Source organism: Panthera uncia, assembly GCF_023721935.1.
Source record: "Panthera uncia isolate 11264 chromosome B3 unlocalized genomic scaffold, Puncia_PCG_1.0 HiC_scaffold_1, whole genome shotgun sequence".
Lineage (NCBI taxonomy): Eukaryota > Metazoa > Chordata > Mammalia > Carnivora > Felidae > Panthera > Panthera uncia.
The window spans coordinates 11,016,642-11,088,562 of record NW_026057582.1 but is presented as its reverse complement, the minus strand read 5'-3'; the positions used below and the strand labels follow the sequence as shown (position 1 = coordinate 11,088,562).

Here is a 71,921-nt window from a genome sequence, read left to right as displayed (position 1 = left end):
GCCCGTTTGCAGTCACTCCCCATTCCCACCCCCCACCCCAGGGCTGGGCAACTGCCATTCTACGTTCTCCCTTTGTAGATTTGCCTTTCCTGGACATTTAATATGATGGAATCATATACGGCCTCCTCTGTCTGGCTTCTTTCACTTAGCATAATATTATCAAGGTCTATCCATGTTGTAACATGTATGAGTACTTGATTTGTTTTCCTGGCTCAATGATACTTTATTGTACGGATATACCACATTTTGTTTAATGTCATTTCCATTTGTTGGCTATTATAAATAATGCTGCTAGGAACATATCTGTCAACAAGTTTTTGTATGGAATGTTCATATACAAGTTTTTTTTTTCTTATTGTTTTTAATTCTCTTGCGAATATACCTACAAGCAGCATTGCTGGATGTAGCAGGCATAATAATGGCCCCCTAACCATGTCTTGGTCCTAAGCCCCAGAACCTGTGCATACATGTCCTTATGTGGCAAGAAACTTTGTGGGTAGGATTAAGGATCTTGAGATGAGGGGCACCTGGCTGGCCTTGTCAGTTGAGCGTCCGACGTTGGCTCAGATCATGATCTCACGGTTCATGAGTTTGAGCCTCACATGGGGCTCTGTGCTGACAGTGCAGAGCCTGCTTAGGATATTCTCTCTCTCTCTCTCTCTCTCTCTCTCTCTCTCAACTTCTCTCTCTGCCCCTTCCCCGCCCTCACTCTCTTTCTCTCAAAATAAATAAACTTTTTAAAAGATTTTGAGATGAGGAAATTATTTTGGATTATCAAAGTGGGACTAGTGTAATCATTATAAAGGAAGGGGAGACAAAAGCCAGAAAATGTCAGGTGGTGCAGCATGAGATAGACTCTGGCTGTTGCTGAGTGTGGAGACAGAGAGAGGCTATGAGTCAAGGAATGCAGGCAGCCTCTGGAAAAGGCAAGGAATTCCTTCCCAGGGCCTCCAGAAGGAACACAGCTCTGCCAACACCTTGATTTTAAGCCAGTGAGACCCATTTTGGACTTCTGACCTCCAGAACTATCAGAGAATACATTTTTGTTATTTTAAACTGTCAGGACAGTGGTAATTTGTTACAGCAGCTGCAGGAAACAAATACACTGGGCTATAAGGTAATCCCAGCTTTACTTTCACGTTACTAACAGACCCATTGAGGGAGTCATCAGTGGATGGGATTAAGAGCACGATTTGCCAGGTGTATGGGTTCAAATCCAGCTCTGCCATTTATTGTATGTCATCCCGAGTAGGTTTTTTAGAAGTTGTGCATTTCTGGAGCGCCTGGGTGGCTTGGTCGGTTGAGCATCCAACTCTTGATTTCAGGTCAGGTCACAATCTCACAGTTTGTGGGATCGAGCCCCGCGTCGGGCTCTGCGCTGGCAGTGTGGACCCTGCTTGTCATTCTCTCTCTCCCTTTCTCTCTCTGCCCCTCCCTTGCTCTCTATCTCTTTAAAAATAAATCAACATTTAAAAATAAATAAAAGTTGTGCATTCCTCAGCTTCCCCATCTATAAAATTGGGTAAATAAAAATATGTTTCTTGCATTCTGTTATGAGGATTAAATGAATACGTTGAATCGGACTTCATATAACCCCTACTAGATGAGAAGCACTACACAGAATCATTTACCCTTATCATTATTCACATGATCTTCCCCGAACAAATAGTAATAGCCTGTCCCAGAAATGAAACCAAAAGTCTGGTCAAACCTTTCAAAAAGGTGTTTTCTTCCTCCCAACAATCTTATTAAAATTTCCAAGTTCTTAAAACCAAGTTTACCCTAGAACTCAAGCTAAAGGTTTCAAGAAAGTCTCCTCCTTAGAGAATTATCTTTGAGAAGAATGCTTTTCCCTAAGTTCCTAGCTGTGGAAGACATCAGAGGCCCAAAATGCTCTTGGCAGTTCTGGTCCCGTCCAAGACATCTTGCTCAGAAATCACCGCTTAGTCCATGGACAACAATCTGGTGTATGTTTTTATCCAGTCCCTCAAAACATTGTAAGCACCTCACAAGTGTTGGCTGAATACCAAATAAATAAATGAAAGGGAGTTGAGCAGAAGAGCCCTCTAGTTCAAACTTCTAGTGATCTTCTTTCCAGAACAGATGAAGACTCTTTTATGACTTATGAATATAAAAAATGGGGAACTTGAATAACTTTGGGGGTGATATGGCACAGGACCCTAGTTTTGCAAATAAAAAAACTGAGAAACTGAAGGAAACATGCCACCTAAGAGTATCCAGCAAGTTGGCCACAAAGTAGGACTTGAACACAGCTCTTCTGTTCTCTGGCCCAGATGCCTCTCAAGATGTTGCTACCAATGAAAGGGGCTAAGACTTTGGACTAAATGGGGTGATCTCAGGTCATGCCCTCAGAATCACTTGTTGAATCAAGTTCCTGGTATCACCTTGTTTCATTTTCTTATACTTCTTCTCCCAAATAAATCTTATTATTTTTAATTTTTTCATTTTTTGATGTTTATTCATTTTCTGAGAGAAAGAGACACAGAGCGTGAGCAGGGAAGGGGCAGAGAGAGGGAGACACAGAATCCGAAGCAGGCTCCAGGCTCCGAGCTGTCAACACAGAGCCCGATGCAGGACCTAAACTCACAAACCGCGAGATCATGACCTGAGACGAAGTCGGATGCTCAACCAACTGAGCCACCCAGGCGCCCCTATAAAGCTTTTTTTTTTTAATTTTAGGGTTCAGTAAATCAAGGAAATGCTTTCAGTACTCTCTCTTTTCATATCACCTGTCTTCAGCTCCCAATGAGCGTGAAAAGACATTGGCAAAAGCCACTATTATCTTTGGCTGGTATCCTGGGACCCATGACTTCCCCAAACCCGGCCTGAACTGCACAAATAGTAAGACTGGCTTGTGATGTTCAGCAAAACACAGAGACAATAATTAACGTGAACTCAAAAATTAAAAGAGTTAGCAGGAGGCCAGAGTTCCTCTTTTTCTTTCTTCCTGTACAACAAAGCACTTGATTAAATGTGAGACTGCTGACTGAAGAAATAAAAAATCAAAACAGGAAGTGATAAATGGCTAACAAAGCACTATATTCGAAAAAGAAGACTCTTAGATAACCTTCATGCTTTCAGAAATGAGTAGACAGAACTTGACTCAATGAAAAGTTATGCAGAGTATATGAACACATTCAACATCCATTCTCTTAGAAATACTTAATGTGAATAAACTCCCAGGGCCTCTTACTTTCCTCTTTTCAGGAAAGGGGTAACCTTATCACATGCATAGATTCATATATAAAAAATGTCAAGATACAGACCTATTTCACCAACATAAAATAAACATAATCTTAACACTATTACCACCCTAAGTAAATAATTCCTCAATATCACCAAAATCCAGTCATTATTCAAATTTCCCCACTTGCCTGCTTGCTTGTTTTCTCTCCTTTACTTTCTTGGTTTTGTTTGTTTCAATCAATATCCAAGTAACAGCCCTACATAGATACATAGGAATCTATAGGTCTCTCTCTGTGTCTCTCATTTCTGTTATAGTTTTGTTTTTTATTTTGAAATGTGTTTGTTGAGGGGGATGCCTGGGTGGCTCAGTTGCTTCAGCATCTGACTTCGGCTCAGGTCATTATCTCGCTGTTCGTGTGTTTGAGCCCCCTCCGCCACTCGCACTTTCTCTATCAAAAATAAACATTAAAAAATTTTTTAAATGTGTTTGTTTTGAGGAAATCAATTTGTCTTATAGAGTGTCTCTCATTTTGGATTTTGCTGATTATATCTCCATGGTGTTAACATGTTCCACCCCGGAGGCTTAATAAGATTCAGATTCTCATTTTTGATGATAATGTTTCTTCAGGAAGCCCTCCATGCCTGGTTACCTCTCTCTCTTTTTTAAGTAACAGCGTTATTGATGTACAATTCACATCCCATAAAATTTACTCTTTTAAAGTATATAATTCTATGGTTTTCACCATATTCACAAAGTTGTACAACCAACACCACTATTTAATTCCAAAATTAGATAGAATTCCATCATCCAGGAAAGAAACCCTATACCCATTGGCAGTCACTCCCCATTCTCCACCTCAACGCCCTGCAAACACTAATCTGCTTCCTGTTACTATGTTTTCCTATTCTGTACATTTCATTTACACTTGACCCTTGAAGAAACAAGGCAAGGGTTAGGAGCACTGACCCCCCATGTGGTTGAAACTCCATGTATAAGCTTTGACTCCCCCAAAACGCAACAACTAATAGTCTACTGTTGACTGGCATCCTTACTGATAACGTAAAGAGTTGCTTAACATGTATTTTATTGTTATATGTATTGTATACTGTATTCTTATAATAAAGTAAGCTAGAGAAAAAAATGTTATTAAGAAAATCATAAGAGGGGCGCCTGGGTGGCTCAGTCGGTTAAGCGTCTGACTTCAGCTCAGGTCGCGATCTCGCGGTCCGTGAGTTCGAGCCCCGCGTCAGGCCTGGGCTGATGGCTCAGAGCCTGGAGCCTGCTTCCAATTCTGTGTCTTCCTCTCTCTCTGCCCCTCCCCCGTTCATGCTCTGTCTCTCTCTGTCCCAAAAATAAATAAACGTTAAAAAAAATTAAAAAAAAAAGAAAATCATAAGAGAAAATAAGTTTATGGTATTGTACTGTTCATAAAAAAAAATATATATCTGTGTAGAAGTGGCCCTGCACAGTTCAAACCTGTGTTGATCGAGGGTCAGCTGTAATGGAATCAGAAAGTATGTGTGTGTGTGTTCTTTTTAATGTTTGTTTATTTTTGATAGAGAAAGACAGAGTGCCAGTGAGGAAGTGGCAGAGAGAGAGGGAGACACAGAATCTGAAGCAGGCTCCAGGCTCTGAGCTGCCAGCACAGAGCCCGACACAGGGCTCGAACCCACGAACCACGGGATCATGACCTGAGCTGAAGTCGGATGCTCAACCGACTGAGCCGCCCGGGTGCTCCAGGCAGTATGTGTTCTTTTGTATCTAGATTTTGTTAAGCACTTAGCAGAATGTTTTCAAGTTCATCTGCCTTGTAGCATGTATCAATACTCGTTATGGCTGAATAATATTGCATTGTATGGATATGCCACATTTTTAATCCATTCAACAGTTGGTGAATATTTGTGTTGTTTCCATTCGTCTATGAGGAATAGTGCTGCTATAAACAGTCGTGCACAGGTTTTGTGTGGACATGTTTTCGTGACTCCTGGAACACTAAGGAGTAGACTTTCTGGATCATTACTAAAACCTGTTTAAGTTTTCTTGCAGTTCTTTTTTGTTCTTAGGGTGTGTATCTATGAGAATGTTCAGTCAAATTAGTTTTTTTAATGTTTTATTTATTTTTGAGACAGAGAGAGACAGAGCATGAGCAGGGGAGGGGCAGAGAGAGAGCGAGACACAGCATCCGAAGCAGGCTCCAGGCTCCAAGCTGTCAGCACAGATCCCGACGTGGGGCTAGAACTCACAAACCACGAGATCATAACCTGAGCCAAAGTCGGACGCTTAACCGACTGAGCCACCCAGGTGCCCCCAAATTATTTTGTTTTAAAGTCACTTGAAATAGCTTCTGTCTTGGGGCGCCTGGGTGGCGCAGTCGGTTGAGCGTCCGACTTCAGCCAGGTCACGATCTCGCGGTCCGTTGAGTTCGAGCCCCGCGTCAGGCTCTGGGCTGATGGCTCGGAGCCTGGAGCCTGTTTCCGATTCTGTGTCTCCCTCTCTCTCTGCCCCTCCCCGGTTCATGCTCTGTCTCTCTCTGTCCCAAAAATAAAAAAAAAAAAAAAAAAAAAAAAAAAAAAAAAAAAGAAATAGCTTCTGTCTGTGTGGTAACGCCACAACTCAATACACACATTTTATTTCATTTTCGCTTCTGATTTGAGAGATTTCTATTTTTAATTTAATTTTGTTTTATATTTATGTGAAATATTCATATGGGCTCCCCATGTTCCTTCTTTGCTCCATTCCCTAAGAATCCCACTGAAAAGTGATCGGGCAGTCTCAGGTGAGGAAGACAGCCAGGTCTGGAGGTGCCCCAGCAATAGTCAGGGCTCAAAGAAGGCAAGAGGCCCAGCGGGTCAGTGGCCTGGCAGTTGGGGCCTCAGAAGGGAAGCTGGCTAAGTTGGCCAGTGGCAAAGCAGAACTGGGAGATCAGGTACGTGAAGTGGGATTGAGCAAATACATAAATACGTTGAGAGTAATGGGTAATGGGAAGCAGGCTTCTCATTATCAGGAAAGAGAGTTAACCAGTCTTAAAAGGGATCAATCTAGAATGGACCTTGTGGTGTTGGATTGGAATTGGGGGCATTGCTAAACTCATGGTTTGCAAAACAAAAGATGGATATAGAAATGGACAGCAAGTAACAATGAACAAACTCAGCACTCAGATCTTGGTTTCTAAATGCCTTCTTTTCCCCCTGGCAACATGAACAAGGGACCCTTGGAGAAGTTACTGACTCTAGGAGTGAGGTACAGGAGGTATATACTGAGCCTGAAACATGCTGTGGTGTCAGAAAGCAAGGCCGTGCTCTACTGAGGGTGACATCTCAAAGGGACAAAGAAGCCAGATTCTAGGGCAATTTGGAAAGCAATTAGTTAGTGAGAGTAACAGATTGCATTCCATCACCTGAAACAGGAATCCAGCAAGTGAGAAGAGAGAAAAGCACTTCCTGTGGTGGAATGGTACCTGGTAAATGTGGGAGGAGTGATAGAATCATCAAATCATCACCTGGCAGTAATTAATTCAGTCAAGAAACATGGACGGATGCTAAATCCAGCAGGTAAATGGACGAGAAACAGGATAGGGTCTTCTCACTGTGTTCTTACTTAGCGGGGAGGGGAAAGCCTTCTGGTATCTCCTCAAAGCCCACGAATCCTACTTAACAGGCCCCACTCATGGCTTCATTTGACCTCCACTACCTTCTCCTAGGCTCTGTCTCCAAGTACAGTCACAATGGGGTCAGGCTTCAACATGTGAATTCAGGGAGATGCACAATTCAGTTCTGTCGGGAAGGCACGCAATTCCTGTCCCTTACAAGGTCCTTTTGGCTGGGCTAAGATTCAACTTGACATGAGAAATTAACAGGAGAAAATTAAGTTTCATTGCATATGTATGGGGAATCCATGCAGACAAGGGAATTCCAAAGACAGTCAGGCAAAATGAGGTGTGTATTTCCATCCTAAGTAAGGAGAGGAGGGCAGGGTTCCCGGGACTTCAAGGGAAGGAATGTGCTTCATGAGGCAATAAAAAACACAGATGTTAGGTAACTAGATGTTTGCCCTGCCATATACATAGGACACTCAGATAAAATTTATCTCTGGTAATAATCTTTATTCTTGGAAAGGCCTTCAACTGAAATTCTTGTATTTAGCTAAGGGAGGGGGAAGTTTCTCCTGAGTCCGCAGAATCCCAGCATCTCAGAGCTGGAAGGCACTTGGAGATTACTTGGTGCTGAGTGCAAACACATTTAACTCCCTCAGGGCTCCTCTGGGTTATCTCAGCAGATTCTTGATGGAGTGCAGGGAATGACTGGGTGGGGATCTGGGTACCCTCTTTTCCATGCCTACGCTCTTCATCCACACTCCTTAATCAGGACTACTCCACTTTGATGTATCTTGTATATGGGTTGTAGACATAGGATTCCTTTAAAGAACGAATTCTATGTATAATGATCACTCCCATATACTTTAAAAACCACTAATGACCCATTTTACATCTAAGGAACCTGAGGCCCTGAGTGATAGAGTTGTCCATGATGCCAAAGTAAAGCACAAAATGCTGTTTGTTGATGCCCAAGCATGTGCTGTTTCCAGGGCAACTTAGAGCCTTTTCTCCACCTGGCCCAGCTGCCGACATAGAGTCATATGGGGTTTGGGGGCCTCTTAGCAGGGACAGAGACAGGTTAAGGAGGGGCACAGATGGGGGCCTAGGAAGTTTCATCAGGGGCTCAGAGCAGCTTAGCATTCCAGATGGCATGGAAAATAGAATTGGCCTGTCACATCTGAAGGAACTTCCAAAAAAGTATGGGAACATGAAGTTCCTGTGCATCATTCAGGGTCAGTTCATAGAAAGATTACATTCTGTGCTCCATAAACAAAAGAACACAGCAATCCTCCTTTTACTTGTCAATCCAGACAGAATATACATACGTACAAATAGACATATGTATATTTTAAGTACTCAGTGCCTCCTGCTGCTGGAAGATGAAAATGCACAGATTTTATCCTTCAGATCTTTTCGACAAGGACGTAGAACCACAGAACCTGGGAGCTGAAGAACACAGGACCTTTCAAGTGAGGGTCACAAAATTCCTAGGTGCTGGGCAGGTGATGGAAATGAAGAATATCATGTGATGCCAAGAGGCAGGACCACAAAGACGTGGGGAGTGCATGTAGCCTCCTACAGTACTCAAAGTTTAAAAAAATTAATGTTATTTATTTTCTTTTTTCTAATGTTATTTATTTTCACAAAATAATGGTTTCTCACGGCACAGAGGACAAAGGGTACATACAAAAAAGGATTCATCGAGGGGCCCCTGGGTGGCTCAGTCAGTTAAGCATCTGACTTTGGCTCAGGTCATGATCTCATGGTCCGTGAGTTCGAGCCCCACGTCTGGCTCTGTGCTGACAGCTCAGAGCCTGCTTTGAATTCTGTGTCTCCCTCTCTCTCTGACCTTCCTCCATTCATGCTCTGTCTCTCTCTGTCTCAAAAATAAATAAACATTAAAAAATTATTTTTAAATAAAAAAAAAGAGGATTCATCAAAGAATAAACCACCCTTTCACCCCTGATGCCCAGGCAAGTTCCTCCCAGGAGGAAAAGAAAGTGACCTTCAAGAGATAGATTCTACCCTTAAAAGATATTATACACACACACACACACACACACACACACACAAGGATATTTTATACAAATGATAGCATATATGAACACACTTTTTTCCTTTCAGATTTTTTATACATTGTTCAGCTCTCACAGCTCCTTAAGAGCTTCTGTATGTGTGTGTGGTTTTTCTTTTGTTTTTCTTTTTTTTTTTTTACATTTATTTATTTTTGAGAGACATAAAGACACACACACACACACACACACACACACACACAGCGTGAGTAGGGGAGGGGCAGAGAGAGAATGAGACAGAACCCGAAGCAGGCTCCAGGCTCTGAGCTGTCAACACAAAGCCCAATGCGGGGCTCAAACCCACAAACTGTGAGATCATGACCTGAGCTGAAGTTGGACGCTTAACTGACTGAGCCACCCAGGAGCCTCGTGTGAGCGGTTTTTCAAAACAGGTGTGTAACATTCTGTCAGATGAATATACCAAGATTTTTAAATCAATAGACATTTAACTTATTTCCAGTATTTGCTATTATATAAGCAATATTGTAATTAATAACTCTGTATATGTCATTTTGCATGTGTGTAAGCATATCTGTGGTATAATTTCCTAAAAGTGGAATTACCTTCCTAAAGAGTATGTGTATTTAAAAAAAATTTTTTTTTAATCTTTATTTATTTTTGAGAGAGAGACAGAGTGTGAGCAGGGGAGGAGCAGAGAGAGAGAGAGAGACAGAATCTGAAGTAGGCTCCAGGCTCTGGGCTGTCAGCACAGAGCCTGATGTGGGGCTCAAACTTGTGAGCCTTGAGATCATGACCTCAGTCGAAGTTGGATGCTCAACTGACTGAGCCACCCAGGTGCCCCTGACATCTTTATGTGTGGTCTGAGGTAGTAATATTTTTTCAAAATTTTTTTAATCTTTATTTTTGGGAGACAGAGAGAGACAGAGCATGAGTGGGGGAGGGGCAGAGAGAGAGGGAGACACAGCATCCGAAGCAGGCTCCAGGCTCTGAGCTCTCAGCACAGAGCCCGACGCGGGGCTCGAACTCATAGACTGTGAGATCATGACCTGAGCCGAAGTCAGATGCTCAACCAACTGAGCCACCCAGGTGCCCCAAGTATGTGTATTTTTTTAAATTGTTTTAATTGAGATATAACATATATGCAAGAAAAATTAACAAGTGCACAGTGTTTAATGAAGACTATTTACATGTGTATCCACACGTATTCTCAACGCCAAACTCCAGATGCAGACATTATCAGCACCCTGGGAACCTCCATCCCCACCACTCCTAGTCAATACCTGGCCCCCTCGCCCAAGGTAACTATGATTATAACTTCTGTAATCAGAGGTTAGCTTTGCCTCTCCTTGATCTTCATAGAAATGGAATTATAAATATGTAGTCTTTGGACTGGCTTCTTTTAACTCAACACCACGTCTTTAACACAACTCTGTCTGATTCATCCATGTTGTGGCACGTAGTTATAGTTTCCCGGTTTTCATTGTACGTGTTTTTCACCAGATTATAGACTAGACCTGTAACCGAACCAACGTGTGTTTGCTCCTTGGTGAGTCACAGATACACCAGGTGGGGTTGGCGCACAAAGTAAACTTTATTTGCAGCCAAGAAGGGGGTCATAGGGAATAGCTTCCAAAGCCGTGACTGACTCCCTGACAGAAAGTGAATGGGTGCCTTTTATTTAGGGTTGGGATGAATATTTAGGTAGGTAAGACTTGTCATTGTATGTAGAGGTAGGCATAAGGTCACGCACGTGACTTAAGGAAACATGCCTACACACACATTGCACGTTATGTAAATGAGACTGAGGCTTCCTCCTTGGGGGGAGATTTTAGTATTCTAATAAGGTAAAAGTAATTGCCAATCATTCCAGGGGCCACTCCGTGGTCCTCTCAGTAGGCATGAGTCAGGGGTTTAGCTCAAAAGGCCTGGGTGGTCTTGGCCAGCGGGAGGTCTTATCATGGCGGTCACTACCACCTGAGGGGTGGTTTCAGCTTTCATTTGCCTGAGTTTAGAAGTAAGCCAGAAAGAAGTTTACGGAAAAGTGTAAGACAAAGGTCAGTACCAGCAGGTGGGCAGTAAAGGTCAAGTGTTGGGGTCTAGCTGGTGACAGACCTATGTTTAGCTTTAATAAACAGAGGCCAAGTTTTCCAAAGAGCTTCTATCACTTACGCTCCTGTCAGAAATGCCTGCGTGTTCTAGCAACTCCATTAATTCATCAGTACTTGATATTTTCCATCTTTTTACACTTTAACCATTCTAGCGGCTGTATAAAGATATTTCACTGTGATTTTTCTGATGACTAATAGCTTTTTCATGTGCTTTTGGCCAATTATATATTTTCTCTTGTGAAGTGCTTAAGAGATTAGTCTGTTTTTGTTAGGTCGATTGCTCCTTTTTATTGGTTTGTAAGAGAGCTTTACGTATTGTGGGATACAAATCTTTTTCAAATATATGTGTTGTAAATATCTCCTCCTAATCTTTGGCTATCTTTTTGCCCTCTTAATGTTTGATAAAAAGAAATTCTTAATTTTAACAAAGCCCAAGTTATCAGTATTTTCTTTCATAGTTAGTATTTTGTGTGTGTGTCTTATAAAGGGTTTTTTTGTCTGCCTCAAGATCATAAAGATGTTCTGTTTTCTTGTAGAAGCTTTATTATTTTCCATTTCACAGTTTGATCTATTCTGTAACTGATTTTATATTTATTTATTTATTTATTTATTTATTTATTTATTAATGTTTATTTTTTAGAGAGAGTGAGAGATAGAGCACGAGCAGGGGAGGGTAGAGAGAGAGGGAGACACAGAATCTGAACCAGAACCCGATGCAGGGCTCCAAACCACAAACTGCAAGATCATGACCTGAGCCAAAGTCAGATCCTTAACCAACTGAGCCACCCAGGTGCCCCTTTTGGAACTGATTTTAAAAGTAGGAGTGTCTTAGTCCATATGGGCTGCTATAACAAAGAAACTAAGATTGGGTGGCTTATAAAAAACAGAAATTTACTCTTGACAGTTTTGAAGGCTGGGAAGCCTAAGGTCCAGGCACTAGTAGATTCAGTGTCTGGTGAGAATCTGCTCTCGGTTCATAGGTGGCTATCTTCTTACTATAATCTTACATGGTGGAAGGGGCAAGGGGACTGTTTTATAAGGTCAATAATTCCATTCATGAGGGCTCTGCTCTCATCACCTAATCACCTCCTAAAGGCCCCACCTCCAAATACCATCACATTAGGGATTAGAATTTCAATATATGGGGGCCTGGGTGGCTCAGTCCGTTGAGCTTCTGATTTCTGCTCAGGTCATGATCTCGCAGTTTGAGTTCAATCCCTGCATCAGGCTCTGTGCTGACAGCTCAGTCTCGCTCGCTCTCTCTCTCTCTCTCTCTCTCTCTGCCCCTCCCCCTGCTGTGCTCTATCTCTCAAAATAAACATTAAAAAAAATAAGTTCAATGTATGAATTTGGGGGGTACACAAACATTCGGTCTATAGAAAGGGGATAAGAGGAGCGCATGGGTGGCTCAGTTAAGCGTCTGACTTGGGCTCAGGTCATGATCTCACAGCTTGTGAGTTCATCAGGCTCTGTGCTGATAGCTCAGAGCCTGCTTCAGATTCTGTGTCTCCCTCTCTGTCTGCTCCTCCCCCACTCACACCGTGTCTCTTTTTCTTTCCTTCAAAAATAAACATTAAGGGGCGTCTGGGTGGCTCAGTCGGTTGAGCGTCCGACTTCGGCTCAGGTCACTATCTCGCGGTTCGTGAGTTTGAGCCCCGCGTCGGGCTCTGGGCTGATGGCTCAGAGCCTGGAGCCTCTTCCGATTCTGTGTCTCCCTCTCTCTCTGCCCCTCCCCCGTTCATTCTCTGTCTCTCTCTGTCCCAAAAATAAATAAACGTTAAAAAAAATTAAAAAAAAAAAACATTAAAATTTTTTTTTAAAATGGGGCGCCTGGGTGGCTCAGTCAGTTAAGCATCCAACTTCGGCTCAGGTTATGATCTCACAGGTCAGTTTGTGAGTTTGAGCCCCGCATCGGGCTCTGTGCTGGCAGTTCAGAGCCTGGAGCCTGCTTTGGATTCTGTGTCTCCCTCTCTCTCTGCCCCTCCCCTACTCACACTCTGTCTCTGTTTCTCTCAAAAATAAATAAACATTAAAAAAATTTTTTTTTAAATAAAAAAAGAAAGGGGATAAGATTCATTATTATTTTTTTTTTTGGAAGAGAGTGTACATGCATGCATGTGTGCACTCATGTGCCCCCGCAAGCATGAGCAGGGGAGGGGCAGAGGGAGAGAGAGAGAGAGAGAGAGAGAGAGAGAGAGAGAGAGAGAATCTTAAGCAGGTTCATGCTCAGCACAGAGCTTGATGTGGAGCTCCATCCCACAACCCTGGGATCATGACCTGAACCGATATCAAGAGTCGATGCTCAACCAACTGAGCCACCCAGGTGCCCCCAGATTCATTTTTTTCCCAGGTGGATATCAAACTCTATAAGTGGTTCATGCATTTTCAATTTTGACATGCATTTCCACATTGCCTCCCCCCATAGAAGTTGTATCAATTTACATTTCTGTTAATAATATGTAAGAATATCTATTTCTCCACACTCTCGTTAACACAACATGAGTGTATGTTTATGGGATTTTCAATTAAACATTTGGCTTATGGCCCAAACAAAACAAACAAAACAAAAGCAATTAATTGAGGTTGCAAACTTAGGACCACCAATCCCGGTTCAATTATTCATCTCAAAAATGAAGCCTGGGAAGTGGGACAGTCTGCCGAAGCTCACACAGCTAGGAATAAAACTATGATCAGAACAAAGGTCTTCTTACGTTCAGCCTAAATATATTCTAGTTCATTATAGTCTGATACAATTATTTTCTGATAAAATTGAGAATCAGAGATTAAGACACTTGAAACTAATTGATAGCCACGTAAGAATCCAGATCATCCCATTTCTGCCTCTTTCCCATGCTGTCTCAACTCGTACATTATTATTCATTCGTTACTCAATATGTCAGACCATCCACCATGCTCTGTAATTTCCTAGGCTCTGACGATACAGCCACAGACAAGACAGACACTCCCTGCCCTCCTTCACGTAACCATTCTTGTGTAAATGCTATGAAGCAGAAGAATAGGGTGGAAGAAACAGCTGTGTGATGCTAGTCAGGTGGGAGACACAGAAGGGGAGTCACTCCCCACAAGGAGCTTATATTTTTACATCTGGGGGAGGCAAACACTCTGAGATGTTAGCGTATCCAGTTTATTAGGAAATCTTAACTCACTTGGGGCACCGCAAGGAAATGAATTCAATTTCTTCCATTCATTCTCTTCAACTACACTTTTGATTTGTAGGAGATCCCACTTTTTCTTCTGAATGATAGTTTCTTTGAGACGATCTTGCCTGATTCTAGAACTTATTAAGACAGAGTTGTCCTAGTATTTAACATTCAGCTCTGTTTAATTTCTTCACTTAGATTCGAGTTATCACCTGGTATCATTCCCTTTGGGTTGCAGGATTTCCTTTAATATTTAGTATATATTATATATTATTATGTAGTATTTATTTCCCTAAGGCAGATCTACTAGCCACAAATTCTCTCAGTGTTTATCTGGGAATGTCCTCATTTGACTTCATTTTTGAAGGGTAGTTTTGTTAAAGAATTCTTGTTTGACAGTTTTTTTTTCTCCTTTGGCCCATCAAATATGCCATCCCACTGCCTTCTGTCCTTTATTGTTCCTGGCATCAACCTTTATTCTTATCCCCTGTATGTGATGAGTCACTCAAAAGTCAGGCAGTTTACAGGTCTGCCTTCCCCATCTTTTATTCTACTGGGCTTTCTAGTGTCTCCTCTGTATCTGTGCAAGGCTTTGTATTGAGCCAGGATAAGAGAGCCAGGCTCCCTCAAGATTCTCCTGAGCTTACACAGCCTTGCAAACAGCCTCCTCCCAGACCCCCAGAGTATGTGGGAGCTTATCAAAGTCCGTTATGGCTGCCTCATTACCTGGATCTCCCTACTAAACTTCTAGGAGGCTTTCTTGTCAGTTGTTGGCTCAATCAATATTGCAACCTTGGGCAGCTGCAATGTTGGAGTTCCAAACGGAGGCTTCCCCTGGGTCATGAGGCCTTTCTGGCTCCACTTCAAACCAAGTTGCCCTCTCCTGCACAAAGCTGCTGGTTTCCCAGCTTTCCCAGCCCTGGTAGAACAATCTCCATGGACCTTTGGTGGGAGTTTGGGCATCTCTACTGGGCTAAAATGTCATACACCCTCACTCTTCCTGCCAAAAGTTTAGTGACTTTTCTTGAATAAATACTTCTTAATTTGTGCTATGCCTTTGATTGATTTCCAGGGAATTGAAATGATTTTTGTCACAGTTTTGTATAATCTCATCACTGCCAATGATGGGGACGGGATTTGCTGAGTGCCTCACTCTGCCATTCCCCAAGTCACAATACAGCTCTGGTCATTTAAAACTTTATTCTTAAACTCGATTCCAAGTCCTCCTCCCTGGAGGAGCACCCTCCCTGCTCCCCCTAGAGCAGACTAGCTTGGTTGCACTAGAGGCTTAGAGTGGAGGCTGAGGTCTCCGTCCGGTCCTCACATGCCTTCTCTCCCTTCGGTTTTGAGGAGTTAGCTCCTCTGGTGGCATGAGGACAGGGAGGAAGGGAAAAGAAAAGAGCACATTTTCTTACCTACTGGACAAGGCTGTGACCTCTCTCTCTTGGTTGTGCTGTTGCTCTGGCTAACCCAGCCTGGTTTCAAGGACTTCTGGGTGGCAGGTCTCTATATGCTGACTCTCTCAGGGAGTATATGTAAAAATTCTTGAAACATTCTTCTGGGGGCCTGCCTGCTGCTAATATATTTGACATGGAGATTTGGCTCTGCTTCAGCTTCTTTTATCCTCATCCCCTTCAATGTTTAAAAGCACTAACCTGGGGGCGCCTGGGTGGCGCAGTCGGTTAAGCGTCCGACTTCAGCCAGGTCACGATCTCGCGGTCCGTGAGTTCGAGCCCCGCGTCAGGCTCTGGGCTGATGGCTCGGAGCCCGGAGCCTGTTTCCGACTCTGTGTCTCCCTCTCTCTCTGCCCCTCCCCCGTTCATGCTCTGTCTCTCTCTGTCCCCAAAAAAAATAAATAAAAAACGTTGGAAAAAAAAAATTAAAAAAAAAAATAAAAGCACTAACCTGGCTTCAGTCCCAGACATACTACTCACTCCCCGTGTGACCGTGCAGCTACACCCCAGCAGACTCTAAGCTTAGGGTAGGTGATGGTCTGGTGAGGTCAGAGGAGAGACCTGGAGACAGCGATTGAGACACAGGTTTACTGGGGTACTTTACATATAGGGAGCCCAGGAGCAGCCGACTGGACAAAGCATCCGCTTCTGGGATCTACATGCAACAAGTTTTTACATCACAGCACCTTAACTTAGCAATTATCAGTGGCCCTTCCCCTCCTTGGATGGCCAGAGTCTCAAAGAGATCAAGCAAGGCCTGCCACCTAGACAATCTTTCTGTGTGTGTGTGTGTGTGTGTGTGTGTGTAAAGATTGTTACTTTTTTTTTTTTAATTTACATTGAAATTAGTTAGCATCTAGTGCAACAATGATTTCAGGAGTAGATTCCTTAGTGCCCCTTACCCATTTAGCCCATCCCCCCTCCCACAACTCCTCCAGCCACCCTGTTTGTTCTCCATATTTAAGAGTCTCTTATGTTTTATCCCCCTCCCTGTTTTTATATTATTTTTGTTTCCCTTCCCTTATGTTCATCTGTTTTGTCTCTTAAAGTCCTCATATGAGTGAAGTCATATGATTTTTGTCTTTCTCTGACTAATTTCACTTAGCATAATACCCTCCAGTTCCATCCACGTAGTTGCAAATGGCAAGATTTCATTGTTTTTGATTGCCGAGTAATACTCCATTGTATATATATACCACATCTTCTTATCCATTCATCCATCGATGGACATTTGGGCTCTCTCCATACTTTGGCTATTGTTGATAGTGCTGCTATAAACATGGGGGTGCATGTATCCCTTCGAAACAGCACCCCTGTATCCCGTGGATAAATGCCTAGTAGTGCAATTGCTGGGTCATAGGGTAGTTCTATTTTTAGTTTTTTGAGGAACCTCCATCCTGTTTTCCAGAGTGGCTGCACCAGCTTGCATTCCCACCAACAATGCAAAAGATATCTGCTTTCTCCGCATCCTCGCAAACATCTGTTGTTGCCTGACTTGTTAATGTTAGCCATTCTGACAGGGGTGAGGTGGTATCTCATTGTGGTTTTGATTTGTATTTCCCTGAGGATAAGTGATTTTTAGCCTTTTTTTTTCATGTGTCGGTTGGCCATCTGGATGCCTTCTTTGGAGAAGTGTCTATCCATGTCTTTTGCCCATTTCTTCACTGGATTATTTGTCTTTTGGATGTTGAGTTTGATAAGTTCTTTATAGATTTTGGATCCTAACCTTTATCCAATATGTCTCCCATTCTGTCAGTTGCCCTTTAGTTTTGCTGATTGTTTCCTTCGCTGTGCAGAAGCTTTTTATTTTGATGAGGTCCCAGTAGTTCATTTTGGCTTTTGTTTCCCTTGCCTCCGGAGACGTGTTGAGTAAGAAGTTGCTGCGGCCAAGATCAAAGAGGTTTTTGCCTGCTTTCTCCTCAAGGATTTTGATGGCTTCCTGTCTTACATTGAGGTCTTTCATCCATTTTGAGTTCATTTTTGTGTATGGGGTAAGAAAGTGGTCCAGGTTCATTCTTCTGCATGTCGTTGTCCAGTTTTCCCAGCACCACTTGTTAAAGAGTCTGTCTTTATTCCATTGGATATTCTTTCCTGCTTTGTCAAAGATTAGCTGGCCATACGCTTGTGGGTCCATTTCTGGGTTCTCTATTCTGTTCCATTGATCTGAGTGTCTGTTCTTGTGCCAATACCATACTGTCTTGATGATTACAACTTCGCAGTATAGTTTGAAGTCCGGGATCGTGATGCCTCCTGATTTGGTTTTCTTGTTTAAGATTTCTTTGGCTGTTTGGGGTCTTTTATGGTTCCATACAAATTTTAGGATTTTTTGTTCTAGCTCTGTGAAGAATGCTGGTGTTATTTTGATAGGGATTGTAGATTTGATAGGGATTTGATGTAGATTGCTTTGGGTAGTATTGACATTTTAACAAGATTTGTTCTTCCTATCCAGGAGCATGGAATCTTTTTTCCATTTTTTTGTGTCTTCTTCAATTTCTTTCATAAGCTTTCTATAGTTTTCCATGTATAGATTTTTCACCTCTTTAGTTAGATTTATTCCTAGGTATTTTATGGTTTTTGGCGCAATTGTCAATGGGATCAATTCCTTGATTTCTCTTTCTGTTGCTTCATTGTTGGTGTATAGGAATGCAACCGATTTCTGTGCATCGATTTTATATCCTGCAACTTTGCTGAATTCAAGAATCAGTTCTAACAGTTTTTTGGTGGAATCTTTTGGGTTTTCCATATAGAATATCATATCATCTGCAAAGAGGAAAAGTTTGACCTCCTCCTGGCTGATTTGGATGCCTTTTATTTCTTTGTGTTGTCTGATTGCAGAGGCTAAGACTTCCAATACTATGTTGAATAACAGTGGCTAGAGTGGACATCCCTGTCTTGTTCCTGACCTTGGGGGGAAAGCTCTCAGTTTTTCCCCGTTGAGGATGATATTAGTGTTAGGTCGTTCTGGACAATCTTTGTTATAAGGGAGACACTCTGGGTTGGCCACCCCCAATGCCCCTGACCTTGAACACTGAACAACACATTCTGCTGCACATTCTGCTTGATAGGAATATGGACAGAGGAAAAGATTTCTACATTTTCAAGATAGTGATTAACAGGGGCATTCAGGGTATGCTTGCACAAACAAGCTATCCAGCAGGTACCATACAGTGACCGTGGGAAAGTAACTAAATCTCTCTGAATCTCAGTGTCTTCGTCTATAAGAGGGGGTTATATGTTAGTTAAGGCTCTCTGTCTTAATCTCTCTCTTAATCTCATTAGTTAAGGCTGTGTAAGATACAGTGCCAAATCTCAGTGCCACCTAAAAGCAAAGGATGGGGCACCTGGCTGGCTCAGTCGGTTAAGTCTCTGACTTCAGGTCAGGTCATGACCTTATGGTTCATGAGTTTGAGCCCTGCGTCGGTCTGTGTGCTGACAGCTCAGAGCCTGGAGCCTGCTTCGGATTCTGTGTCTCCCACTCTCTCTCTCTCTGCCTCTCCCATGCTCATCCTGTGTCTCTCTCTCTCTCTCAAAAATAAACATTTAAAATTTTTAAATAAATAAATAAAAGTGAAGGTTTATTTTTCACTCCTGTAATGTGTTAGATGTGGGCTGCTTCGCATCTTTTTCTTTCCAGGTCCCAGGGGGAGGGAGCAGCCCTAACTGGACTAGCCATTCTCATGAGAGAGGAAAAGGATCAAGAGAGCTGATAGAAATATAATGGGTCTTAACACTTTTGCACAGATGTGGTGAAAGGCCTTCTGTTCACATTTCATTGGCCAAAGCAAGTCACAGGATCAGGCTTGACCTCAGGGAGGCTAGAAAGGACACTCCTCCTACAGAAAACATTGCAACCACCTGGCAACAGGTAGTGATGTATAATCCTTACCAGGAAAAGCTACATAAAACCTGAGAACAAGACCACCTATCACAGGATAACAACAGCACCTTCCTTACAGTTGTAAGAATTAAATGAGGTGAGTGTTGGTGGTATAGTGGTGAGCATAGCTGCCTTCCAAGAATTAAATGAGGTGAGGCACATCCGATGCATAACCGTATTCTGCACTTAATAAGGGCTCAGAGGGGCGCCTGGGTGGCGCAGTCGGTTAAGCGTCCGACTTCAGCCAGGTCACGATCTCGCGGACCGTGAGTTCGAGCCCCATGTCAGGCTCTGGGCTGATGGCTCGGAGCCTGGAGCCTGTTTCCGATTCTGTGTCTCCCTCTCTCTCTGCCCCTCCCCCGTTCATGCTCTGTCTCTCTCTGTCCCAAAAACAAAAATAAATAAATAAATAAATAAAAATAAGGGCTCAGAAACTGAGCCCTTATTATTATTACTTCCAGCTGCTGCTGAAAGTGTTTCCATTCGCTAGACTGGGCTGAACCTGACTTGGGAAGAAGAGAAACAGGAATTGTAATCACTCCCAATATTCAATTGGAGAATATAAAACACTGAGTCTAAGGACACAAGCTTTCGAGAACTGTGGACTCCTCATTAAGACAGATGATTTTAGACAAGCTACTTAACTTCTTTGAGCCTTAGTTTCCTCAACCTGAAAATGGGGATGTATGGGACTATGTTGTAGGCTTGTCAACAATTAGAGCCAAATTAGCCCAATCCTGTGCACCATAGCAGGAGCTGAGTATTTAATTATTGAGTGTGGATTTTAGACTATTTTCAAGTATTCTAGGAACTGTATGCATAACATAACTACAATATTGCTGTATGGAAAGACCCATTATGGGTCTTTTCCATCGTTTGGGTCTCGGCTTAAAGGTCACCTCTTCAGAGAGATCACACCATTTAAAGTGTTTCCTCCACCTCCAGTCACTTCTCCCTTTTTGTCTGTACAACTTTGATAGCGTTCTTAAAATCGTCTTGTTCAGTCATTGGTTTATTTAAAATCCGTCTCTGCCACTAGTAAAGGAATCTCCAGGAACTCAGGGATCTTGTTTTCTGTATTCCCATCTCCCGCCCTGGGTCCTCAGCATCCTTACCCTAAAAACTGGCAGGCGAAGAGGGAAAGGTGAAGGCTGGGGGTCCACCTACGTCTCACGCCCCGCCCAACTCAGGCCTCAAATTCCTTCTAGGCGGGGTACCGCCTCAGTCACCCCGCGGTGCCGCCCAGGGTCCCGCCCCCCTGGGGGGCGTGGCCTACAATGTTATGCCGGCCGCGTGCAGACCGTCGTCCTCCAAGGGAGGAGAGCTACGTCACACGCACCAGGCGGAAGAAGGGCGTGGCCAAGAGCGAGGCCCCCGCAGCCGCCGGCGCCACCGCCTGAGTCGCCTCCAGGTGGCTGTTGTCGGTCCCGGGCCGCTCAGGCAGCTCGGAAGCCACTCTGTTTTGGGGTCCTCGCCGCCCTTCCACGTCTCCCGGAAGAGGAGCGGGGCCGCGGCCGGGCCGGGACCAGGTTTCGTCTGCCTGGCCCTCTAGCCGCCGGCTGCCGAGGTGGGGGGCGGCCCTGGCGGGCGACGAGGCCGCGGTGCAGCCGCTCCGGAGTCCTCAGGTGAGGCGGCAGCTGAGCCCAGTGGGCCGGACGGGTCCGCCTAGGGCGTTAACGGCCGTAGGTGCGGGGTTGGCGTCCCCTAAGCGGAGACTCTGGTCTCTGCGCTTTTGGGGGGCTGAGGGAGAGGGCAGGAGAGCCCCCTGGGGCCTCAGCCGGCATTGTTGAGTGCCCTGCCCTCTCCTCCCTCCCCGCCCCCCGCCCCCAGCCGGGTTTGGCAGCTCCTCCCCCTCCAGAGGTTCAGCCTGGCAGGTGGGGAGCGAAGCGGGGGTCTGTACTCGCCCACCTGAGATCTGTTGACGACAAAGTCCCTGGGACCGACCGACTGACCCCCAGCCTCCCTTCTTCTGTGTTGACACCTGGCCTTCGAAGCAGACCCTGCCACTGCTGTCTGCGGACCCATCCCCAGCCCACGCACTGTCACCCTCTCTTCATCTCCGTCCCTGTGGGCCATTTCCTGGGGCAATGCCTGAGAAATTAATTACTTGGGGGCACTGCACCTCTGAAGTCCGCTGGAGTTGTCAGTGGGGCAAGTGCCCAGGACCGCTGTTTGTATTTAATTGGATAATCAACATTAAGGCATGGGGTTTTGTTTTAAAGCCCCATTAACTTTAAAATAGGAGGCGAGATATGGGGGGCTAATAAGTATGCTTTGACTCCTTTAATTAGTAAGGATCATTTGCCGCCCAATCGCCACCAATGTCTGCTTGAGAATAATACTTGACATCTGTAAAGAGTTTTACATGTTACAGAGCATTGCACCTCCATTTTCATTTGAGGTCACATAAACTGTGAAATATACAGGTATATAATAGTCCCATTTTGTAAGGAACAGGTTTAGAGGGTGAGTTTCTTCTTGAGGTTATTCAGTTACTGAGAGGCTAGATGGGAAAGGCAGCGGTTAAAAAAAAAACTGGGTTTGGCTGACTTAGATTTGAGTTGCTAAGCTGCCATTGAAACTCTGGGATCTTTCTAAATCTTTTCCCCGTTTGTGAAAAAAGAATACTGCTACTTACTACGTAATGTGGTTGTGAAAATTATGTGTGATAAAGGTAATGATTGTATGGCATTTGACATACAAACTACATTCAGCAGTATTTACGGATGCCTGCTGTGTGCTGAGAATTTAGTGGTAAGCAAAACAGACCTGGCCTTCATCCAGCCACTTCCCTCCTCCTCTTTCCAATAGGAAGAGACAGAAAAAAAAAATCATATAAAACATGGAAGGTTGTGAGAGTAAAGCCTAGCATGCGAACAGAGAATGATAGAACCTAAGCTAGATGGAGAGAAAGAGAACTGTGTTTTGGAGCTCATGACATTCAGGTGAAGTTTAAGAACAAGAAAGAGTTAATGACGAAAGAGCGTGCCAGGCACAACAATGTGCACATTCAAGAAATGGTTGTTGACTTTTTTAGTACACTTCTGTATCTGTAAGGACTAATTACTTCATCATTCTAATTCATTCTGGCACACCAAAAAGTACTCAGATCTATTTATCAAATAAATGGCTGTGCAGTCATTTTTTTTTATTCTGAACTTAGCCAGTGTGCACATAGTAGGTACTGAGAATGTAAATTATTGTAAGTGTACTTTAGACAGATTATATATGTGCACATCTAAATTATCCATAATACTGCTGCATTTAAACATGGAGATTTAGTATCAATCAGAAGTTTCTTCAAGTTTTAGCACCTTAAAACAAACTTCAGGGAATTCTTTTTATTTGGTTGAGCTGGAATTTTACTATATTGATTATTTGCTACTTATGTTTGCTACAGTAACATTTGCCTATTGTTGAAATAGGAGTTATAACAGTAGAGATAGCTGTAATTATTATGGTAATAGCAACTACTAAAATGAGTGTCTACTGCGTGTTAGGCCTTTTGCAGAGTTGTTTTTATAGATTACTTCATCTTAAAGCCGTCCTATAATGTGAATACGCTTATTTTCCTCATTTTCCAGGTAAAGGTTCTCAGTTTCAGTGAAGTCGTTTGCTCAAGGTTACATAGCTAGTAAGGGGCAGCGCTAGGCTTTCAGTCCAGGACTGTCTGACTTCGGAGCCTGGTCTTCACTGCTGTGCTCTGCTGTTATGCCATACTGACCACTTTATGTCCTTTTTACAGGTTCACCAATAGGATTATTCTGCTACCATCATGTCCTGGTTTGCTGATCTTGCTGGGAAGGCAGAAGATCTTTTAAATCGAGTTGATCAAGGGGCTGCAACAGCTCTCAGTAGAAAAGAGAACACTGGCAATATCACATATAACAAAAATGCTGACTATCCTGAACTTCAGCAAAATACAGATTTGACTTATCAGACTGGATCTAAAGCTGCTTATATTTCCTCAGCAGCTGATAACATTAGAAATCAGAAAGCCACTCTCTTAGCTGGCACAGCAAATGTGAAAGTAGGATCTAGGACATCAGTGGAGACCTCTCATTCTGTTGAAAACACATCTGTTCCTAGGCCTTCATCCCAGTTTGTTCGAAGAAAAAAGTCAGAACCTGATGATGAGCTGCTGTTTGACTTTCTTAATAGTTCACAGAAGGAGCCTACCGGGAGGGTGGAAATCAAAAAAGAAAGGAGCAAGACACCTGTCCTTCAGAGTTCTCGGACAGCAAGTGTCGGTTCTGTGAACACCAGCGTGACCACCGTCAAAACCGTTGAGGAAAATCCTTCTAGGAGCCAAGGCGATGGTAGTTAATCAGCCCTCTGGTTTCTTTTAGAGTTAAGCAAATGGGACGTGTCATAACCTGAAATGTTCTGGTAGTGTTTCTCATCCTCTGTTATGTTACCTTTCCCCACTGGTGTAAAGGCAGCTTCTAAAATGTGGAATGAACGTGATAGACGACACGGAAGCCATTAGTCAGTGTACAGTTATAATAGGGACCTTTGAATGTTGTCTGTTGGGTACCTTTACCCAGCCTAGGATCTAAGAAATTCTGCCCAGGATGATTCTCTAAGATATTTTAAACTACAAAAAAAAAAAGAAAATTTTGAAATCTGAAAGAAAACATAATTTTGGACTTGGAACTATCTCAATTCATTTCTTTTTGGGATGATAAAATAGGAGGATGTCCTTCACATTTATTCTGGATTGTGAGGGCTTTTTCTGTGTGTGTGTGTGTGTGTGTGTGTGTGCATGTGTGCGCGTGTGTGTGTGTTTACCCCTTGCATCCCTCAGAAATGAAGCTGAGAGACTGAACTTCGATCCGAGTTGAAGGGTTGAAGGCATTGACCTGGTCGTGAAGTAACAGTTTAGAATTCTGGTTTTCATTGCTGTGAAATTACCTGTATATATAGATCTTCTCACCTGCAAAAATGAGGTTAACGTGGTAATATGGCTGATTCAGGTACCTACTAACCATTTTAAAATAGCAAACACATGGTAGGTTCTTGCAGAGATTCTTTATAAAGTTGGTGATTATTGGAAGCTTGTTATTTTCTTAAATATTAAAGCTTCTCCCGTAGTCCTGGCTGTTGGTGAATAAAATCTGTCAAGATAAAGTGGTAAAGAGGCAAGTGTTTGGGGCTTTCAAGACAGGATCATGCAGTAACAGTTGACTATGTACACACACTCCTAAATTTCTTTTTAACAGGATCGAGAGGGCGAGAGAGACATGTAAACATAATTTATGGGGCACCTGGGTGGCTCAGTCGGTTGAGGGTCTGTCTTCAGCTCAGGTCATGATCTTACAGTTCGTGAGTTTGAGCCCCTGCATCAGGCTCACTGCTCTCAGTGCAGGGCCCACTTGGATCCTCCGTCCCCTTCTCCCTCTGCTCCTCCCCCCCTTTCTCAACAACAACAACGACAACAAAACTATAGTATATTAGTATATAGTATAGTAAATACAGAAATTGAAATACGGTTAGAGTATTGTGGAGCCATTAAGGAGAAAGTAAGGTATTCAGGTAAGGATTCACAGGGGGTCTGTGGTTTGAGTTGAGTCTCAAAGAATGAGTAGAAGTTTCCAGGTGAAAAAGAAGAGGGGTTGGAGACAGCATTCAATGCAGAGATTCTGTACACGTTTGGTAGAGTAGTTGTTGTGGGCACAGTGTGTAGGAGACAGCAAAAGAAAACGAAGGTAGCAAAGAAGGTTGGGAGCTGTTTGTGAAGGCCCTTGTATGCCTCCGTTTACATGTTTAAACCCATTATTCGTATACATCATTCTCTCTTAAAGAGTGGTCCCTGGACAACATGCGTTAGAAGCACTTGTGTGATTAAGAAAAGTGAATTATTGTGTGCCTCCCCAGACTTCTTGAATCGGATTTTCCGGGGCTGGAGGTAGGGCATATGATATTTTTGTTGTTGTTTTCCAGGAGATTACTAGGGCCAGGTAAATTGTAAGTGCCATAGCAATGGGATGCTAATAGAGGTCTTTCAAAGAAAGTTGATGATATTTTTCTACTTTTAAGGAAAACCGCTTACATTTGATTGTAAAGGAGTCAAAGGAAACCTGTTGACAGGGAAAGGAGTTAGAATCAGTTAATACGTGGGAGTTATAATGATGAAGTTTTGTTTCTCTAGGGCAGGGTCTCAATCTTGGGACTGGTGGGTGGAATAAATCTTTGTTGTAGGAGGCACCATCCCTGGCCTCTTAATCCGTTCGATGCCAGTAGCATCCCCAATTGTGATAACCAAAAATGTCTCTCTCTTCCCCGCCCCCCTCTCTATGTCTGCCTGTCTGTCTATATCTATATCTATATCTATATCTATATCTATATCTATATCTATATCGCCAAATGTCCCTTGGGAGCAAAATCACCCTAGGTTGAGAAGCAGTGCCCTAGGATGCCTAGAAACGTCTATAAATGGAATTGCTGGGTTGTAGGGTGTGACAGGGTTCCAGGTACGGTAGTATACCAGAATTGTTTTCTCAACAGGTGTACCAATTTATACTTGAACAACTATGGTTAATATTGCTTCTGCTCTGCATTTTCACCAACATTGGATATTTTCAGTGACTGTGTTTTGTTAATCAGGTGTGTTGTTATTTTTCTCCTTACTAATGAGGTTGAGCATCTTTTCAGATATTTAACTACGCAGGTTTCGTCTTCTGGGAAGTGCTATTCAAGTCTTTTGATCAATTTTTTCCAATGGACCATTTGTCTTTTTCCTTATTGATTCATAGATATCCTTTATATATTCCAGATGGTGATTCTTTCTACACCTCCTTCTGTTTTACCTTGGTTTTCCCCCACTTCTCTCTGTGGTATCTCAGTAGAGTTCTTAATGTACATGAATTTAGCGTTCTTTTCTTTGTGGTATGTTTTTTTGTGTCTTAGAAAATTTTTTCCTGTCCTAAGGCCATAAGGATATTTTCCTGTATTCTAAAGGTTTTATAGTTTTGCCTTTCATATTTTTATGTTTATTTAAAATTTGGGGGTTTTTTAGATAAACGGTGTAAGGTAGATGCCTATCTAGTTCCATTTTTCCCCCCATACTGTTATCTCAGCATTAGTCATTGAAAATATTTCCTTTCCCTGTCAATCTGCAATATCACCCCTGGCATTTTGTGCCAATGCCACGCTGTCTTAATTCATGTAGTTTTATAGTGTTTTGATATCTCCTAGAGCAATTTCTCCCATCTGGTCTTTCAAGAATGTTTTGGCTATTCTTGGACTTTTTTGTACATCCATATTCATTTTAGAATTTGCTTTCCAAGTTTCACAAAAATTCTTATGGCCTTTTTATTGGGAGTCTATTGCTTCCGTTTGGGTGAGAATTAGCATCTTTACAAAACTGAGGTTTCTCACCCATAATAACATGGTACAATTTCAACTTAGTTTTTAAGTGTCTTTCTTTAAGATTTTATCATTTTCTTCATGAAAGTCTTGCATATTTTTTGTCAGATTTATTCCTGGTAGTTTATATTTTTTGAAACTTGTAGATGGCATCCTTTTTAAAGTTTTACTTTCTGTTCCTGATGTATTGGCTTTTGATACACAGCAGCCTACATAGCTCTTAATCTTTTATTTTTCTGTACATTCAGATTTTCAACAACACAGTATCTGTGGATAGTGACAGTTTGGTTCCTTCTTAACCCTTTAATCTTTAAAAAGAATCTCTTTCTTGCCTCACTGCATTGGCTTGGGCTGAGAACCAGTATCTTGTTCTTTGTCTTAACCATGGTTTGACAGTTTAACCAAATACAATGTCTGTGTTAGTTTTTTTATAGGTACTTTTTATCAGGTGAATACTGTATCTATGTGTATCTAGTTTGAGTTGTGTTTTCTTAAGTTTATTTATTTTGAGAGCGAGAGCAAGCGGGAAGGGGGACAGAGAGAGGGAGAGAGTGAGAATCCCAAGCAGGCTCCGAGCTGTTAGCACAACATAGGGGTCAAACCCACAGCTGGTGAAACCGGTTAACCTACTGAATCACCCAGCCATCCCTCTAATTTGAGTTTTTATGTTGAATTTTTACAGTGTTTTTTCCTGTATGTATATCATATGATTTTTTAAGATGCTTTTTGTTCCTTAATATTAATATGGGATACAAATAAATTGACTTTTTTAAAACCTAAAACCAGACTTGACTTTGAGTTTGCTAATATTCCAGTTAGGATTTTTGCATTTATTTCATAAGTGAGAGTGACCTGTAATACTGTTAGGTTTTAGTGTTACAGTTATGTTAGCCTTATAAAATGAATTTGAAAGTGTTCCCTCTTTTTCTGTTGTCTTAATTATTTGATGTAAAACCGAGATTATTTATTCCCTGAATTTTGCTGGAACTCACTGGTAAAACCATCAGGTCTGGAGTTTGAACTATTGATTCTATTGGTTTTCCATTTCCTCTGTTTTTGGTGAGTTACATTTTTTTTCCTAAGAGTTTGTCTATTTCATATGTACTTTGGGGGATTGTATTTATTTTACTTAATTTTAGGAAAATAGTAAAAGGGTCATAGCTGAAACCTTAACCCAATTGGACACCAACCTAATCATTCATACTAACCCTGCAGAAACCAAAGCTTGATCACAGATACTACTAGAAGAATATCAGTATCTGGCACTGTGATAAATGCCTATTTTTTTAAACAGTGTTAATGAAGTATAACTGACGTATAATTAACTACACATACTTAAGTATACAATTTGATAGGTTTCAACATCATATACGTTTAAAAATTTATTGGCATAATGTTTGTGATATGTCCCTCAAAAGACCATTTTAATTATCTCTAGCAGATTTCTATTTTGTTAATTTCTGGTCTTTATTGTTAATTTTTGCTTTGGGGTTTATTCTGTTTTAAAATTGTGTGTGTGTGTGTGTGTGTGTGTGTGTGTGTGTGTGTGTATTTTTGAGAGAGAGAGAGAGACTGAGTGTAAGTAGGGGAGGAGCAAAGAGAGAGGGAGACAGAATCCGAAGCAGGCTCCAGGCTCTGAGCTGTCAGCACAGAACCCAATGGCACGGCTCATACCCATGAACCATGAGATCATGACCTGAGCTGAAGTCAGACGCTTAACCAACTGAGCCACCCTGGCGCCCCAGGTTTTATTCTGTTTTTATAGCCTTTAACTCATTTTCTTCCTTTCATTTTTGATGTATATATTAAATACAAAAAATGTCTTTTTATTTATTTTTTTAAAATGTGTATTTATTTATTTATTTTGAGAGAGAGCAAGCAGGGAAGGGGCAGAGAAATGGGGAGAGAGAAAATCCCAAGCAGGCTCTGTGCTGTCCGCTCAGAGCCTAATGAAGGGCTTAATCCTACAACCCTGGGTTCATGACCTGAGCCGAAATCAAGAGTCGGATGCTCAACCAACTGAACCACCCAGGTACCCCTATAAATGTCTTTTTAAATACTACTTTATATATATCCCACAATTTTGGATATATACTTTATTTCTTTAAAAAAATTTTGATTTTGGGGCGCCTGGGTGGCTCAGTCGGTTAAGCGTCTGACTTTGGCTCAGGTCATGATCTCACAGTTGGTGAGTTCGAGCCCCGCGTCGGGCTCTGTGCTGACAGCTCAGAGCCTGGAGCCTGCTTCACATTCTGTGTCTCCCTCTCTCTCTGCCCCTTCCCTGCTCATGCTCTGTCTCTCTCTGTCTCAAAAATAAATAAACATTAAAAAAAAGATTTTTTTTTTTTAAATTTTGATTTTGGAAATTTCAGATATATCAAAGTAGATTTTGATGACTCCCTCCAATAATACCTATTATCTGACTACATTATCTAAACAGTTTACAGCCGTTCTTATTTCTTTTATACCCTCCCGTTTTCCATCCCTTCCTCTACCCGCCACAGAATTATTTTGAAACAAATCACAGATCTCCTATCATTTCTTCTAGAAATATTTCATTTGATGACCCTAGAGAGATGCAAGCTTTAAAAACAAACATCCACACCATAATCACCCTAAAATTTTAATAATTCCTCAGTATCACCTAATACCTAGTCATTGTTCAGATTTCGATTTCTCATAATTTTTTTCTGTATATTGAAATGCACAAATCTTAGCTATACAGATAAATGGCTATGCCTATGTAACCCACACTTTTATTATGATAAATAACATTTCCTTTGTCCCTTTGCCTCATGTCTCTTTCCAGTTCATCTTTCTACCCCATTTCCCCAACTACCACTGTTCTGATTTTTTTCACCTTCGTTTTTCTCCTAAAACTTCCATATAAATGGAATCATATAGTATGTCCACTCTCTTATCTTTTTCCTCACCACATTAGTAAGATCCATGGATATATCAGTAATTTGTTCTGAGTATACCACACTTTAGTCTCTTTTATGGACAATGGATTGTTTCCAGTTTTGGGTTATTGTAAATAAAGCTGTTATGACCATTTTTGTTCTTGTCTGTTTGTGGGAAAATGTTTTCATGTCTCTAGGAAGTGGAAATCTGGGAAGGGAATTACTAGGCGAAATGGTAGCTGCATATTTAATTTCATAAGAAACTGAAACCTTTTCCCACAGTGGTTATACCATTTTGTGCTCCCACCAGTAAAATCTAGGAGAGCTCTGGCTGCTCCGTGTCTTTGTCAGCATTTGGCATCGTCCTCTTAATTGTAGCCATTTTAGTGGGTGTGCACTGGTTCTCGTGGTTTCAATCTGCATTTTTCCTTGATCACTGATGATGTTGAGAACTTTTTTATACGATTATGGGTCAGTAGTTTATCTTCCTTTCTGAAGTGTCAGCTCTTTTGCCTGTACTGTTACTATTTTCGTCCATTTTATCATTTAGCTATATAACTGTACCTCGTTTTTTTAGAGCAAGTTAAAAATGCATCTGCATCACATTTTGTAACAAAAGCAGGATGAATCTGAATTTACGAATCTCTAGCTCCTTGAGTAAGACCTTTTAGACTCAAGTTTGGTATGTAACAAATTGCTCCGACATATTATTACTCTCCTTGCCTTGAAACCCACAGCTGTTCTTTGTGCCTTTCCAGTATTTTCACTGTTGGGACTTGTCTCTTTTTTTAAGAAAATACTTTAAAGCCCAAAGGGAGACTGAAACCCTTTTTACCTAAGTCCAACCACTTAAATCCTCTCTGGTTTTCTCCTTCCCAGAACTGTATTCTTGTGTCTGTTCTGCATCACCATTCATTCAGTATATCCAGACTTTGAGATCCTTAGAGGTCTGTAGCCTCCAAGTAGGACAATGAAATTTCATCAGAAGGAAGTCTATTGAAAATTTACCCTGTATTTTATTTAAATTTAAGCTGTCATTTTAGCTGTAGCAGTCGACTTGAGCCACAAGGCATTCTACCAAAGTAAGCTACTCATGTGTATGCAGTGCCTGTTCTGGTGTAACAAAAGTGTATTCTTTTTTTCTTTTTTTTTTTTTTTTTTTTTTTTTTTTTTTTTTTTTTTTTTTTTTTTACAGAAACCTCTAATAATTCAGATTCTGGCCATGAAGTTCAAGAGGATTCTTCAAAGGAAAATGTATCATCAAGTGCTGCCTGCACTGACCACAATCCAGCACCTACTCCTGACGGCAAATCACATGAACTGTCTAATCTTCGGTTGGAGAACCAACTGTTGAGGAATGAGGTTCAGTCTTTAAATCAAGAAATGGCCTCATTACTTCAAAGATCCAAGGAAACTCAAGAAGGTAGAGCCTTATTTCAATTGTGCAGGGTTAGGAATTTAACATTTCAAAAATAAACGAAGATTTGATTACATCAAAACTTAGAAATATTTCAGATGAGACTTATAAAATAGCATTTTCATAGAAACAGGGCCCAGATTTAGAAGTGAGACCAGTCATCCTCCCACCGACCTGAACCAGAACATTGGCTTGTTTGGTCATTCTTTAGGAATCATGAAATTTAGGGACTGAGAACGGAACATCAGTAATCATCTGATTCATTGGATCGATTTATTCTGAGCATTTAGGGGGAGCTGCTCATGAACCAAAGGTGTGATTAAACAAAGTAGTGGGCACCAGTGGGCGAGGTCACGGTATTGCACTGCTCCTGGGGCTGTAAAGCAAACATGGAATTCAGTTTGAAAAGTACTGTCTCGAAATGTGCAGTGAAGTGGCCCTAGAGTAGAAAACCCTTGGATTCCTCAGAAATAGGTAATTTAAAAGTAAAAAAAAATCCCACAAGTGAGGTAGTGGTGGGGAATATGTTAATGTTAATGTAAGTGTGGCCAAGGGAAAATAAGAGAAGTCTCTGCCCTGGATCCTGGCAGTGATTAGAAAGGAGTGTAGGGACGGTGGGAAAGTTTGGCCAAGACGTGGATGGAGGCCCAGAAGAGTACAAGAGGAAGGAAGTTTAAGACTTGTTGGGCTGACTTTAGAAAAAACTTCACTTTACCAGACTAACGTGGACATAGAAATAGAGCCTTTCCTGAGACCATGTAGAGTTTGCTTTGATGTTAATTTTGTTTTGCCAGCAGACTGTTGTTACAGATCATATGTAAGGATGTGGAAATCTTTACTGCACTGTTCTTTCTAGATTTAAAAAATAGGGGGCACCTGGGTGGCTCAGTCGGTTAGGCGTCCGACTTCAGCTTGGGTCATGATCTCATGGTCTGTGAGTTCAAGCCCCGTGTTGGGCACTGTGCTGACAGCTCAGAGCCTGGAACCTGCTTTGGAGTCTGTGTCTCCATCTCTCTGCATCTCCCCCACTCACACTCTGTCTCTCTCTTTCTCTCTCTCTCAAAAATAAATAAGGACGAAAAAAATTTTTGAAAAAAAAAGCATCTTTTTGGGGTGCCCAGGTGGCTCAGTTGGTTGAGCGTCTGACTTTGGCTCAGGTCATGATCTCATGGTTTGTGGGTTCAAGCCCTGCATCGGGCTCTCTCTAGTCGGCACAGAACTCACTTCGGATCCTCTGTCTCCCTCTCTCTCTGCCCCTCCCCCACTTGCACTCTCTCAAAAAATAAAACATTTAAAAAAATAGCATCTTTTTGCTACGATGATTGAGAGAAACAGATTCTTTCCTGTGTTTATCTTCAGGTTTTGACTTTGTTTGTTTGGTCTTACTGGAGCGTATGCCCTTGGTTTGGATTTGCATTCGTCCTGTCTCTAGCAGAACTCTACGAATCCACCGACCATTTTAGTGTTGTGAATTCTGCTCTATACTGGTTTTGGCTCCCAAATACTTTATGCTATGTCTCAAAAAATTTTTTTTTTGTAGAAGAGCAGCTATTATCATGCCCTGTTCCAGCCTCTTAACTGTAATGTAGATGTGAGTGTTGGCCTTGAGAAGTGGGTATCCCATTTGGAGCAGATAGTCTGAAGATACGTCTAAGCCCCCAATTTTGGCAGTCAGTCCTAAAGGCGCAGAGGAGAATCTGTGTGTGCTGTGAGAAAGGCGTGTCTGCTTGGATAGAGACATTTCTCTCTGTCTTTTTTAGAATTAAACAAAGCAAGAGCAAGGGTTGAAAAGTGGAATGTTGACCACTCAAAGAGTGATCGAATAACTCGAGAACTTCGAGCCCAGGTCGACGATCTGACTGAAGCAGTGGCCGCAAAGGACTCGCAGCTGGGTGTGCTGAAAGTGAGGCTGCAGGAAGCCGACCAGCTACTGAGCTCCCGCACAGAAGCCCTGGAAGCCTTACAGAGCGAAAAATCGAGGTAGCTCACTCTAGAAGTCATGAACAAGGGGGCTGGGAAGTTTCTTTCCAATACAAGTAATGATAAACACTGTAGTATATCCCACTTTGTGGAAACTTAGCTTTTGAAATTTACAGAGGGGAAATTTATGTTTTTTTTAATGTGAAATGTGTGTGATTAAAAGTCGATTTACTAGTTGAATCTTGAGATGCATTGTTAGCAGAGTCTGCATTTAAAAATATTTGAAGAACGTCGGGTCATTAATCTTTTGACATATGATGATATGTGCTGTGTGCTTATATTTGGATGCCTAAAAATATAGGTTACGTTCCATTAAAAGGCAGAAAGGTTTCTTTAAGAATATTTTAGTCAAGCCATCTTTTTTGTGCTTATAAGCCAATGCTCTAAAAATTATTCTGCCTGACCACTTGTACACTGTGGAAACGAGCCTCTTCGAGTGATGTCTTGTCTTTTAGAATAATGCAGGATCACAGCGAAGGTAGTAGCCTGCAGAACCAAGCTCTGCAAACCCTTCAGGAGAGACTGCATGAAGCGGACGCCGCCCGGAAGAGAGAGCAGGAGAGCTGTAAACAGATGCAGGTTCGAGAGGAGGCATGACTTTCCTAACACATTTTCTCCCAAATAAGACTCTGCAGTGCGTTTCAGAAAATTCTCTTTCTGTGACAAAATCCAAGTATTTGGAAATTTAGCTTGATCCTCGCTAAATTTAATCCTACGTATTGAAATACATTTAAAATGAAGTTCAGTATCCTTTATGATTGACAAGGCATCGGCAGGGGGACGTGGGGGCTCTTCTTCTGAGAGGGTACTTGAAGGGACGACGCACAGGTCGGACAAGGGTCCCAGAGGGGAGGGGTGTTACGCTCTCTTGAAAGAAAGCTCTGTCAGATAATAAAAGGGGAGCAGCCCCTCAGCACCCCTTAAAAAAGGAAATACAATTAAAATAGTTAATGTTCATTAGAGACAGACATTTTCACTTAATTTTGTTGTGCAACCAACATTACCATTATTTGATTAAAAGCTGATTTGGGGCTTCTTTCTTACAACTAGATGGTGCTGAGAAGCTTTTGAATAAAACAAAAATGTTGCTGATGTGGGGCATCTTGTTTATGTTTTTATTTAAGCTTTTTCTGATTCCATTTTATCTGATTTCATTTATTTCTAGAGAGATGTACCTAATATATACTTCTACTCTTTAAAAAAACCTTTTCTTAAAAATTTTTTTTAAAATTTAATGTTTATTTATTTTGAAAGAGAGAGAGTGCAAGCAGGGGAGGGGCAGAGAGAGAGGGAGATGCTGAATCCAAAGCAGGCTCCAGGCTCTGAGCTGTCAGCACAGAGCCTGACACGGGACTCAAACTCATGAGCCGCGAGATCATGACCTGAGCTGCAGTTGGGACGCTTAACCGACCGAGCCACCCAGGCGCCCCTAAAAAATTTTTTTTAAGTAGGCTTCATGCCCAGTGTGGAGCCCAGCGCAGGGCTGAGTTCAAGACCTGAGCTGAGATCAAGAGTCAGATGCTTAGGGGCGCTTAGGTGGCTCAGTTGATTAAGTGTCCAACTTCAACTCGGGTCATGATCTCAAGGTTTGTGGGTTCCAGCCCCACGTCAGGCTCTGTGCTGACAGCCCGGAGCCTGGAGCCTGCTTCAGATTCTGTCTCCCTCTCTCTCTCTCTGCCCCTCCCCTGCTCATGCTCTGTCTCTCTCTGTCTCAAAAATAAATAAAAACATTAAAAACAAAACAGATTTCCAAGCCTAGTCTTAGAAGTGCCAATTCAGTAAGCCTGGGGAAGGCCTTCGGTGGCTGCATTTTTTTTAAAACTCCCTAATTGATTCTGATGCATTGCCATGTTTGGGAGCCAGCAACCTTAAATTCTCTATTCTTTAGTTCTTAACAAATGAGGTGGTATGTTTTGTTTTGTTTTGTTTTTAAACTTCCCTGTTAGGTTGTTGGACTGAGCTAAAAAAAAAATCCCGTAAGATATCTGATTAGGTGGTTGTAAAATATATCTCAAAGGAAATGATGTAAGCAGATACAAAAATTTGTCACAGAACGAGTTTGCTGCACGCCTTAATGACATGGAAGCGGAACGGCAGAATTTGGCAGAAGCGGTTACTCTGGCCGAACGAAAATACTCGGACGAGAAGAAGAGAGTTGACGAGCTGCAGCAACAAGTCAAAGTGTTTAAGTCCAACTTGGAGTCCTCTAAGCAGGAACTCATCGACTACAAGCAAAAAGCTACTAGAATACTCCAAGTAAGCTTGAGATGTACACTGCGGATGTTGGGATTCGCCAGTTGGGAGACACTCTTTGACTCCACGTTGATCTGTGAGAGGATTTGTTCGTGTTTGGCTGGGTTGGCTCACGTCAGGTGCCTTACTCAGAGGTTTTGTAAAAGGCTAAAGTGGCCCTTGTTCCAACCACCTTTCTTTCTTTTTGCTTAAAATTCATTCTGCCACTGCCCAGGCCAGGCCCGCCACCTGTCATCTTAACCACGGCTATATCGATGATCGTTGTTAAGCAGTCACTTCCTTCTTCCTTGCTGATCCTCCGTCAGGTTTTTCAGGCGGCTTCCCCCGCCTGGTGTCTCAGCCGACCTTCCCTTCCACTCCGCTGAAAAACACTGTGTCAGTCTCCAGCTAATGTAGTCTTCAGCTTCTCCTTCCTTTGCCTCCTATCGGAGGGAAACGTCTGCTCTCGTCAGGAGGCATTTTCAGCCTGTGCGTTGGTTCCCGCTCCACCTCATTTAAGCTCCTCCTCCTGAGTCTGTCCTCTCCCTGTTTTTCCCCTCTCTGCTGCCTTCTTCTGGCTCAGCATACTCAAGAGCACATGGTCGCTTAGCGGAAGAACAGACAAGGTCTTCGAACTCCTGCCTAAGGAAAAAAACCATACTTTTGGCTTTTTTGACCACTTCGATCCATTTCCTTGTCCTTTCTCTCAATGTCAGACTTACCAGAATTTTTGTAAATATGCTGTCTCTATTTTAGACCTGGTAACTTTAACTCCTTCGTGTAATTTCTGTCCCTGCTACATTTCTGAATTGTCTTCCCAGAGGCCTTTAATGACCTGAATATGTACTTTCTTCCTTTCTTAGTTTCCACCCACTTTGATTTTGGTGGAGTATTGGACACTGTTAGCCCCCTTCCCTTCTTGAAACTCCTGCCTTCTGGTGCCACTCGCACTGCCTTCTCTCTCTCTATCCTCTCTCACTGCTCTTTCTGTCTCTGTTGGGCCCTCTTCCCAGTCTCCAAAGAGGAGAGTCCTCCCAAATTCCATCCTAAGCCCTCTCTAACTCCTTTCTTCGCGTTATCATGTATATATCCACTCTGCCTGTTTCTGCCACCTTGATGTGACTTCAGCTTGTCTCCAAGCCTAACTTCCTGACCTGTTTCTAAGTACCTGCCGTGTTTCTCTACATGGGGTGTCCCATCCCCCAAACCAGCTTATTCATTCTCTTATTCATTCTCTTATTTCGGTAAATATCATGCCTTCTCCCAGGCAATAGAGCGTGAACCACAATGACATTTTGACTCCACCTTTTTCCTTTAGCTCCTGCCTCCTGTTGGGTATGAGCACCTTTTTGATTCCTCTTTCATGAGACAGCATGTCTGTCTCCTCCAAACCATTCCAATTATTTTTGCTGTGTCACTCTAATTCATTTAAAAGGGTCCTTATTGAGTACTTAACTATTCACGAGGCATTATGGTAGGTGCTGAGGGTATGTCTTCTTTCTGAAAAGAGCAGTTAAGTTAGTAAAAAAAAAAACAACAAAAAAAAACCTGAGGTAATTGGTGGGATGAAGTTATCGATGCATTAAGCCCTTAAAATCTGCCGGGGGGAGTCAGGGGCAACTGGAGATGCCGTATAAAGAGGAATTGGAGGAGGAGTAGGAAGACTTGTGGGGAGGAGATTTCTGATAGGACAGCCTGTGCCCTTGCAAAGGGGGCCTGAGGGAGCATGGCATGGCATATGTGGTGGACGGCAGCTAGTTCCTTTGACCATGACGGTTAGGGATGAAGAGGCGAGAAAGAGAAGGAGCGGAAGGACTGGCCGTGATGAGGATGCGAGGGGAGAGTTGGCACGGGACCCGGCTCTTAGGAGGTGCTCAGTGAATTGCCACGGATGTTGAGGGGTGAGGACGGGATGGCGAGATGGAGACGGTAAAGAGGAGGGTATCAGAATGGATGGTGAGGAATAGTGAGGACTGGTCTAATTTGTGGTAGTGAGGGTGGCAGACGGGACAGACTTGGAGGAGGTGGGGTGTGCGAGATGGAGAGATTTAACTGGAGGAGAGGGGGAATAGAAGTGCAAGGAAGGAGGACTCCGGTTTTCTGGTTTGAGTGCACAAGAGATACTCCCCTGCCGTGTGGCAGAGAAACAGGGAAGCCGGTAGGCTAGCACTGGAGGGTAGGACAGGCGATGACGAGTTTGCAAAACTGATGTGACATTGGGGTGAAAGTTTTAGGAAGGCGATCAGAAATACAGGCCTGGAGCTCAGCACAGAGGTCTGGGCCTTAGCCCAGAGAGAGACGGAGAATTATGTTTATTATAGAAAATTAGAAAAAATACAGAGAAGTTTGAAGAAGTCGCCCAGAGTTCTACCACATAAAAAGAAAAGACTATTTTTGATGGAGGAGAGTGCCTTTCAAATATTTCTATCGAAGGTGAAAGAGCTGATGGTCATTACTGCTGGCCTAGAACAATAGCACTTTTTAAACAAGTCTTCCCACATTAAATCGCTTTTTCCAACTCCTCTTTTCTACCAGGGGTTCGTAAACCTTTTCTGTAAAGGGCCAGATAGTACATATTGCAGGCTTCGCAGGCTCTCTGTGGTCACCATCACATACTCTTTATTTTTTTATGATCCTATAACCGTGTAGAAACCCTCCTTAGCTTATGGGCTGTCCACCGATAGGCCACAGGCCAGATCTGGCTCGTCAGCCGTAGTCTGTGAATGCCTACTTTATACCCCTGCCAGATTAACCCTCCTAAAATACAGCTCTGGTCATCTCACTTCCCGGTCTACTTTTTGATCATTTGTTTTGGCCCGCCAAATAAAAATCAAACATTTTAGCCTGGCATCTGAAGCCCCCACAGATTGGGCCTAACATAGTACCTCAGCACATCTCTCAATACCCTGATGCTGTTTCTTGTATACCCTTGTTCACCCTGATGCTGTTGCATTTTTATGCTTTGCCCTGTCTTCTCTATACCTGTCCAAATCCTAGCCATTTTTCAGGATCAGCATAACTGCTCCTTTCCGGTGGAGCCTTCTCTTCCCCAGAAGTGGTTTTTCCTTCTTGGAACTCTGCGGGTAGTCTTGGCAGATGCCTCTCTCAACTTGCTTATTGCCTTTTACTGGATACTTGTAACGTCCCTTCTGGTTTATAAGGCTGAGGGTACCATCCCAATGGGGACATCTTCGTGACACAGACACTTAGCACAGTGCCAAACCCTCTGTAGGCGTTCCGTAAATATTTGTTGAGTAGCATGTGATGGAGGAAAAAAGCATGAGGAAGGAGGAGAAGAACATATGAGAAGAATCTTGTTAATAACAAGTTCTCAACAATAACATGGGCCTGGGGACCAAAACCCAAGGACGGTCTGCGGCAAGGCTCTAGTGCATTTTCATCCCAATGTGGACTTTCTTTGGCGGAGAATGTAATTGGGCTGTTTCCACAGTGGCTTAGGTAGTGCAAGATTGATGGTGTTCAGTATACAAGCTGACCTCAGTTTTGCTTAAAGAGGTTCCTTTTTTTTGTAATAGTCTAAAGAAAAATTGATTAACAGCTTGAAGGAAGGCTCTGGCTTTGAAGGCCTCGATAGCAGTACTGTGCACAGTGTGGAGCTGGAAGAACTTCGCCATGAAAAGGAGCTGCAAAAGGAGGAGATACAGAAGCTGATGGGCCACATCCATCAGCTGAGGTCCGAACTACAGGTAAGATTCACTGCTGGTCGGCTGCACAGACAACCACCCACCCCAGCTGTCGGCAGGTGAGAAGAGGGGGCGTCTGTGGTTTGGGGGAAGACAGAGGGAGACAGAGAGTGGAACTTGTGTGGGACCAGCAGTCGCCATGTAGAAGTGAATCTAAAGCGATAGGTTTCTTGTCCACTGACTGTGAAGTTCTGGGAATAACAAACATAGGTAACTAGATTCGTTCGTTAAACAAATTCTCACCCTGCGTCCCCCGTGTGCTGGGCATCCTGTAGGCTCAGAGTAACAGCAAGGAACCACACAGAACCTTCGTATTTATGGAATTTACAATCTAGTGGTTAAAACACACATGAGATTTGGGTTTGTCAATAAAACTGGGATGTTTTCTGATACTGGAATGGACACAGGATGGTCTCTTCGTTAGAGTTACAGGCATAATCTTAATAATTTATGGCTTATGTGAATTGCTGTTTTTAATCCACAAGTAAACGGGCCTTTCATTTAGATTCAACATGGAGTCTTTGATGTAAATATCCTAGGCGGAGTCTCTGAGAACGAGAGAACATAAAGTGCTGGCTAACAAGCCTTCTTTAAAAGAAAAAAGAAAAAAAAAAAACATTTTGCAAAGAATACTCATCCGTGCGCGAACTCAGCAAGTGATTGGTTTGTGAGATGTGCATGACCTACAAAGGAAAGTGTGGAAGTCACAAGGGTAGGGTTTCTTGTCTGGCGTGCGGGCTTGGATATTAGACTTAGCAGATGTGTTACCCGTGCCAAACACTTGGTCTCACCGAGCCTGAGTTTTCTCATCTGTAAACTGAAGGCAAACAGAGCTGCTCTTGAGGATAAGGGATGTGTGTAAAAGGGCCTAGCATTGTTCCCAACATGGATTAGGCCCTCAGCAACTGTTAGTTGATGTTACTTCTGGATTTTTTCATATTGGCCGAGTAGAAGAGCTGATAAAGACTGTTGTCCTCATAGTCTGTAAAGTAGGACTTTTTTTTCGTGTAATTTTGAATTCCAAAAATTCAGTCCCATGAATTTAGAAATGGAGTAGATGCTAATCCTCTTCACATCTTGTCTTATTTATACATGTATTTTGGATGAGATTATGAAAAATAGGACTTGTTGTATTTAATATCTCATCCTTACCCCAGCATCACTGATGACGTTGACTATTCTCAAGAAGTTGATGAAATGTATAGTAAGGATTAAAGTATATCCATGAGAATGAGAGAATTGTAACTGGCCTACAATAGCTATCCTTCACTCAGCACTTCTGTGCCAAGCATCGCGCTGAGCTCTGAGCGTACATCCCTCCATTTGTTCCTTACCATAAACCTGGAAGGGAGGTATGGTGCGTTCTGTCTCTATACTTTGAAGAAATCTAGTCATAGAGAAGGAGAGTAGCTTCCCTGTGACTACTAAAGTAGCAGAGTTGGGGTTAGAACCTTAGTCTGTCCGATTCCAGAACACGTTCTTAACCACTGCCCATCCCACCTGCGGCTCAAGAATTCATTTGATTAAGTCAAATTGATGGCAAGATTAATTCACCTACTACTCACCCCGAAAACTCAGGGGTAGGGAAAAATAATTGTACTTATTGCTGTTTTCCTCTAAATCCACAAAGTTGTGTTATCTGGGAATATCTGTTATTATCTGGAAGTATCATTAATCTGCCCGTTCTCCCAAACAGTATGTGAAGTGCGGAGTTGTGGAGAGGAGTTCAAGACAGAGTGTACCAAAAGACCAAAAGCAGATTGAGATGCTGATTTTCATCTCTTGTGGGCCTGTGTGAATGGACGCATGCTTAACCCATACAGGGGAAATAGAGAAACCTAGAGTTCTGTTCTTTGCCACCAGCAAATTTGATAGGAAATCTAGAAGGTGGTTTTTGAGTTTGAAGAAGTGAGAATAATGATGCTAAGTGAAGGAGTGAGAAATATAGAAAGATATAAAAACAGATAACGGTAATAAAGCTAAAAAAAAATGAAATAATAGACTAACCTGAGGGTAAGAGAGAACAGTTATTTCTAGGTTTCTGTTGAGTACTTAGCACACATGCAAAAACTAACTATAACCTGCATTCCCACGGGACCAGTGCAGCAAAGTCCTTTTTGATGTTATGTTTCTGTTCCTTTTGAAATTGTTAGCTTTTGATTAGAGCTGTAGGTCTCCCAGGGAGCCACTGTTTACGCATGCTCATTAAATCACATGGTTCATGTGCTGCGGCAGCTATGGTAACCTCTTCGTGTCTCTCACCATTTGCCACATTATACAGTGAAGTGTCCGTTTATCTACTCCTTTTGGGCTGAGACCATGTCCTCTCATCTGTATCCCTCTAGTGCCCACTGAGCCCAGGGCATGGTGCACAGTGATAACTCAATAAATGTTGAAACGAACGGTTAATTATTGCTTTCACATATAAGGCTCATCGTTTTAGGATATGGAGGCTCAGCAGGTTAGTGAAGCAGAATCAGCAAGAGAACAGTTACGAGATCTGCAGGACCAAATAGCTGGACAAAAAGCATCTAAACAAGAGCTGGAGGCAGAATTGGAGCGACAGAAGCAGGTAAAGATTTTAGATGGGAGATTACCAAGGAAGGCGCTTTGCTGGAGGTCCCGTGAGGCTACTCGTCTAGGAAAGGACCTCACTGACATTCTTGTAGGATGGGTTTGGAGTGGTGATGGTAAATGCGACCTTCTAGGTCCCTCCTGCCTTGTCACTACCCACCCCTTCACTGTTTATTTGACAGATGAAAAATAGAACCACAACACGGTCATGGGACTTGCCTCTTAGCACACAGCTAACTAGAGAATAGAATAGAACCCAGAATTCCCATCCCAGAGTTCTTTCTACTACCTCGTCTGTATTTCGGTATGTCTCCTCGTCACAGTGTGTATGTACAGAAAGCTTAAAAAACATCAGTTGATTCTCACGTTTTATTACATTTGTACTTTCTAGGAACAACAGTAATATTATTTACTAGAAATGCAAAATACATTATTGCCATATTAAGCTATTCTTTCTGTTTGAGAAGAAATATTTATACAGTGTTCTTATAAGTCATGTTTATAATTGTATTTCTTTGTTTACTCGGCAGTTGTTTGCTCCCCAAGCCAAATTATTTTAATTTAATAGACTTACGTAATAGTTTCATTATTAAAACAGTTAAACATGCTTACAGCCACATTTTCAGAACAAGATGCTGTATCTAATGTTAATAACATCTGTAATTTGCTGAATAATGACATTGTTGTAAGCACATAGTACACATTATTTTATTCTTACAATAAAGTCTGTGTTTACTTTACAGAAAACTATTCTTAGAATTGTCAGTGCATCGCTTATAACATTTCCAGCCTTGTGCATTTATATTCTTAGATCTTTTTTATTAGGATTTATCATTTCTGAAACTTGTTCTAGTCTCAGAGAAATATTTGTTTTTATTATGAACGTACCACTTGGAGCTGTTTCCCGAGTAGTAAGGAAGGAAAAAAATTCACCAAGTAGCAGCCTGCAGATACATCATAGTCCGTCTTAGATAATTTAGTTATCAAATTGGCCACCCTTTCAGAAATTGCATTTTAATTTATTCAAGGGGCTATTATTATATAGTGAAAGGCAAAAATTTGATGGCCTTGATGGTTAGATAATTTTCATTTTATTATGGCAGATGGTTTTACCGCATCCACTGCCAGTGCCTGTCTTTAAAATGATATAATTAAGTAGAGGCAAGTGCAGCTGAATGTAGCTCTAGGCTGTTTATTTAGTCATGAGATGTTCTGGATGTAAGTGCTTGATCTTGGGATTAAATAGTCCTATGGTGCTCCTTATTAATTTAAGTAATTTCAGCCTTAAATTTTTGCTGGCCCAGGAGTTTAAAAGAAATCAGACCTTCTTGTAAATTGAGATTCTCCTACCCTAATTACTGCCTCATTTTCTTTATTCTCACTTATCTCAGTTTTTTTTAATCAGTAAAATGAGCAGGCTGAACTAAATGTTTTAACGTAGTCTAGCAGCTTGATCCTGTCTCACGTTTACTTCTTCATACAGCTCCCTTTATTTCGTCTGCACAGTTAAGCATCATGCTTTAGAAGGTTTTTAGTTCATTACTCTGTCTTCCCTGGCACGTGCTTTGTCTTAAATTGCAACTGACACCAACTCACCATATGCATCATACAAACCAGCACATTCATGCAGTTGTTAATGAATCTGGAGGTATTTCTTTTAATTTTTTTTCCTTAAATTTATTTATTTTTGAGAGAGACAGAGTGTGAGCAGGGGAGGGGCAGAGAGAGGGGGAGACAGAGAATCGGAAGCAGGCTCTAGGCTGTGAGGTGTCAGCCCAGAGCCCGACGTGAGGCTCGAACCCACAAACTGTGAGATCATGACCTGGGCCCAAGTTGGATGCTTAGCCGACCGAGCCACCCAGGTGCCCCTGGAGGTATTTCTTTTTTTCCCTTTTAGCGATGATAGAGCAAAACAGGTGCACAATATTGCCTGGTCCAAATAAGTCCATGAAGAGCTGCTCAGCATCATTAATCAGTAGAGAAATGCAAATAGAAACCACACTGAGATACCAGTACGTACCCATAGAATAGCTACACTTACCAAAACTAACGGTACCAAATGTTGGGAAGGATGTGGAAGAACTAGAACTCTGTCATATTGCGTGGGAATCCAGACTGGTGCAGGTGTTTTGAAAACCATTCACAAGATAATTTGGCAGGTTTTGCTCCTCTAAGTTAGACAACACTTACGTGATCAAGCAGATCTCTTCCTACACATCTACCCAAGAAGAATGAAGACACACGATCACTTACAGAATCGTGCTTGGTTATTCATCATGTACGAATTGATACAGCACGGTGGAGTACCGTTCATCAGACCCGTCCAAGTCTGTTCATTTGTTCATTCAGGATAGACACAGCGCATGTTGGCTGAGGGCCTCCTGTGTGTCAGGCACTGTTTTAGGTACTGGGGATGAAATGGGGGACACTGATAGAGCTTCTGTTTATTCATGTCTCACTTTGTAGGAATTCCACTACATAGAAGAAGATCTGTATCGAACAAAGAACACATTGCAAAGCAGGATTAAGGATCGGGAAGAAGAAATTCAAAAACTTAGGAATCAGGTATGAATGAGTGCTCACAACTTGGGAAGAGATACCATTGCAAAGCTAATTTTTTTGTAGAGGCTACAGAATGACCTTCTTTTCCCATATTTTCACCTGAGTTCTGCTGTTGCAGTAGTGAGGTGTTACTTTCAGTCTGATACAGAAATTCCTCTAATGCCATTTGAGGCTGCATTTGCTGTGTTCTGTGGCTTCTCCTACAAGTGTCTTGTAGCCAAAGCCATCCGAGGACATGTGATTTACCTCAAATTTCATATCTTCTAACTTCAGTGATGGTTGTGCCAGTTGCCAGTTTCATAATTATGGTTTCTTTCCTGAGAAAAATCCAATGATAAATCTTCTTATTAACAATTGATATTTTTTTCATAAAGCCACCAAGACTTATGTTCAACCCTGAAAATGTAAAACATGGGAAATAACATGTGCCCACCACCTAGATTTACCCATATTTATCATTAACTGTGACAGAATCATGCATTCACTTATCCTGTAACTACATTATCCTTTTCTCCCTTATATTTATTGACTTAATAAGCAATGAACCCATTGAACATTTAAAGAATTTATATAAAGATTTAGCTGGTTAATGACTTAGTTTGAACATAAAAAGTCAAATAATTTTGGCTTTTAAGTTCTCAGACTTCATAGTAGTCCGTAACTTAAGATATTTTAGAATATTTTAATTTTTATGAGTTGAAAATAGGAGCGCCTGGATGGCTCAGTCAGTTAAGCATCTGACTCGATTTCGGCTCAGGTCATGAACTCAAGGTTCGTGAGATAGAGCCTGCATCAGGCTCCACGCTGACAGTGCAGAGCCGCTTCAGATTCTGTGTCTCCCCCTCTCTCTGCCCCTCCCCTGCTTTGCTCTCTCTCTCTCTCTCAAAATAAATAAACATGAAAATAATTTTTAAAAATTTAAAAAAAAAGTTGGAAACAGCTAACTGATTTCAGTGTTCTATTCTTCCCTCACCTGCCTTTGTGAAGTGCCTAAATGGTAACGTGACTTTGCTATCAGAAAGTCAAAGAAAAGAGAGGAGCAGAAACCACCAATTGGTTTAATCCTTAGATAGAGATTCCTATATTTATTAAATGTTTATTGAGTGCCTACTAAGCCTAAGATAATTGGGCTATTTTAATTAAGAATTAACTGTAGGAGGACATCTCTTAAAGATTTTTCATCTAAGTGGAGCAGAGGAAAACCTTTGTCTCATAAAAGAAAGTCAGTTAATATACACTTTAAAAAGAAATCAGCATCTTAATATCTTGCCCCAAAACAACCACCCTTAAATGAGCGGCCACATAAGCACATAAGTTGGTGCTCAAAACCATCAGTCATCAAGGGAATGCAAACGAAAAGCTCAGTGGGATACACCTGTGACTACACCATCAGAACGGTGATCAGCGATCGTACCCCTACACACCGCCTACAGAGCAGTGTAGTGAGTCGTCCGAAGTCGGACTGGCCACGGGATTGCAGAGCAGAGGTGAAAACCTCAGGCTGTGGTCTTTGCGCTGTACCACAACTGCTGAGTTATGGGGGGTTTTGAATCCAGGTGGAGAAGTTCAAACTGTCATGGATCGTGGATAAGTGCTTTCGAATATTTCTGACCACGAGGCCACAGCAAGAAGCAAAGAACACGTTGTTTCCCAGTGTTCACATGTACTTAGAAGGACAAAACTGAAACAGAAGTTTCACAAAACAGTCCTCTCACATACTATGTGCCGTATACTCTGTCCCATAAAATGTGGATTATGACCCACCAAGTTGATTTTGTGGCCCATTAATACAGTTTGAAAATCTCTTCTGTAGCAGTGAAAGTAGGATCACAGAGGTTTGAGATGTTGATTAATGCCACACTTTACCTGTGGGAATGTGGATTCGATGTTGTATAACTTTAGTTTTATGTAATTTGTGAACACTTTGCCTTTCAGCTTACTAATAAAACTTTAAGCAACAGCAGTCAGTCCGAGTTAGAAAACCGGCTCCATCAGCTAACAGAGACTCTCATCCAGAAGCAGACCATGCTGGAGAGTCTCAGCACGGAGAAGAACTCTCTGGTCTTTCAGCTGGAGCGCCTTGAGCAGCAGGTGAACTCTGCCAGCGGAAGTAGCAATAACGGGTCTTCCATTAATATGTCTGGAGTTGACAATGGCGAAGGTAACAAAAACAGGAATTTCGAAAGAGCTTTTCATTGCCTTAATTCCAACCTTGCCAATTCAGACATGACTTTGAAAAGTTACAGAAAGACCATTTTTATTTGTAAAGAAGCTTCGGGGCGCGTGGGTGGCTCAGTTAAGTGTCCCGCTCTTGGTTTCAGCTCAGGTCATGATCTCAACATTTCATGGGATCAAGCCCCACATCGGACTCTGTGCTGACAGAACCTGCTTGGAATTCTCTCTCTTCTTTTCTCTCTATCCCTTCCCTGCTTGTGTGTGCACACACACTCACGCATGTGCACATTCTCTCTCTCAAAAATAAACGAACTTTGAGGGGCACCTGGCTGGCTCAGTCGGTTGAGCATCCAACTTCAGCGCAGGTCATGATCTCGCGGTTCATGAGTTCGAGCCCCACATCAGGCTCTGTGCTGACAGCTCAGAGCCTGGAGCCTGGTGCCTGCTTCAGATTCTGTGTCTCCCTCTCTCTCTGCCCCTCCCCTGCTCATGCTCTGTCTCTCTCTCTCTCAAAAATAAACATTAAAAACATTTTTTAAATAAATAAACTTTGAAAAAAGAAAGAAAAGAATCTTGATCCAGCAAAGCACCCACTTTTCTTCTGATGCGAGGCCTGAGCCATCTGTTTGACATGATCTTAGCAAACAGGACAATGGACTGGTTATATATATCCCTCGCTAGTCTGGGTCTTAGAGAAGGGAGGCCCAAAGACCGATGATCATATTGAAATATGTAGGACATTCATCAAGATGTTGATGACAAGGCAGATAATTTGGCAGAGAGGGGCTTTCATGAAGACTTAAAGATTTAGTTTAATAATCTAATCTGGGGGTGCCTGGGTGGCTCAGTCAGTTAAGCATCTGACTTCGGCTCAGGTCACAATCTTGTGGTTCATGAGTTCTAGCCCCACGTCGGGCTCTGTGCCGACAGCTCAGAGACTGGAGCCTGCTTCAGTTTCTGTGTCTCTCTTTCTAAATTCTGCCCCTTAACCACTCGTGCTCTGTCTCTTTCTTAAAAATGAATAAACCTTAAAAAAAATTTAATCTTATCTGTAATTATGAATATTAAAGCTAATACTTAGTCATGTAAGTATATCCATGCTCTATAATTTTAATGAAGAAATCTGTAGATTCCCAAAATACATAACTAAGAAGAATGTTAAAGACTTTAGTATAACTTCAACAGATCAGGTTTTTAATCTCAGAGCTTCATAAAGTCTACAAAGTAGTCATTCAGCACACCTCACAGTTCTTTGGTTTTATTAAAAGTTTTTTTAAGTTTTTAAAAAATAACACGTTGTATGTTTATGTGTGTGTGTGTGTGTGTGTGTGTGTGTGTGTGTGTGTGTGTGTTTTAATAGCATGGTTACTGTTAAAAATATCAAAAAAAGGAAATTAAATCACCCAGTAATCTTACTCTCAGATAACATTTTGGAGTATCTCCTTTCAGACTTTTTTCCTATATATGTTTGTAGTATCTGTTTTATTGGTTATTAACTTTTTCATATAAATCAGTTTTTATTATGTATTTTCTTACAGTAGTTTATGTCTATTGCTTTATATACATCCGTTGTGGAAATGGCATAATTTGTTTAATAAATTCCTCATGGTTGGAGATTTAGGTTGCCAATTTTGTCACTAATATAAGCAGTTCTGAGGAAACTATTCTCTGTAAATATCTTTTATTTTTCTTAACATAAGCTATTAGAAATGGAGTTTGCTGAGTCCTAGGTATACACAGTTAAAGGCTTTTGATTTTTGTTGCCAAAATCAAGTAATTATTAAGCACCTACTCAGTACCAGCTACTGTTCTAGGCATTGGAGATACAGTGTTTGACAAAAGAGGTCAAATCTCTGCCCTGTGGATCTTACATTCTGGTGCTGTGGGGGGAGCTAGACAGTAAATGATGTGAGATGGTGATAGGTGCTACAGAAGAAACTCAAGCAGAGAAGGGAGAGACAAGGTGCCAGGTGTGGAAATGGGATTGCAATTTAAATAGACCTCATTGGAAAGGTGGCACTTTATTAAAAGAAGTCCCAAAGGAGGTAAGACAGACTAGAAGGAGCTCTACAGGAAGAGTTTCCAGGCAGAGAAGAGCAGGTGCAAAGGCCCTGAGGCAGGAGTGGTGCTGGCTTATCAGGAACAGCAAGGAGGCCAGTACAGCTGGAGAAGACTGAGTGGGGGAGGAGTAGTCTAAGGGGAATTCCGATAACTTGGAGGAGACTGTTTTGACCTGAATGAAGTCGGAAGCCATTGAAGGGCCCTGAGGGGATAAGTCCTCTGACTGTGTTTTAGTGAGATGCCTCTGGCTGCTGTATCCAGAATAGACTGTAGAGAACTGAGAGTGGAGGTGGGGGACCAGGGAGGAACCATCGTATTAACGTGTGTGAGAGATGGTGGTGGTGAGCACCTGAATGGGGTTCGGAGGGTTATTTTAAAGGTGAGTGGGCAGATCGGCTGTGGAGTTTGAGAGAAAGAAAGGAGTTTTGGCCTGAGCTGATGGAACGATGCTCTCGTGTACTGAAATGGGGAAAACAGCAGGGTGAGTAGGTTGGCAGGGAGGGCAGGACGTCAGAATCATGGTTTTGGGCATGCTAAGCCTGAGATAACTGTTAGATATCCAGATGGAAACAAAACAAGACGATTGGATGGGTCTGGAGTTGGTGGTCTGGGCTGGAGATACAGAGCCGGGAGTCATCAGCTTTGTAGAAAGGGTGTGTCTGGCCTCTCTCTTGCCCGCACAGGAAGAACCTACTCATTAATGCTGATTCTCAGCAACATGGTATTTGTAAACTTCAATTTTTTTGCTAGTTTTATAGGGAAGTAATTGTTTTAGGTTTTAATTTTTATTTTTGTGGATATAGAAGTTTAAGCATTTTATATAATCAAATTTATGTCCTTTCTTTATGGACTCGCCTTTTTTGGATGTAATGCTTATTTGAAAGTTAGCCTTGAGATCTGTTTTTAATACAATATATATTCAACTATAAATGTTAGGACATTGATTTTGGCGTTTGTACCTTAATTCATTCTTTTCTTGTTTAAACAGGCACACGGCTGCGAAACGTTCCTGTTCTTTTTAATGATACAGAAACTAATCTGGCAGGAATGTATGGAAAAGTCCGAAAAGCTGCTAGTTCAATTGACCAGTTTAGGTAAGCAAGGACAGTAATGACGAATGATGGATCTTCAGCTATTTTTGTACCATTTTCTGGTGGCTTCAGTCACAGTAAGTCCCATCAGGCAGAGCTGATATTTAAAGTGACATTTCCCTACTTCCTCTCATGATAGTTCATTCAGTCTCATGAAATTGCTTTATGTGCTCTGCCAGGGCCTGTATTTCATTGAAGATTATTAACCCTGATCATCTCTCTTCTTATAATAAACCCTATTAAAAACTCTTATTAAATTCCATTGAGAAAACTTCTGTCTCATGTAAATGCGTCCACTGGAATGCTTTATTTCGTTTTATCGCGTGATGAGAATAAAAGATGCTATTATATATGAGTGAACAGTACGCATTTTAACGTATATTTGTATATACTGCATAAGTAATATATCATTTATATGCATGTTATTACATATTAATAACTTCTTTATACTAGCATACATCCACCCTACAAAGAAAATGTTTTAACAGTTTATGTATGCCTTGTTAAAGTTCATGTTTCAATAACCCCCTAAAGTCTTTTGCCTCTTAGTGTTTATAATTAAACACAATTGTAATGAGTTGTTGTGAAATAGAGCGATCTTTTCTTACCTTTTTGTGTCAGAGCTATGGTGTTAAAAATCAAGAGGATGATTTGCTAAGGTTGCTGAGGCCACGGGCCAAAGATGCCATAGTTGTTATCTCCAGGCTGTTAAGCTCATTTATTTCAGCTACTCATTTATTCAATGTACATAATAATTTTTAGAGAAACTACATGCGAGGCGTTATGCTGATGGCAGTGAAAGACACAGAAAGGCCTAGAAGAAGGGTGTATGTGCTTGTATATGTATCCATCTTGATGGGGAAAAAGTGTTTCAGAGAGGCCTAACAAGGTCTAACGTCACGCTGCTCCTGCGTTTACTGTAGTTAAGTGTTTGCTTGAGTTTCTGTAGTTCTTTGCCTTTTAGACGCATGCGTCTGTGCAGAAGCTTCCAGATTAGCTCTTTGCAGGTATTAACCCACCAGACTCTTTCCCTATTCACGTGTTGACACTTGGCTTATCTTTTGTAACTTCTTTGGTCTCTGAAAAAAAATTATTTAGAGAGGGACCAACTTGCCTCCTGTAGTTGTAGCTGGAGATTTAAGGGAAACTACTGTGCTATATATTTAACAGTTAAGCCACAATCAATAAAGCAAATATTTGTTTACTATGATGTTTCTATGGTTATTCCAAGTAATCATTTAACAATCTACTATAAAATGGTTTTTCTGTTATGGTGGCCATATAAATAGTTTAAATGAGAGGAATCCTAAAAAGCCTCATTAGCTGTTACCACAGGAAGATGTGCTTTGAGTGTTAACTCTCTCCTCTCGTCCCCACCCTCCATTTGCACAGCATCCGCCTGGGAATTTTTCTCCGAAGATACCCCATAGCACGAGTTTTTGTAATTATATATATGGTAAGTAAACCTATTTGAAAAAATAATGCTGCACTTGATTTTTAATGAGTTTTTTCCAGCTGCTGATCATTTTGACCAAAAGTCTAGCAATCAATTTTGAAAGAGAATAGAACTCATTTTTGGAAATTAAGATTTTTTTCTTCAGGTATGCAAGTATACTTACAGTTCATTACATCTAAAATATAAATTGCTTGGGGCGCCTGGGTGGCTCAGTCAGTTGGGCGGCCGACTTTGGCTCGGGTCATGATCTTGCGGTCCGTGAGTTCGAGCCCCGCGTCGGGCTCTGTGCTGACAGGTAAGAGCCTGGAGCCTGTTTCAGATTCTGTGTCTCCCTGTCTCTGACCCTCCCCCGTTCATGTTCTGTCTCTCTCTGTCTCAAAAATAAATAAACATTAAAAAAAAAAAAAATAAATAAATAAAAATATAAATTGCTCAAAGGCTTTTCCTACAATAAAATTAACTGTAGTGAAGTTTGATAGTTACCTCAATTTCTTAAAAAAAAAAAATGTTTTTATGTTTATTCATTTTTGAAAGACAGAGAGAGACAGAGCACAAGCAGGGGTGGGGCGGAGAGAGAGGGGGACATGGAATCTGAAGCAGGCTCCAGGCTCCACTCTGTCAGTACAGAACCCAACGCCAGGCTTGAACTCAAGAACCGTGAGATCATGACCCGAGCAGAAGTCAGACGTTCAACCGACTGAGCCACCCAGGTGCCCCTTATAGTTACCTCCATTTCTAAGCCCCTCTGATGACAAAAATGCAATGCAAAACAATCCATTTCATTTTATGTAACGTTTCTTTGATTGTTGTCATGTGTTTTGCTTTATTTTCTGAAAGGCTTGTAAGGTTGATTTCTTTCAGATTTCTTAGCTCTAATAAAATGGTCACCATAGTTTGGGATACTGTTTCATGTGTCTTGTGACCCTAAAAAGCCCTCTAACTGTTCTGAGTGAGGGCGGCTAAGAGTCATTAAGACAAGCAGTTTTCCTGAAAAAGAAAACAAGCTTACTTAGTAAAGAAATTTCTCTGTGATCCACTAGAGGGAAGAGTTACTCCTTTAAATAAAAAGTTTTTAAGGAGTGGAACCTGGGTGGCTCAGTCAGTTAAGTGTCTGACTCGATTTCAGCTCAGCTCATGATCTCAGGGTCTTGAGGCTCAGGTCAGGCTCTGTGCTGGTGGTGGGAACCGCTTGAGATTCTCTCTGTGTCCCTCTGCCCCTCCTCCGCTGGTTCTCTCTCTCTCTCTCTGTCTCTGTCTCTAACTAACTAAAGAAGTTTTTAAGTGAGGGATGGAGCGAACAAGAGAAAAAAATTGATGGCATCACAGAGGCTTAGAACAGGCCTACACTGAGTCGATTCCTGGTGTCAGAGACTGAAGAGCACTGGCATCCCCGTCAGCACGAGGTGTGATGGCACACGACAGAATGGCGAGGCACGTAGCAAGGGAGCCTCATGTAACCTTAGTGCTGCCACGAGGGAACTAGTGGGAATTCATCACTGTAGGTCCTGTGCTAGACCCTAAATCAATTCCTGAAGCTCAACACGTTATTCCTGCAGGAATGTCTTCCCATCTCCCCTTCACCAGATGATGGCTACACCCTTTTCAAAACACCAACCGTAACTCTGTTCCAGAAAGGCTTTCCAACCGGGAGCACTTGGGTGGCTCAGTTGGTAGAGTGAGACTTTTGATCTCAGGGATGTGAATTCAAGCCCCGCATTGGGCCTGAAGCCTACTTTAAAAAAATAAATAAAGCCTTTCCAACCAACTTCATATATATCTTGCAGTTTTCATTATGCCATCTACTCTGCGTTATAATCACCCGACTGGTTATTTATGTATACCTGTGCATATTACGGGTGTGTTAAGGACATTGATAACTCTCAACTGAGAATTCTTCAGGCATCACAACTATTACTGTCCATTACATTTAGCTAGTTTAGTTGCTTGCACGTTTGTTTCTTCATCATCTACCCAGTAAACACGTACCAAGCGCCTGTGATGTTGCACACACGGTGCCAGCCCCAGGAATACGGACACAAATACGACATGCTTCCTGCCCTCAGTGCACTACACAGTAGGCCTTTGGTGCAGATTGATCTCTTGGCTAATCTAGAAACTGTTTTCTTTTTCTTTAGGCTTTGCTTCACCTCTGGGTCATGATCGTTCTGTTGACGTACACACCAGAAATGCACCGTGACCAGCCGCATGGCAAATGAACTGAACCCAGTTGTTTTGGTGACTGGTCGTCTGTTTTCAGACTTGGGATCTGCAGAAGGACCAGTGGCCTAAAATTGCGGAGAACGGGGTGCAAGTTCATCTCATCACTACAAGCTTTGAACTCGTTCACTTATTATACAAGTGCTCTGCTGCCTAAGTCCTCCCCCCATTTCTTTCAAATGGTAAGAGTTTCTGAAACTGACAGTAACGTAACAAGCTCAGCTCTGCTTTCTCTGAAATCCAAGATTCAGTGTGTGTGTGTGTGTGTGTGTGTGCGCGCGCGCGCACACGCACGCACACAGATGTGCTGGGCTCATTCACCCCTGTACAGGCCAGCCTATATTTTAGGTGACACGCATTATGGGTTATAATCAGGGAAACTAATTGTATTTACTGATAGAAATAAAACGTTTTCTTTTTGATAATTCAGTCTGCTTTCATATTTTCATATATTTAGCTTTGCAAATATGGATTCGCTTCTTACATGTTAAAGGCCTGATTGGTCTGAGGCTTTGTATAGATACATAACATTTGCTGTGCATTTTTCTTTTGTAAAATAATAGTTTCTTACCCCCCATTAAATAGGACCTTTCCGAACAGGCTTTAGTGAGAAAAGCAGAAATGAGCAGTGACGTCACCGGTCACTGATTCTTGGTGCTTTGCCCCCTCTCCGGGGACGCCCCACTCCCTCCTGTCCCAGTGTGCCAGCTCCCTCGGGTTCTTGGGCACTCGTTCACCGTCCTCTTTTCCTTTCCTCTAGCCTGGACCTTGGGTCAGTCAGCTCAGGACGTCCATAGCCCCTGCGTGTAGCGTTTAGGAATCAAATCTGTTTTTTCAACCTTTGCATTTTTAAAACACTCCACTGCAAAGACATTATGGAGTTATTCTTTGAAAAGAGATATTTTCTTTGCTTGAAGTTCAATATAATGTCTCTTTTGGCACTCCTTTTCCCCCACATGCCTGAATTCTTATTTTGTCCCCTGGTTACTGGTGGTCTCTCTTCGCATGTGATTAATTCATGTAGATCTTGGGCAGGGGTACAGTTCTATCAGGAATGTTTCCAAAGCAGTCTGCTGGTGCTTAACCAAACACCTGAGCAGAGTTTCCATTCTTAATGACATCTGTACTATGACTTTAATTGACCTATAAATTCTTCAAAATTAATACCCTAGCAGATGTATATGTTTCTTATTTTTCATCAGAAAATGAAGCTTTAAAGGTTATCTTATGTGTGTTTGAGCTTTTTCTCAAATTAGCATGAACGAAAAAGGCCGAAATGGCACATCATCTAAAGGTGGATATGAGATACTGGGGTGGAGACACATTATTAAACCTGTAGGTTTTATGTCATAGCTCTTACCTGGATGTAATAGCTTGTCGGAGCGTGAGCTGTGAGGTCAGGTCTGAGCTCAACCAGAATAAAGTAAAGGTTTAATCTTGTTAATATCTTTTAAAGGTGGTTTTCCCTCTCTTCTAATTTGGAAATTTTTCTGGAAAATGATTAAAACCAGGTTATATACTTAAAATGGAAAACAGCACATGCTTCATCATTGTGTATTGCCAGACTTCCCGTCTCTGCGTGTCTTCCTGGCTTTCGTTGGGATGCCTTGACATCTTTTTTAAGGCTTTGTACATTCTTGGCTTTGGAAATAGTTTGACAAAGTGTTTCCAAGACTATTTTTCTGCGGTTACTTTTTAATTTGAGTTTCAGTTTCACCATCCTTAGCCACTAACAAACTGGGGAGTTCTAAACAGTGTTTCCTTTCATTTATGCTCAGATTGCATGAAACCTTCTTGACTCAAAGGATTGCATGAGGGGCACCTGGATGGCTCAGTTCAGCATCTGACTTTGACTCATGTCATGGTCTTGCGATTCATAGGGTTAAGCCCCACATCGGGCTCTGTGCTGACAGCTCAGAGCCTAGAGCCTGCTTCGGATTCTGTGTGTGTCTCTCTCTCTGCCCCTCCCCTGCTCACGCTCTGTCTCTCTCTCTCAAAATAAAGAAACATTAAAAAAATAATAAAAAAATAATGATTGCATGAGAGTCGATCTTTTTCCTTCTCAATCCAGTATATTCATTTAAAGACATTATGTGTGTGTAATACATATATAGGGTATGTTATTATATATACATTATATACATGCAAATATACATATATTATCAGAATGCTTGCATTGCTTTATATTTACAGCCATCAATTGGAAAATAAGATTGTTTTATTATTATAGGAATATTTCTCTTTCTCTAGACTTTGTGCTTACCAAAAGCCACCACTTCTGTTGAAGTTTATTCTGTAGAATAAAACCTTCAAAGGAAAGCAGGGGTTTTGTTAACACGTATTAAACAGCCTGGTCTGTGGAGGAGGGGGGAGGCTGTCAGGCTGGGCGGTCCAGCCTTAGTTTAAGAAGGCTTACATCCAACTCACCCTGTGGGGGCAAAAACCCAACTACTCGAATTTGCCTCCTTGGGCTCCCGATAGCTGTTGCAAGAGGCCAGCTGTGTTGGAAAAAGGCCCACATGGGCACCTTGGGAGGTGGAAGTAGAAGGAAAGAACTGGAAAAGCCGAAGAGCATAGTCAGGGACCGATGGCCTAAGGCAGGCACTTCGGGCTGTGATTGGTCAGAAGAAAGAAATTACTGAGAAGAATGTCTTCGAGGTCATCCTGAACACTAGTATTCCCATTGACTCCTGGATGACATTGACCCCTGAATGAGAAGAATACGGACTAAATGAACATCACACTTGTTTTTATTTGTTTATTTTTTAATTTTCTTTTTTAATGTTTTTATTTATTTTGAGAGAGGGAGACAGAGCATGAGCTGGGGAGGGTCAGAGAGAGAGGGAGACACAGAATCCGAAACAGGCTCCAGGCTCTGAGCTGTCAGCACAGAGCCCGACGTGGGGCTCGAACTCAACGAACCGCAAGATCATGACCCGAGCCAAAAGATGCTTAACTGACTGAGCCACCCGGGTGCCCCATGAACATCACACTTCTAGTGGGTGACCTGCTTTCCAGACACAGACACCCCAAAATAGGTAAGATTTTTTTCTTTTGTCAGAACATTGGAGGGTCGAGTGTTTACGTGCAGAAGCCTTATTCACAGAAGGTTGTATTTTAAGCTATAATAAGGCTACAAAGTAATTCACAGTTTCAGTGCCCGGCATGCTGGTCCCTTCTAGGAACTGGGAGTAGCCGGGTGGGGTCACATTTAAGTGGGAAGGCAGGCTGTCAACACATTCTTCACGTGACACTTGGTGTTAAATGCTGGGAAGAACCATGTGAAGGTCCCACGAAGTGCGGGAGGGGCGGGGGGAATCCTCCGCAGAAGTGACCACTGGCTGGCACAGGTTCCGAGTGCAGGGGTGGGTGGGCCTTACCCAAGGCCAAAGCCTCCAGAACGGGGAGTGTGCTTGGTGAGCCCCTGGAGGCCAGCGTGGCTGGAGCAGAATTCGGGAAGGGAGAGCCGCAGGGCCGGTGTGGCAGGGACCCGTAGTCCAAGGGAAGGACTTGGAATTTGAAATCCCTTTTTGTTTCTCCTTAGTAAGCGCCTCCGACCCTGAATCACCAATGTCTTTAACCAGGGAAAACCTTTAAAAATCTGTATTTTAGAAATCCGCAGACTACCATTGCTCTACATACAAATGATGAATAGTATAGATTTCATTTCGTTGAGGTGACGGCAGGCTGAACCCGAGGCAGGAAGTACATTTTCCTATGTAGTTACAAAGAATACCAGATGGGGGCGCCAGGGTGGCTCAGTCGGGTAAGTGTCCCGCTTCGGCTCAGGTCAGGATCTCCCGGTTGGTGAGTTCGAGCCTCGCATTGGGCTCTGTGCTGACAGCTCAGAGCCTGGAGCCTGCTTCGATTCTGTGTCTTCCCCTCTCTCTGCCCCTTCCCTGCTTGCACTCTGTCTCTCTCAAGAATGAATAAACATTTAAAAAAAAAGGAATAGCAGATTGATGAATTTGTTCATTCCCCCATAACTGTTCATCCTCCACATTCACAGTTAACTCTTCATGTTTGTTCAAGTCAAGAACAAACAAAACTGAAATGAAATCCAAGAGTACAGCTGCGGACAAACGTATCCCATATTTGACTAACCAAGCGTAGCATGACTCACTGTCTGGTGTTACGGCTGTCACGCTGTCAGACTCATAGACTCAAATGTCTTCGGACGTTTGTCATCCCCAGAGGGCAGAGACAGTACTTTTTTGATCCACTGTTGTATCCTCAGTGCCTAGACCCATGCCTGGCCCATAACTGGCCTTCTGTTGACGTTAGCTGAGCTTCATTCACTGTTATCCGGCAAAGCCCTAAGCTCTGGTCCTTCCCTCCAGTGCTCCTCAGACCTTCACTCAGCATCTCTCCTGTTCCTGCAACGCATCTAGTTCCTAAAACCACAGCAAAGAAGAGAAACTGGCTGGCCAGGTACACTGACAATAGTGAGGACTCCGATAAGGCAACTTGCCAGGATTTCCCAAAAAGGGACAGACCATAAGTATGTAAAATACAGAAACAGGGGACGCCTGGGTGTCTCAGTCAGTTAAGCGTCCAACTTTGGCTCAGGTCATGATCGCATAGTGGGTGGGTTCGAGCCCCACATTGGACTCTGTGCTGATAGCTCAGAGCCTGGAGCCGGCTTCGGATTCTGTGTCTCCCTCTCCCTCTCTGCCCCTCTCCACCTCGCACTCTGTCTCTCTCTTTCAAAACTAAATAGACATTACAAAAGTTTTAGTACAAAAATAAATAAATAATATATAGAAACAAAAGGTGACCCGAGGACACTGCTGACCCAAGGTGTACATAGTGAAGAGCTTTAATCATCAGAGGAAGTTCAGTCGTGCTTCATGGATTTTCCCAAAAGATAGTGGAGAAGATTTCTGGAAGCAGAAAGAGGCTTAGGTTCAATTTCTGGAAGTTCTGCCAAGCGACACCCACATATAGTCAGGCTCTTTCCTCATATCATGTTTTCCTCTGTAGCTCACCGTACCACTCTCCTCTTGAGGAGTGCTAGTTAAGGTAAGTTTACCTAAAGTAGTAAGGTTTATGCGTGCAAATTTTTCAGCTACTGGCAGTTTGCTTTAACTCACATATTCGGTGTAAATCAATGGAATTCAAGAATTAATTCAAACCTTAAATGTAATTGCAGCTAGAACATGCTTCCTCATGGGCCGATATCGCCACCCACAGGGTAAGAATTGGTTCCTAGGAGGGCAGAGATATCTTACTGTTTTCGTATGTAAAGCCAGGTTTGCATCTAATGTGCACCAGGCGATCTGACATTGAGATTTCATGGAGGGGAGTGGTGATAATGGAAGAGGCTGGGCAACACCGAGCTGGATGATGGAGCAGAGACCCGGCTCTGCCCCCGTGGAGCCTGCACTCCGACAAGGGGAACTGATGCAGATCGCAGCCTGGCACGGTCTGGTCCTCACCACCTCCAAGCTTCAAGCCGCTCCGCACGTCATATTCTGCACTCCGGTCTCTTGTACCGTTCCAGTCCGATCTTCCCCAATGACTCACTTCCTCTTCCTGTGGGATGATTTTACTTCCTGTCCTGCTGACGTCTGCCTTAGCCTTACAGACTGACTTCTTTGGCTGGTGGAATGTGAGTGGACGAGGGATGTGCCATCCCAAGCAGGAATGTTAAGTATCATCTTGTGGCTTGGGCCCTGCTTGTTCCTCCGCCACGAGCCCAGCATGTTCCAGACAGTGGCTGCTCCTGCAGCCTAGGTCCTATGGGGTGAAGGCATGGAGCAGAGTCAAACACGGAGCGTATCCAAGGTGGACATGTGGCTTAAATGAACAGTAAATCTTTGCTTCTGTGGGACCCTGAGACTTGGGAGGTTGCTTGTTAGTGCAACGTAACCCAGCGATAGCTAACTAAGTGTCCACCCGTGCACCATGCCTCCTTTCAGCCTCCGGGCCTCCCCTCTGCTTAGGACACTTCCCTTCTAACCTCCTGTCCCCTCCTGCTTGAGGATGGCACATATCTCCTCCACTCACACTCCTCCAGCTTAAATGCCACTTTCTCTATGAAGGGCGAACACCTCCCTTCCCTCCCTCCAAAAAAAGAAAAGAAATACTAAGCTGGGTATCTATAGTGGGCAGGATAATGGCCCCCCAAAGATGTCCGTGTCCTAATCCCTGGAACCTGTGAACATTTTACAGCCAAAGGGACACTACAAATTACCGGTAAATTAAGGATCATGACACAAGGAGATTATCCTGAATTGCCCAGTGATCCTACGCTGGCCCTTAAAAGATGGAAGAAGGCAGAAGAGTCGGAAGGAGATGTGAGGGCAGGAGTCAGAGTGGTTCAACTGGTGGCTTTGCAGATGGGGAAGGGGCCATGAGCCAAGGAATGCAAGCAGCCTCTCAAAGCTGGGAAAGGAAAGGAAACATTCTCCCCTAGAGTCTCCGCAGAAGAATGCAGCCCTACCAAGTTCTTGATATTAGCTCAGTGAGACCCACTGCAGACTTCTGACCTCCAGAACTATAGAAAGTAATTTAAATTGTTTGAAGCCACTAAGTTTGTGGTAATTTGCTGCAGTGACAGTAGATGACCAGTAGTGTCCTTCCCTGGTTACGAGCTCCCATAGCACGTAGAAATCTCTACTCTTAATACTCATGCTGAATGGAGCTGCCTCATCACTTTCCATCACCCCAACCAGACCCCAAGCTTGCGACCCCATCTTGTCTCAGTTATATCTTCAGAGCCTGGAAGGGTGCATGGCACTTGAGTATTCAATACAGATTTCTGGAACGGATGCAATTTTAGAAACTAGGACTAAGGAGGAACAGTGATGTGTGACATTGAAGAAATACTAACCAAAAATTGGATGCTACTACTTTCTGACTTGCTTAACTAGCTGTGGCAAAGTCACTAAACATCTCTGACCCTCCATTTCCTCATTTTTAAGAATGGGGAAACTAGAAAGACTCACAAAGAAGTTCCCCATAGGTAAAAAAAAAAAAAAAAAGAAAAGAAAAAAAAAGAAACAGCAGTTTCTAGGGTGAAAATGTACTCAAATATTAGTTTTTTATTTGGTGGCGTGTTTATTATTTTGTAAGATTTTTAAAAAATGTTTATTTATTTTAGAGAGAGAGAGCACAAGAGCAAGGGAGGGACAGATAGAGAGAGGGACAGAGGATCCAAAGTGGGCTCTGTGCTGACTGCAGAAAGCCCAAGCAGGGCTTGAACTCACAAACCATGAGCTCATGACCTGAGCCGAAGTCGGGCACTGAATCGAGTGAGCCACCCAGGCGTCCCTTGTGGTATGTTTGTTTTAAAGTTGAAATGGACCAAGACAGTGGAGACCAATCCTGCTGACAATCAGTTGATCGTGTTCCCAGCAGAACATAAACAGTACCTAGAGCAAGATAATGACAAGGCCACTCTTGTGAGCACAAAAATTACTAAACACCCCCTCTTCCAACCAGCACTGCTCCTCTCTGAGCATCTGCTGCTCTATCACCGATATTAATTCAAACCCCGTTTTAGCTCTCCTTCTAGACAACTATCACTGTGATACTCAGTCACCAGATCGCGCCTGTTCCATGATGGTATCCCACCCAGAACTGCTCCAAATCTTTAATGCCCTCACCATCATTCAACACAAGCCTAAACCCTTAAGAAGTCCCTTTCATCTCCCCTGTGGAGGCGCTCCTGAGACACATTCTCCCTTGCTGCAGCAAGCTTAGCTTCAACTTTGGGTGTTTGTGTTTTATTTGTTTTGACCACAGATATGGTCTGGTCAATTGACTCTGATATAAGACCCTCCGTATTAAATTCTCTACTTCCGCACACAAGCAAACGAGTTCAGAGACCCATAAAGGTTCTCCCGCTAGTTACAAACACGACAGCAAATATATCTTTTGCTTGTTTGTTTCCGTATAGTCATGGGGTTAAACTATTTGGTTATGGAACATGTCAGCTTACCAAATCTGTCTGGTACCAAGTCTTCTATTTCCCATCTTGGCTAGAACCTTCCAGGAGCTTTTAGTCATTGGAGAAAACCTGCCATATTTTTTCAAAAAGCACTTAGTCCTGGGGCAAAGCCAGATATGTTCTGATGAGAGTTAATTGTTCTTTATCAGTGTGAGAGGAAGCAGGTGTGTGTTCCCTGCTGTCATCTGATTTATTTCTCCAAACTCTAGGAACAGACACTCCATCAGCCACCCAAGCAGGAAATTGCCTTTCTGCAGAAGGTAAACAAAGAGGGTTGGCGTTATTTTTAACTGTAAAATTGGACCTGAAAAACATTCAGATCACTTGGACTTCCCCCCCCCCGATTATTAGAATAATATTCTTTAATTGTGAAAAACACAGAAAAGTGTGAAGAAGAAAATATCATTCATCCATAGGCCCGCCACTCCAAACGAATGAGCCTCCACATTTTGGCCTATTTCCTTCCAGTCTTTTCTTCCCCCCACTTACGTATGTGCAGGAAGATCCAGAAGTGGAGACAGAGCAGGTATAGTTGAAGTCATAGTTTCAAATGACTCCATGCTCATTGAAAAAAAAAAAAAATTCCAAGCAACAAGGTATACAGAACATTCTGGTGTCCTTTCAACACCTCCCCATCCAGACTCTTTGCAGTAGCAACCACAGTGAAATTAGGAAGAAATGGGATAATACACACGGTGCTTTACTGCTCATAAAGAGCAAATAAATGTTTAGTGGTGGGTAGGTGGAGGTGTGGCACTTGTTAAGTAGATGCTCCTCACCCCCTTTGTGGCAGACAGACCCTAAGCTGACCCCCAGTGATTTCTCACCTCCTGGCATCTATGCCTTTGGGTAATTCCCTTCTCATGAGTGTAGCTGGGATCGACAACTTGCCTCTAACCAACAGAATACGGCAAATGTGATGGGATGTCACCCTCTTGATTTGGTTACATTACATGGCAAAGGGGTTAGGGTGTCAGCCCTGTGATCATTACATTACATTACATTAGATCCTATCTTAGCGAACTGGATTCTCCTTGTTGATGATGAAATGAGTGTCATTTAGAGGAAGCCCATGTGTCAAGCCCACTGTGGGCAGCACCCAGGACTTGAGGGCAGCCTCCGGCCTCCAGCCAGCAAAAACCCAGGGCCCTCAGTCCTACAAGCACAAGGAAATGAATTCTGCTAACAAGGTGAATGATATTGGAAGTAAATTCTTCCTCCAGGCAAGCCTCCAGAGGAGGCCACTGCCCCAGCCAACATCTTTTTTTTTTTTTTTTTTGAGAGAGAGAGAGAGAGAGAGAGAGAGAGTACAAGTGAGTGAGGGGCAGAGAGGGGAGAGGGGAGAGAGAGAGCGAGAGAGAGAGAAGCAGGACTCACCCGAAGCAGGGCTCATGCTTACCCGAAGCGAGGCTCGAGCTCACCCGATGTGGGACTTGAACTCACAAACCCTGAGATCATGACCTGAGCCGAAATCAGATGCGTAGCAACTGAGCCACCCAGGAGCCCTGGCCAACATCTTTATTGTAGCTTTGTAAGACCCAGAACAGAGCACCCAGCTAAACCGTGCCGAGACTCCTAACCCACAGAAATCGTGAGATAATAATGGTATGTATTGTTTTAAGCCCCTAGACTTGTGGTAATTTGTTATATGGTGAGAGAAAGCTGATACATTTTTCTAAGCACTTCCATAGTGGTCGGGACTCCCTGCGTGTAAGCAGCAGATACCAGCTCAAACTGGTTTAAGCAAAAAGGAGATCTACAGGTTCACCTAACTTCACGTTTATATCCAAGTACTCAGATACTGTATTTTTTTTTATTTTTTAAAATTTACATCCAAATTAGTTAGCATCTAGTGCAACAGTGATTTCAGGAGTAGATTCCTTAGTGCCCCTTCCCCGTTTAGCCCATCCCCCCTCCCACAACCCCTCCTGTAACCCTCAGTTTGTTCTCCATATTTATGAGTCTCTTCCGTTTTGTCCCCCTTCCTGTTTTTATATTATTTTTGCTTCCCTTCCCTTATGTTCATCTGTTTTGTCTCTTAAGATCCTCATATGATTTTTGTCTTTCTCTGACTAATTTCGCTTAGCATAATACCCTCCAGTTCGGTCCATGTAGTTGCAAATGGCCAGATTTCATTCTTTTTGATTGCCGAGTAATACTCCATTGTATTTGTATCCCACATCTTCCTTATCCATTCATCCATCGATGGACATTTGGGCTCTTGCCATACTTTGGCTATTGTTGATGGTGCTGCTATAAACATGGGGGTGCGTGTGTCCCTTTGAAACAGCACACCTGTGTCCCGTGGAGAAATGCCTCGCAGTGCCATTGCTGGGTCGTAGGGTAGTTCTATTTTTAGCTTTTTGAGGAACTTCCATACTGTTTTCCAGAGTGGCTGCACCAGCTTGCATTCCCACAAGTATCAGATACTGTAAACTGGTACCTTTTCCTTCCTTCTTAGGTTTCCTTCAATGTCGGCTTGACTCACAGGCAGCCGTTCCCCAAAAAAGATGACTTCCCTGCTTCTGTTTACATCCCATCAGGTAGACAGGAAAACCTCAGCGGAAGAGGACTGCTTTTTCCCCATAGGTCCCGCAAAAGCGCCGGGGTTGATGTCCGCTGTTCCGCGAGTCTGGTTGGACTTAACTGAAAACGTGTGCCCACCAATCCCTGGGGACGGATGGGTGTGGTTCCTACGCCCCCATCCAAACTTCATGAACCAAGAGAGGAAGGGATGAGTTCCAGAAGGAAATAAGGGTGCTGCTAGCTGACGAAGGTGGAATGGAAGCTGAGTGATAAAAATCACAGCCAACCACCCCGGGTGTGTGCATATTTGTATATCCACATGTATATGCAAGTTTATATACTACTCTGATGACACAAGCATCTGACAATATTGTCATAAATACCCCCCCCCACGCAAGTGTTGCCAATGTTGATGAAAATAAGCTCCAAAAATTTTTAACTCACGGGTAAGTTGAAGAAATAACACAATAGATATCCATAGACCCTTCATCAAGATGTCCTCATTGTTAGCATGTTGCCCCACCTGTTTTCTTTTTTTGTTCTGAATGACAAAGTAAATTGCAGACCTCATGACACTTCGTCCAAGGAAGTTTCAGCTGGGATCTAAGAATAAAGTCTCCTATTTAATAATATCACTGACGTATCCCAAGAAACCTAACATTGCGCACGGATATTCCCTAATGTCCAGTTCCTGTTCACATTTTTCTTAGAGTCCAAAAAAAATGTTCTTTGTAAGCTGTTTTGTAAGTGTTTTTTTGTTTTTTGTTTTTTGTTTTCCTGATCCAGGATCCAATCCAAGGTTGCACTGGATTATCCTACCTCTTCAATCCCTTTAATCCTAAACAGCTCTCCTTTCCCTTCATTTGTCCTTTGTGGGTTTGTCTGTTTCCTCATGATTAGATTCAGGCTTGCTGTTTTGGGGAAGAATACCATGCGGGTGATGTTGGGTCATTACATCAATTCAGGAGGCACACGGTGTCAGTGATGCTGTATCTGACCACTTGGTTAAAATGGTTCCTGCCAGATCTCGCCATCATAGAGGCATATTTTCCCCCTTTTTTTGTGAATAAGTGTCTTGTGGGGTGATACCTTGAGACCATGGAAATGTCCTATTTCCCAACAGTGGTTTCAAAATGCACTGACAATCCTGGCCTGAATTTTTATATCGGTAATTGCAAAATGGTGATTTTCTAAATCTGTCGTTGTTTTTCTACCATTGTTAGCTGGCCTTTTTCTTTCCCTCTGTTCCTCTTTTTTTTATTTGATCACTCTGTACTTATGGCTTCTTTTTAATTCAGTGTATTAAAATCCAGTCTTCAGGCACGTGGGTGGCTCAGTCGGTTAAGCGTCCGACTCTTGATTTTGGCTCGTGTCATGATCTCACGGTTCGTGAGATCTGTGCTGTCAGTGCAGAGCCTGCTTGGGATTCTCTCTCCCTGTCTCTCTGCCCTTCCCCTGTTCACTCTCTCTCTGCCTCAAAACAGGTAAATAAACACTTAAAAATCAAAATCAAAATAAAATCCACTCTCGTCATTAAACCTCTTGATGTTTAAATTATCCCAGATTTGGCTTAGTGGGAGCCCCTTTAAGCCAGCTCCCACATCCTGTCCACCTGTCTCCGTGCATTTTGAAGCACTTCTTTGCTTTCTGGAACACCAAGACATTCTAGTCTAACCTGGAGCTTTCCCTGCCTTGGATCTGGAATCAACCATTTCTGCAAAAAGCCCCCTGGTTCCTTTCAGTGGAGAATGATATATTTAGAAACAAAGATCTCAACATGGGACTCTTCTGTAATAAGCTTTAAAAATTGCTAAACACCATTTTAAATTGTTTCATAATATTTCCACTGGGTGGTTGGACTATAACTTCACTATTCTATTAATGCTGGATGTTTTGGAGGGAAAGAACATTTTCACCATTCAAAATAACACAGTGATGGAAAGCTGTGTGCAACTCTGTCCCTCTCTGTGTCTTTCTCTGTGTGTGTGTCTCTCTCTCTGCCTCTCTCTCTCTCTCTCTATATATATATATATATATACATATATTTATATATATATATATATTTATATATATATATATATATTTTTTTTTTTTAATTGAGAATGAGTGGCTGAGGATATATCCTAGGGTGGACCTAGTAGGTAAAAGGGTAGAGACACTTTTCAAACTCTCTCTGCAAATTGCCTGATTTCCCTCCAGAGAGAGAGAGAGAGAGAGAGTACCAGCTTACCCCCTAACCCCCCAGAAGTGAATCCAATTCCTGGTGCACTCTCAACAACAGTAGGCGTTAGAACTAAAAAGAGAGAGAACATTTCTAGAAGTCCAACAGAGAACGTGGTGTCTCGTTGGTTGAACATTCGTTTCTTTGATTACTAGTCAGGTTGAGTATAGTCAGGAAGAACATTTTTCATATTTACTATTTGAATATGTTTTATAAAATCAGGTCACGTTAGCAGGAAGACGCATCAAAAGAGGAACTAAATGCATACTCTTGATGTTCTTGTCACGTTGCAAAATGCAGGGCAGGGAATCGTGAATCGCTGAGCCCAGTTTTCTAATCAAAGTGACTTTGAAAGAAAAGTGACACGCGAGAAACAGAGTCCAGGTGCCACGCCCTGTGCTAAGGGGTATGTGTGGCTGTCACTTGGTCCTTTTAACCGCCCAGTTAGGCACCACTGGTGGAGAGGACAAGTAATCTGACCGAGGTCGCTCGGCCGCTAGTAACAGAGCCAGGACTGGAACCAGGCAGTCAGGGCCCAGGGCCGCTCTTACCCATACACTCCATTGCCTTCCTGGCCGTGACACTGAGAGTGCGAGGCCCTGGCGTGTGGTTGTGTGTGCAGTACATTCTGTCTCAGTTTCAGCTACTTTAGCTCTTTTCTTTTTTTTGATTTTTTTTAACGTTTATTTTTGGGACAGAGAGAGACAGAGCATGAGCAGGGGAGGGGCAGAGAGAGAGAGGGAGACACAGAATCCGAAGCAGGCTCCAGGCTCCGAGCCGTCAGCACAGTGCCCGATGCGGGGCTCGAACTCACGGACGGCGAGATCATGACCTGAGCCGAAGTTGGACGCTTAACCGACGGAGCCACCCAGGCGCCCCACTTTTTGTTTTCTTAATAAACGAATGTGGAACTGAGATGAAATAATGCTCGGGAACACTTTGGAGAAAGGAAACACCACTGCACAAGTTCAAGGTTAGAGTGAAAACCAGCCTCACGATCATCCCTCCAGCGAGGAGTGGAAATGTAGGAGTCTGCAACTCAGCCCTGGCTCTGTCTATTGCTGGGCAGGTCATTGGGCCTCTCTGAGCTTCTGTCTCCTCATCTGCGCAATGGAGACCCAGCTTCCACGGTGACTACACGGGTTGGACGGGCGGAGTATGCAGTCTGGGTCTGCCTGGCAAACAGCCAGCACTGGGTGAATGCAGCCCCCCTCCCCCAGCGTCCCCTCCTGCTCACCGGGAAACCCCGGGACTTGGAGCAGCTTTACCAGACCACTGACGGGAAGAGGGCATCTGTGCCAGCTCTCCCCGCTCCTCCTGGTGGATTGCTATTTCCTGCCAAGGCTTAATTAAATCCTGGAGCAGCGAGCACAGATAATTAACGGTGAGGCTCGTTAGGCGTGACTTTGGTTAACGTCTATGACTGTGGAAGATTCTAGTCACGGGCAATTACTATTAACGTGTAATTAGGATGCTCAGTTGGCAGGAAGTGGGGGAGCAGCTTGGGTGTTTGGGCAGCAGATGGAGGGCTGGGGCTCAGCTGGGCATAGCGGGCCGGATGTAGGACAGACGGGGACAGGAGTCCTGGGAGAGGTTGTGGCCCAGCTGCCCTCGGTGCGTGGAGGCCGCACGGCGGCTCGAACCCCGAGCAGTTCTGCCTTCAGCCGGCACCTTTCAGCTCAGGGAGTCGTTATCAGGAGTCTGGATGGAGTGTGTTTGAACTTTGAATTACAGTAAAATGGGAAAGCAGATTATTAAAAGTTTTACCTTGTATTTATTTAAATTCTAAACTGGTAATACATTCACGTGGTTCTACCGTCAAAATGCGTGAGAAGGGACACCTGGGTGGCTCGGTTGGTTAAGCCTCCAACTCTTGATTTTGGCTCAGGTCATGATCTCACGGTTCGTGGGATCGAGCTCCAAATCGGGCTCTGCTCTGATAGTGCAGGGCCTGCTTGGGATTCTCTCTCTCTCTCTCTGCCTCTCTGCCTATCCCCTGCTCCCTGCTTCCATCCCTCCCCCCGCCTCAAAATAAATAAATAAACTTTAAAAAATGCACGAAAAGACAAACTGACCTCCCAGCCCTGACTCCCATCTGCCCTGTACCCCCACCTGTCCCCACCTAAGGGTGAAACAGGCAACTTGGGTCCTTTTCAGAAATTGTGTTATCCACATACAAGCAAATCCAAATATGCACTCTGTCTCCCACTTAAAAAAAAACAAAAACCAAATATTAGCATATACATGAGCAACACAGGTTTGAACTGTCGGTGCAATTACACATGGACTTTTTCAATAAATACAGTACTGCATATGTGTTTTCTCTCTCTTCCTTATGATTTGCTTAATAAGAGTGTTTCTCTGGCTTCCTTTAGTGTAAGAATAGAGTACATAATACACATAACATCCAAAATACGCGTCAGTCAACTGTTATCAGTAAGGCTTCTGGCGAACAATAGGCTTTTAGCAGTTAGGTTTTTGCGGAGTCAAAGTCATACTGGATTTTTGACCTGCATGAAGGATTGGTGCCCCCCACCCCCGCGTTAGGGGGTCAGCTGCGTTGTTTTAATTCTTGCCTTTTCTTTTTTAAATAATAAAGCATGTCTTTAGGGCAGTGAAACTATCCTGTATGATACTATAACGATGAATGTGTGTCTAAATTTGTCTAAACCACAGAGTGTACAATGCCAAGAGTGAACCCTAACGTAAACTATGGGCTTTGGGTGATAATGTGCCGATGTAGGTTCATGAATTGTAACACGTGTACCACTCTGGGGAGGTGTTGATAGTGGGGGCAGCTGTGCATGTGGGGGAAGGGGGGCATGTGGGAAATCTCCGTGTCTTTGGTTCAATTTTGCTCTGAACCTACAGATGCTCTAAAAATTGTCTATTAATTTTTTTTAACTTCGTCATTTTTTAAACAACTGAATGGAGTCCCACTGGACAGATGTGTCTCATTTCTTTAGCCAGCCACCTGCTGGTGGACATTGAGCTCACTTCCAATCTTCTGCTGTTACAAACAATGCCCCCATGAATGACACTAAGGGGACAATAGACGTCCCAGGTGGTGTGCCTGTACGGTTGTAGGAGTTGGGGACCAGGTCAAATGCTTGGAGACCTTGGATGGCAAGACAGAATGCTCCACCCTCCCTTTGGCCACTGTCCTGTGCTGTGTTTGCAGGAAGGAGAAAGAAAGCTCAGGGCAGGCAAGGCCTTTAACAAGCCAAGAGCAGAAGTTGGGTGGGTCAGTTCTGCACCCCTTGCAATGGGTGAGAACACCGTCATGGCCACAGCTGGCTGTGGGGAAGTGTATCCAGCTGGAAGCAGACCCAGGAAGAAGAGGGCACAGACCTGGGACGATAGCTAGTGGTCAGTTCCCAGGAAATCCCCAGACCTGGACACGCTGGACCAAAGGGTACAGATAGGAAAGTAATGAATTCTTGGTAAATGTGTTTGAGAGACAAGCAACTCTTGAAGCGTGAGCTCAAATGAAAGTCATGACATTTGGGAACCACTCACCAGTTGACCCCTCTGGGCTCTTAAATTTAAAACAAAAACAGAAAAGAGCAAGTGTTGACGAGGACGTGAAGAAATCATAATGCTTGTACGCTGTTGGTGGGAATGTAAAACGGTGTGACCACGATGGCAAACAGGATGGAGGTCCTCCAAAAATTAAAAATATGGCTCAGCAATCCCACTTCTAGGTATATCCCCCAAATAATTGAAAGCAGGGACTCAAACACAGATATTGTTCATGTGTTCATTGCTACATATTCATAGCAGCGTGTTCACAAGAGCTAACAGGTGTAATCAACCCAAATATCCACCAACAAATGAATGCCTTAAACAAAATGCAGTGTGTCCATACAAGGGAATATTATTCAGCCTTTAAAAGGAACAACATGGGGGCACCTGGGTGGTTCAGTTGGTTATGCATCCGACTCTTGGTTTAGGTTCAGGTCATGATCTCACGGTTCATGAGATCAAGCCCTGATTCTTGGGATTCTCTCTCTCCCTCTCTCTCTGCCCATCCCCCGTGCACTCTTTTCCTCTTTCTTTCTCTGTCTCCCTCAAAATAAATAAATAAATATTAGGAAAAAAGAACCACATGAATGAATCTTGAAGACATTATGCTAAGTGAAATAAGTCAGTCACAAAAAGACGAATAGTGCATGATTCCACTTATGTGAGGTGTGTAAAGTAATCAAGTTCATAGAAACAGAAAGCAGAGTGGTGAGTGGTTGCTGAGGGAGGGAGGATCGGGGAGCTGTTGTTCGGTGCGTAGGGTTTTAGATTTGCAAGATGAAAGGTTCTGGAGATTTTCTCACAACAGTAAACCTATACTTAATGCTATTGATCTGTACACTTAAAAATTGTTAAGATGGTAAATTTCATGTGGTTTTTTTAAAAGATTTTTTAAAAGTAATCCCTATACCCAACGTGGGGCTCAAACTTACAGCCCCGAGATCAAGAGCCACATGCTCTATCCACTGAGCCAGCCAGGCACCCCAAATTTTGTGTTTTAAAATCACAATTAAAAATGCATTTAAAAAAAAAAAGAAATCTCTAGGATATCTTTAAGACGTTTGTGCCCTCTGGCTTAGCTATTCCATTCTTTGCAAGTGGGGGAAAAATCTATACGATTATGTAAGCACCTATAATTCGATAGACCTATTAACATTAGCATAAAATTGAGAACAATCCCAGAGTCGAGAAATAGAGGCATGGTTAAGAAATTGTGACATCCAGGGGCTCCTGGGTGGCTCAGTCAGTTAAGCATCCAACTTTGGCTCAGGTCATGATCTCGTGGTTCATGGGTTCGAGTCCCGCGTCGGGCTCTGCTGACAGCTCAGAGCCTGGAGCCTGTTTCAAGTTCTGTCTTTCTCTTTCTCTCTCTCTGCCCCTCCCCTGTTCATGCTCTGTCTCTCTCTCTGTCAAAAATAAATAAACATTTAAAAAAATTTTTTTAACTGGTTAAAGTGGTAAATTCTATGTGATATGTATTTTATCACAACTACAAGAAAGAAGGAGCTTTGTAAACTGTGGGCTTCGTGTGAAAATAACGTCACAGAACTGGCTCATAGGCTGTACCAAATAAGCCACACTGATGTTCAGAGGGGAGGCTCTGGGAGAGGGTGGAGGCGGGTGCTCTGCGGGAACTCTCTGCACTTCCTGCTCAATTCTCTGTAAGTTAAAATCGCTCTAAAAAATGAAGTCTTCCAGGGTGCCTGGGTGGCTCAGTCGGTTAAGCATCGGACTTCAGCTCAGGTCATGATCTCGCGGTTCGCGAGTTCAAGCCCTGCGTTGGGGTCTGTGCTCATGGCTCAGAGCCTGGAGCCTGCTTTGGATTCTGTGTCTCCCTCTCTCTCTGCCCCTCCCCCACTCACATTCTGTCTCTCTCTGTCTCAAAAATAAATAAACACTAACAAAATTTTAAAAAATAAATTAAAAAAAAAAAGAAGTGTTCGTTTTTAAAAAGCCTCACTTGCTTTTCATGAAAACAAAGCCTGCCATCCACCATCTTGCAAGGAGCAAACCTCAGGCTGTGTGTCTTCCCAACAGATCTGGGCAGGGTCTTGTGCCGGGGGAAGGGTCAGCGATGACTCATTTCTGGGTCAGAGAGGTGACAAGTCTCAGCCAATTTAGAGCAGCCATTTGTCATTCCACTGGGACACTCTGCCCTCTCCAGGGACACGCACAAACAGGACGGGGCACTTGTGAGTGTCTGGGGCAGGTCCCATTGGGCAGGGTGAGAGCAGGGCTCCAGAAGGGGTCCTGGCTATCAGGCACCGGGGTGTAGGTACAGATGCAATGAAAGCCAGCCCCCCTGGGCCTCGGATTCCAGGCTCTGGGCCTCAGTCTTCTCATCTTCAACGGGACAAAAATATTTATCTGCTCCCCACCCCTGCCAAAGCTCTCTGGGTCTGTGGCATGCTTGGAGGGGGTGCTGACCACATAGCTGAGCACTGAATGCTACAGGCACCCTTGCCGGCTCCACAGGGGAGAGACCAGGGGCCACCGAGGGGTCCAATGACTTACTTCAG

The 71,921-nt window shown here is 42.9% G+C and overlaps 1 protein-coding gene across 1 annotated transcript; it reads left to right on the top strand.

Annotated features, from left to right (window-relative positions):
- The first annotated feature begins 20,793 nt into the window (after positions 1-20,793).
- Positions 20,794-53,601, top strand: GOLGA5 (golgin A5). Its single transcript, XM_049612274.1, has 13 exons — positions 20,794-21,061; positions 23,182-23,755; positions 30,903-31,130; positions 32,885-33,104; positions 33,560-33,683; positions 35,157-35,360; positions 38,873-39,043; positions 41,484-41,612; positions 44,081-44,179; positions 46,112-46,337; positions 49,401-49,506; positions 50,896-50,959; positions 53,095-53,601. The coding sequence occupies exons 2-13, from the start codon at positions 23,212-23,214 to the stop codon at positions 53,173-53,175; spliced, it is 2,196 nt and encodes a 731-aa protein (XP_049468231.1). The 5' UTR covers positions 20,794-21,061; positions 23,182-23,211; the 3' UTR covers positions 53,176-53,601.
- The last annotated feature ends 18,320 nt before the right edge of the window (positions 53,602-71,921 follow it).

Coding starts and splice junctions, on each gene's coding strand:
- GOLGA5 (XM_049612274.1), top strand. CDS start 23,212: ATGTCCTGGTTTGCTGATCTTGCTGGGAAGGCAGAAGATCTTTTAAAT. Junction 46,338..49,400: donor TGGAGTTGACAATGGCGAAG/GTAACAAAAACA, acceptor TTGTTTAAACAG/GCACACGGCTGCGAAACGTT. Junction 49,507..50,895: donor AGTTCAATTGACCAGTTTAG/GTAAGCAAGGAC, acceptor CCATTTGCACAG/CATCCGCCTGGGAATTTTTC.